Genomic DNA, 72089 nt, shown 5'->3' with positions numbered 1-72089 from the left:
AGCAGTTAACTGACATGCCTGCTCCAGACTGCAATTAAACTGACTGAAAGATTATGATTTCATCATATGAACATCAGGCACAATCCTTCCCGTTAGGGGTTTAGTATCGTACCATCATAACATATATGAAAAGAACATAACCCGTGTCATGCCAACAACTGTTTTTAGAATAAATGTATTTAGTTCCGATGCAAAGACCTTATCAGTGACTCAATATTAACGCCAAAATATGCAATCTTTAATGACTTGACAACAGTATCGTAATTATATCCTTTATAAACACCATAAGATGGTGACAAGGGAACGTCACCATCTAAAAATGGATAATTTACAATAGGAAATGAAAAATCATCTCTTTTATCATAAATTTTGTATTAAGCTTCCCGTTAATGATATAGATATCAAGATCGAGGAAAGAGCAGTGGTCATTGTTAGTATTAGCTTTATTTAAAGTGAGTTCTACAGGATAAATTTCTTTAGTATACATAATGAAGTCGTCATTATTGAGAGCCAATATATCATCTAAATATCTAAAAGTATTGTTAAATTTTTTTTATCAAATGTTGTTTTGATGGGTCTTTGCTAATTTTAGTCATCAATTGTAACTCATAACAATACAAAAACAGGTCCGCAATAAGTGGTGCACAGTTAGTCCTCATTGGAATTCCAATAACTTGACGATATATGGAATCTCCAAAGCGAACAAAAATGTTATCAAGGAAAAATGCAAGCGCATAAATAGTATCAAAGCATGTCCAATTGACATAGTTCTTTTGTTTATTGCTACTAAAAAATGATCTAAAAGAGTTTGAACATATGTACTCGCATTCCGACTTTTTAAATGCCCAGTTAATTAGGGATGTGAATGTTTTCTTAATAAGAATATGAGGCAAAGTGGTATATAGGGTAGAAAAATCTAAACTGTAAACAGATTCAAAATCACCAATATATGCATGCAATTTATCAAGACTTAGTACTTCCAACGAGTTTTTGACACTCCAAAAGTAATTAATTCCACTATTTTTAAAGGCCTTATTTGAACAATTTATTTATCAGGTTTTTTTTGTACCAAGTGTACTAGTAAGTAAAACATACAATTTAGTAGTTGAACAATGGCTAGAAGATGAAATAAATCTATATTTGTAAGGTTTTTTGTGCAGCTTCGGAAGCCGGTACATAGTTGGGACTTGTTTGGTTCTGCTTGTAAAGAAGTAGCTAAAAGTTTGTGTTTGTTACAGATGTCGTTTTCTGAAAATGAAGTCAGTTGGGATGTTGGTGAATTCGTGATTTCCTTTTGCAGAACCTCTATATAAAATTTACGTCAAACAATAATGATATTATTAGCAGCTTTATCAGCCGGGACAAAAACAAATTCCTTGGCTAGTTCTGTTAGTTTATTTTTAATACGCGAAATAGGGTTTTTATAGTTGTTGTTAAGAGTAAAATGTTCTTTAAAATGTTGTATTCGAATATCAACTATCTTCATTACTGAATTACAAAAAGAGTCCAAAGATTTTTTGTCAGCTTTTTCCCGTTTTACCCATTCCAAACAGTAGGTACGGAGTGAGTCGTGGATGATATTACCACACTCATTCCAGTTAATAGTTGACGGGGGGCGATATTTAGGTCCTTTACTGAGGATCATATAAACCCACTAAGAAGGCTATATTATTCTTCAATTATCTAAAAATCAATGTTATTGTACAAAAACTTTCATAATTCAAAATTCTCCATGGCCATAATGCGAAACTAAACTTCTAACTTTCTATTGCTACCATTCATAAAAAATCATACGACGTAGTAGTACGATCGGAACAGCACAGAAAATATTTCTATATTTTACCATAGGTGTGTACTCAAAGCGTTCGAAAGACGCTAAGTTAGAATTTGATACACATAATGACTGCATTTGGCAAAGTGCTAAAAATGATGTCATATCAATTATATAAATAGAACTTATTAAACTTACAATGTCAGTATAAAACTGGCGAAAATTACAAATTGATTTTTGATTTTGTTTTTCATTGAAAGTTGTTTTTTGGTAAAGAGGGCAAACAGCATTTGTGTCACTTCGTTTCTTTTTATTGTGTTAAGTCATTACAATTGATATTTTATAGTGTGTCTTTCTATGTTGTGAAAATATGGTTTGAAATTATATTTTTCTTCTTAGTCAGTTGGTAAATTGTGTAACTTCGTTTATAAACAAGCGTTTTTAAACAATTTAAACAAACAAACTATCAATATTGAGCTGAAACACATATATATGTTTTTCTATCAAAACCATGACGAATTTCAAGACACTTGAAACGAACAATGACAACACTTAACCAAACCATAGCTATTTCGATACTTTGCTTATTCTGCGTTTATTTCCTGAAAACAACAATTCCAATGTAGATCATTTGACTTACAATACAGATTCAATAATAAAATTGAGAATGGAAATGGGGAATGTGTCAAAGAGACAACAACCCGACCAAATAAAAAAACAACAGCAGAAGGTCACCAAAAGGTCTTCAATGTAGCGAGAAATTCCCGCACCCGGAGGCCATACTAATTTCCAAATTGTACACAAGAAACTAAAATTAAAATAAAACAAGACTAACAAAGGCCAGAGGCTCCTGACTTGGTACAGGCGCAAAAATGCGGCGGGGTTAAACATGTTTGTGAGATCTCAACCCTCCCCCTATACCTCTAACCAATGTAGAAAAGTAAACGCATAACAATACGCACATTAAAATTCAGTTCAAGAGAAGTCCGAGTCTGATATCAGAAGATGTAACCAAAGAAAATAAACAAAACGACAATAATACATAAATAACAACAGACTACTAGCAGTTAACTGACATGCCAGCTCCAGACTTCAATTAAACTGACTGAAAGATTATGATTTCATCATATGAACATCAGGCACAATCCTTCCCGTTAGGGGTTTAGTATCGTACCATCATAACATATATGAAAAGAACATAACCCGTGTCATGTCAACAATAAACTCATTATAGATACCAGGACTAAATTTTGTTTATACTGCAATCAGCTATTTTACTATACAAATAAAGCTATACGTATAAACGTTAGCTTCATACGTCAATTTATCTGCATTAGGCACGAAATAGAGGAAATGCTCGGTAGAACCTCGCATTTTCCTAGTTTCTAAGCCTCATACACATAAATTTCATATTTCAAGACACTATACGTATATTGTCTAAATATACGCCACATGCGCGTTTCGTCTACACAAGACTCATCAGTGACGCTCAGATCAAAATAGTTAACGTTGAGGAGAATTGAGAACCCGAAATTCCAAAAAATTGTGCCAAATACGGTTAATGTAATATTTGCCTTGGATAAGAAAATCCTTAGTATTTCGAATAATTCATAAATTACTGCAGCTTTTAGGCAAGGTAATACACTCGAACGTGGAATAGAAAGAGTAAAGTTTACTTACGTTTTTCTGTAAATAATTTTTGTCTTCTGTTTTATTCAGTATAATTTGCTTTTGTTCTCCTCGTAATGATATATAAAAAATATACCCCATACAAAGTTTGAAAATTCGGAAACAATATACTTTAACAAGACATACATTTGATCTCTTTGGAAATAATGCATGAAATCACTTTTGTCAATTTAGTCTTCTGTTCAGAATTACGATAATTACAAATGACATTTATTTGGCATATTTACAAAATATTCAATAGAATGAGAGTTAAATCAAATGATATCTGTTGATCTGAATGTCGCACATGACGTGGATTACATGGCGTGGTCACAAATACAATGACTTGAATTAAGTATGAAAAATTAAAAAACAATCTACCTTAACAAAATATACATTTGATCTTTTCGAAAATAATGCACGTACTCTCTTTTGTCAATCTATTCTTGTGTAAAGGAAGACGATAATTATAAATGTCATTTTTTTTTTGGCATATTTACAAAAACTTTAACGGAATTTAAATTCTAAAAGAGAGCTAAGTTAATCGAATGATATCTGCTGATCTGAATGTCGAACATGCCTTGCATTACGTGGCGTGGTCACAGATACAATGACAGTTTTCGTTGAAGGTCCCAAAGTCAAACTATATAAATACTTGATAATGTGGAAAATCATACACTTCAATTCTGAAATAAAAGCTTACAAAAAAACAGTTATAAAATCTAAGGGGAGGGGAGGGGATCAAAAGGAAGTGTCTTGAAAATCAATTCGGAAATGGGGCAAAGATATAAGTAAAAAAAGATTATTAGCTACTTAAATCCGAGCTTTATATGAAAAATTCCTTAATTCGTATTTACGATATCTATAGAATGTAATTTTAAAAGGATTTTTGTTATTGTGGTCTGAAAATTGCATAATTTAATGTCTGTCCTGTAAAAGTGATGTTTTCGTAATGTACTGTTTACGACCTTTCATTTGATATACGACAAGCATACCTTCTGAAACTATTTATTTGCTCTTATCACTTAATCAATGACCCATTATGCCTAACTTTTGGAGGTCGGAGTAGTTTGATATTTTTTTTTTGGCACTTAATGACCCCACCCTCCCCAATGGGATGAATAAGGGGTTTGAAATTTTCATTTTTGAGTAGAGCTCATTTAGACGTTCAATAACGAAATAAATTTTAAACGATAGCGAAGGATAAAATATCGGTAGAAAGGGAAAACCCGTGGTAAAATCAATTATATTCAAGGGCCCATGAATTATTTCGATTCTTATAGGATAATTACGGCAATTCTGTTGGATCGAAGCGCTCTAGGTGTATGCAAATATTTGCCTTCCAATAAATAAACGCACTATTAAATTGGCGTAAAATAACGGTGTAAACTGATGACATGCTTAAACTATTTACAATAACGTATTTAGATAGTTTTGGATGAATTTAAATGATAATTTACTTATTCGTCTTAAATGTTTAAAAACCATATGACACATTTTAGCATCGTTTGTTAACGTTTCCTTGTTGTGATTTTCGGTTCCACAAGAGTCTGTTTTCCCGTAAAATGGTTATATTCTTACGTCATCGTTTTATGACGTCGGGAAGTCCATTGGTAGCAATACACAGTTAGGACAAAAACTTAAAATCGACACTCAAAATTTTTAAACACCCTCTTTCCCCTGCTGTCTAACAAATAAGGCTTTATATGTGTGTTATGCATGTATATATTTATAGAAATAAAATATTCCATAGATTTGATTTCTAATGGTCATAATGGTGAAATATAATCTCTTTTGTGTGTAACCATGGCAACAATCTGCATTTCTTAGATACAAAATAAAAGGGGGGGACCATGTCTAAAAGAAAATTTCTATCAATTACAGTGATACCTTTCCTGATCCATAGGTTTAAATCTATCAAGTGGTAAAAAAAAAATCAAATGCATTTCTGCTCGTTTTTCCATAAAATTGAATTGAAAAGATCGAGCGCAAAATCTTTGTTGATAAACACTACAATAATATATGGACCTACGGACGTTGTGGATAGGAAAATATGGACTGTCAAACATATAAATGGCCTATAAACATGTTAAAAACAATCTAAATGTTCATATAAACCCACTAAGAAGGCTATATTATTCTTCAATTATATAAAAATCAATTTTATTGTACAAAAACTTCATATTAAAAAAATTCACCATGGCCATAATGCGAAACTAAACTTCTAACGGTGTATTGCTGCCATTCATAAAAAACATACGAGGTGGGAGTACGATCGGAACAGCACAGAAGAGATTTCCATATTTTACCATAGGTGTGTACTCAAAGCGTTCGAAAGACACCATGTTAGACTTTGATACACATAATGACTGCATTTGGCAAAGTGCAAAAAAGTGATGCCGAATCAATTGTATAAATAGAACTTATTAAACTTACAAGGTCAGTGTAAAAGACGAAAATTACAAATTGATTTTTGATTTTGTTTTTCATTGAAAGTTTTTTTGGTAAAGATATAACCATGTGAAACTCTTCAATTTCTGAGAATTTCAGGTTGAAAGCTGTTGCTGATTCAGAAATACATGCCTCCGCTCAAGAATTTTCAAACTGCATTATATATAAAATGACAATAGTTATTTCAAATCTGTTAAACGATAAATAATCTGCACTTGGAGGACTTGTAAAAAAATGTTTGGGACACTTTAAAAGTTAATCTCTTAAGAAAGACAGATAAGAGAGATCATTTTAAGAGGGCAAACAACATTTGTATCACTTTCTTTTTTGATTGTGTTAAGTCATTTCAATTGATATTTTATAGTGTGTCTTTCTATGTTGTAAAAATATGGTTTGAAATTACATTTTTCTTCTTATTCAGTTGGTAAATTGTGTAACTTTGTTTAGTAATAAGCGTTTTTAAACAAACTATCAATATGAGCTGAAACACATATATATGTTATTTTTTGTTTTTTTTTATCAAAACCATGACGAATTTCAAGACATTTAAAACGAACAATGAGAACACTTAACTAAACCATAGCTATTTTGATACTTCTTCTTCTTGTTTATTCTGCGTTAATTTCCAGAAAACAACAATTCCAATGTAGATTGTTTGACTTACAATACAGATTCAATAGACTCATCATAGATACCAGGACTACATTTTGTATATACGCCAGACGCGCGTTTCGTCTACAACAGACTCGTCACTGACGCTCGAATCGAAAAAGTTAAAAAGGCCAAGTAAAGTACGAAGTTGAAGAGCATTGAGGACCAAAATTACTAAAAGTTTTGCCAAATACAGCTAAGGTAATCTATGCCTGAGGTAGAAAACTTTAGTTTTTCAAAAATTTAAAAGTTTGTAAATATGTAATTTATAAATATAACCATATCAATGATAATTCATGTCAGCACAAAAAAGTGCTTACTATTGACCTGGTGATACCCTCGGGGAAATAAATCTCCACCAGCAGTGTCATCGACCCAGTGGTTGTAAATAAACTCATCGTAGATACCAGGACTAAATTTTGTATATACGCCAGACGCGCGTTTTGTCTACAAAAGACTCATCAATGGCGCTCGAATTCAAAAAATATTGAAAAAGAGGCCAAATAAAGTACGAAGTTGCAGAGCATTGAGGACCAAAATTACTAAAAGTTTTGCCAAATACAACTAATGTAATCTACGCCTGAGGTAGAAAAACTACGGTCTTAATTGCTTTTTATTTGCTCGTTTAAATAAAACTTATGCAATCGTTCAAGGAATTAACTTAAAACTTACCATGTTTGTCTTAACCAAACTATGACAAAACCACTGTACTAAACGCTCCTCTATATGACGAGTTACTACCTGTGTTGATGGCTCTGATGAATTGGGATTTGCATACTCGTCTTTTGTGGAATCCGTGTTGTGTATTATAGACAATTTTATTTATAGCAAAGTGGTCCATTCTGCTGCTAATTTTGATTTGTTCCATGAACTTTCATGTAGTTAAAGAGGAAGATAAAAAATGGAAAACAACACGTTTTATAATTTATTGCGTCCGAAGCGCTTTTCTGGATTTACCTTCATCAGGAACGCTCAAAGCCAAACATTTGAAATCCGAAGATGTATAAGTACCGAAAATCGTTGAAGAGCTATATGTCAAAAATACCAAAAATAAATAGCCAAATTCGTCTAAAGCCAACTTTGCCTGAGGGAGTTGAAACCTTCGTTTCATAATAATTTCAAAATTTATAAACAGACAATTTTAGTAAAGATTGTTAAATCATGTCAGTACCGAAGCACTGACTACTGAGCTGATGATACCCTCGGGGACTGATAGTCCACCAGCAGAGGTATCGACCCAGTGATGTAAAAAATGGAAAACAACACGTTTTATAATTTATTGCGTCCGAAGCGCTTTTCTGGATTTACCTTCATCAGGAACGCTCAAAGCCAAAAGAGTTTAATAAGAGTTAAATGCTTTTCGTCTTTACGAAAAGGGAAAATCATGTGGGTCTTTGCAGTCATGTAGGACTTATATAAATTCTACGATGTTTGGTGCAGCTGTGTAAAAATCGGAGCAAGTTGACCCGCCGCTGCATAGGAATATGGATGTTTGCCTTCATTTGGGAAACAGTGTTTGGTGTTATTATTTTAAGATGGTACTCCTGTCCATTGTTGCCCTTGGCTTATGATTTATGACTAGATTAAATACTAGTATGCCATAGCACTTACAATCGTCATCTTGCAACGCCTCTCCGTAGACAAAAAGATGACTACTGGATTAGAGAATTGGGAACTGCGACACCATACTGCGATACCACACAAAATTGATGGTACAGCCTAGTCAATGTCCTTCATCATAAATTAGTTCTGTCGAAAATACCTCCTTATTTTAAAGATCAGTCTGTACAAATTATTTCTTATACCTATACCAAACCAATTGCAACTAAAAAATTTAGTTACAAATACGTTTTGCAGGATCTCAATATTGACGACTTTAAGTCTAAACCTCCTGATTGCACTTGTGCTAGTTCCCAATTCACTTATGATCCGGATGGCCACGTTATTATCGGTGACCTCAACATTGTAAATAAAACCAGAGGTCCGAAAAGTGTGAGCCTAAATCCATCAATTGGAAATACAACTTCAAATATTTGATGGATTCAGTCGAGGATTATGCCAGGCATTGGATAAGTGCGAGAAGGGAGATGTAGATACTCTTTCCAAATGGATTAAGGCTGTGAGGACGTTGATACAAATAAGAATAAGGTAACTGAATGGATCTATCAATGCCAATGCTACGTCAATCTTTCAGGACCCAAATTTTGCGAAACGCTTGTCGTACCTTCATGACAATATGTTATTGTCCCCGCAGATAAAGCCCCAAACAACATCGTCTGTTTTATGTAAAACTCATTACATTAACTGCTTGATAAATGGATTAGGTATTGACAATTCACTTGGAAACTCAACATATACCGTCACGACACTTACCAAAAAGAAAATCTGGGATAATCATAGGTCTGTTATATGTTCCTTTGGAATTTCAACCAAAGATGAAGAACTATATCTTCCATAACTAGATAACTAAACTACATAAGTGTCCCTACAAACAACGGTATATTGCTGTGTCTTCAAAGTGCTCCACGAAACCTCTTTCTAGATATTAACATCCATTTTATCAGCAATCAAAGCTGAACTTCAAAGTTATTGTGAAACTGCCTATGAATCAGATATGGATACTAAAAACTAAAATAAAAAATTCCAAAGATTTTGTTAGAGTACATACATTCTAACTCTCTTTCATCTTGCAATAGTATAAACACATTTGACTTTTTTACACTTTACACAAGTATTCCACATTTGAAACACAAAGACAAATAGAAAAAAAATGGTATTGCTTTGTTTCATAAAAAAAAGAATGGCCAGCAAAGATACAAGTATCTTGTAAATCTTACTTTGTAAAGGATCACTCTGTTTCAAACCAATCATTCTCTGACATTATCAACATATGTGTTACGTTTATAGGACGTGCTTTTCAACAGACTCTCGGCAATCCAATTGGAACCAATTGTGCCCCTGTACTTACCAACTTGTTTCTTTATCCTTTTGAGGCTGACTTCATACAGGAAGAAAGATATGAAATTAGCAATAATCCTTAATTTTACTTTCCGCTATATAGATGATGTTCTCTCACATAACATTTCAAAATTTGGTGTCTATCCCATCGAGGGTCAGTTGAAGAGAAAACAACAACAAAAAGGATAATTTTAGCTTTCCATTTCCACCTGACAACCGATCAGACAATAGTTTTAAGATGAATCAATACAGACAAGATCATTAACTGATGCTCATTAGCTAGTTGATGCATTTGTCTTTTAAAATACAACTGACATATAAGGATCGTAATAGTGCAATCTGGATAAATTTATCGGTTTCAAAGAGCAAAGTTGGTAGCGCGTCATCCCTACAATGGATTCCATTTCTACGATTGTGAAAGTGAACTGGCGTAATGGGGAGATAATTTTGACGAAGTAGAATCCCGACTGAATAGTATGAACAATATTCAATATCCCCTTCAATTCAGACAAACATGGTTCGGAGACAGAAAGTCACATATCTAAAGACAAAAATATTTGGTAGAAAATGTACTGGCCAAAAAGATTACGTACAACCTGAGACACAGAAAGTACGAAAACTTTTCCGTTTCAGAATCGGTGATAAAGTTCGGATTACATACATAAGAAATCCTTTTACAAGAGAATACAATGGGAAATGGAGCGAAGAGATATTTAGAATATCTCAAATAATATTACGTGCTGAGCTTCCAGTTTATCGTTTTATTGATTTTCAAGACGAAGAAATTTCAGGAACTGTGGAGGTTAAAAGTATGATATTTTCGCTAATATAAACAAACACGTCTGTTCAGCCATAACTTTTAATAACAACTCAAAGAGCCCACGGCGACGTCACTGAAGTCGCCAACGTCGCCAATGGTAATTTACAAACTTAGGAACGTCGTAATCCCGCGGTAATCTCGACATACTGGGGGCCGCAAAAAGTGCAAATTATCTTAAATTTCACATTAACTGTCCATATTTGTAAATAAATCAAATTAAAAAAGTCTCTATCTCCATGAATGAACTAAATTGAATTAACTAAGTTCTTGTTCACATAAATGAAAAATTGAATTAACTTCGAAAGTCCTTTTTAAAATTGTTAAAGTTCTAGTCTTCTTCATCATTTTCGTCTACATTGGTTATCCACTTTCGTATTTTCTCCCGGGCCTTGATGCTCGCATTTCGTTTTGGTCTAGTAATTCTTTGCGTTGTGTCTTCATGTTGCTCGTCAGTGTGATCGCTTGAAGCATTCGAACGTGTCCCCGATACTTCGAACGGAAATAGTTTAACGATCGGTCGGGATGTCTCACCATTGCTTGTCTGTATCCGTGCTGCTCGTACATGTCCATCATTGCCTCTAATAAGTTCATTTACTATACCTAGTTTCCAATTAACTCTAGACGATTCATTGTGTATTTGAACTATGTCCCCAATTTGAATAGATTGTTCGTTTTCTCCTAAAGTTTTGTGAAATTCGCGCAATGAAGTTAAGTATTCGGACTTCCATCTGGTCCAGAAGTGTTGTATTAATAAAGTTTGTCTGTGTGCACATTTGTTGAGTTCTTTATGATTCATATAGGTTGGATCGTTGAATTCCTCTATGTCTATTTGCGGATATGGCAGCGCTGATATTCTTCTACCATACAAAAGATGAGCGGGGGTTAACGTCTCGCAATCTCTGATATCTGATGAAAAATATGTAAGTGGCCTGTCATTTAAAATTCTTTCTATTTCTGTCACGACCGTCTGTAGAGTTTCCATACTAACTTGAGTTCGTCCAAGTGTCTTTTTTAAGCTTGTTTTGGTTAGCGCAATAAGTCTCTCCCAGAATCCACCATACCAAGGTGCGCGTTTTGGTATGAACTTCCATTCTATTCCTCGTATAGACAACGTTTCTTTTAGTGTTGCCTTTTCCAAATCTTTGGTCAAATCTATCCACGTAGTCTTTAAATTATCTGGTATAAGTTCGTCCCAATCTAATCCACATTTCCATAACTCTTGTATCAGGATTTTCACTCTAATTGTAACCGGACTAAGTAAGCAAAGTGGATCATAAATCTTTGAAGAATATTTCAAAACTTCTCGTTTAGTTACATGTTGAAGTAGTTCCGGTGTAGGAATTTCACGCTTAGGGTAAAAGATCTCGTCGCTTCGACTGTTCCACAACATTCCAAGTATTTTAGTATACTTATTCGTATCTAGAACGTTTTATTCTTTAGCTAATTCTAGTAATTTAGCACTGTTTGAGCTCCATGATCTCAAGTTGAATCCAGCTCCAGCCATCAAGCTCCTTGCTTCTTTGAAATACGTAAGTAAATCTTCCTCTTTGTTCATACTAGACAATATGTTATCAACGTAAATATCTCTTTCTAGAACTTTAGCTGTTTCACTGTTTCCGAATTGTTTCAAATGTTTCTGTATTGTGGCGTTGAGTATAAAGGGCGAAGACGTCGCTCCAAATAACACTGCTTTGAACCTATACGTTTTCAGCTGACTTCCTGGGTTTGTAAGGTCACTAAGCCATAAAAATCGGGTAACATCTCTATCTTCTTCGCTCAATCCAACATGTAAGAAAGCTTTCTCAATATCAGTACATGTAGCAAACTGGTTGGCTCTAAACTGTACTAGGAGTTTTGTCAAGTCATTTAATTTTGGTGGTGTGTCCATCAGACAATCATTTAGACTTGGATGACTTGGTGATTGACGACAACTACAGTCGTATACTATTCGTATAGGAGTTGTGCTAGATTCTTTGTGTATAGGGTGGTGTGGAATGTAATGAATTTTCCCGCCTTTTTGTTCTTTTTCATCTACTGTCTCAACAAATCCTCTGCGTTCCTGTTCGGCGATTATATCTCCATACTTCTTTAGTAGTTTAGGATCTTGACTAAGTTTCTTAATAACGTTCTCTGTTCTTCTTCTTGTAACTGTATAGTTTGATGGTAGTTCGTCATGTTCCTGTTTCCATGGCAATTTTGCAAAGTATTTATTACCTCTGAGTTCAATCGAAGTGTCTTGATATGTTTCCAAAAAATCCGTATCGTCTTCATCTGTTTCCTTCGAGTTAATACCAATCGATTCCAATCTCCAAAATGTTTCTATATCATGCTCCTCCGTTTTATGAGAAACAAGAATATTAAAAATGCTAGTACCCATCAACGAGTTATCCCTCTTGTCGCTTACTGGACCGGAAGGTAAGAAACCTAACTTTGACCTCACGGCGGTTGGACCATTTCCCCGTATGACTTCATCCTCGACTAAGTCCCAGTAGTAGTCAGCTCCGATCAATAACGATATTTCGAAAGACTCTTCCAGTGTTACCGGATGTGCTAACTTAAGTCCCCGTAAATAATTTAGTCCTCTGTTGATGTGGCGAATATTGTTTTGCAAAGGTACGGCAATCATTGGTACAATTAGAACGTGTATCGGTATTTTCTGTCCTGCGTCTGTTTCTACGAACACTGTCGATTTATCTAAATGTCTTACGTTTTTTGTTTCTATCTCCAAATGATGATAACTGTAGAATTTCAGTTCCCTCTGAATGTAAATTAAGTTTTCTAGCTAAATCTTCAGTCACAAATGATCTCTGTGCTCCCTCGTCAAAAAGTATATGGGTGTCTCTACATGAGTGGTCTGACCATACGGGTGCTACTGCAGTTTTTAAAAGAACATTTGTACGTACCTCGACTGACGATGAGTATAAAATTGACGTGTCCTCTTCCTTCTGATTCGTGTCATTTACCAAATGTACAGATGTCTGATTAGCTTGTCCATTGTTACCATGAAAATTCATATGCTGTTGGCTGTAATTTGTATTTTGCACGCTTTATCTACTCTTGTCATTATCGTGGTTCTTGTTGTTAAATTGGCGTACAGTACACAGACTTGTGTGGTGTCTTTTGTTGCAATTTCGGCATAAGTGTTTTGACTTACATTCATGTATACGATGTGTTCCAAGACAGTTGAAACACAATTTCTCGCGTTTTACAATGTTCATGCGTGATGCTGGATCAGATACGTTCGCGCAATGCGCTGGTGCGTGTACATCGTGGCAAAATACACAAGGTTTAGTGTCTAAATTCTGGCGTATATTTCTTGTATTCAGAGCTTGATTTTGGCGGGGTTTTGTTGATTTAGTTCCGGTAAAGAAAGATGATGTACTTGGTAAATTGTTAGAAGTTTCAGTGTCTTGCCCCGCATCAATTATGTTTATTTCATTGCAAATACTTTTCCGGAGGTCTCGTAATAACCAGTTTTCTGTTCCATGTTCACGGGCAAGGTTTTTTTTAATTTCTCCCGGTAATTTATTCAAAATAATTGGTACAAGTAGTGTTCCGTACGAGTCTTGTGATTGGCCTAAAGATTCTAGCCCTCTTACATAAGTTTCCATTTGATCATAGAATTGTCTCAAACTGATAAGATTGTTTCGTGGTGATGGAATTTCTAATAATGCTTGAATGTATGCTTGCGTGATTTTATGTGTTTGTCCGAATCTCTCCTTCAATAAAATAATGGCGTCTGCGTAGTTTGCATTAGTAAGTGCAAAACCAGCTATGGTGCGTAATGCTTCATTCTGTAACTGCGCTTTGAGGTAATTAAATTTCTGGACATCGGTCAATGAAGGGTTTAAATGTATGGCGCATTCATACGAATCCCAGAAAGTTTGCCACTCTAATATATTCCCTGTGAATATCGGAAGTGAGAGTTTGGGTAAGTAGTGATTCTGACTGCTTGCGGATGTATACGAATTTATATTGGTACTCACTGTGTTACTAGCTTGAGAGAACGGATTTTGTGACGACTGCGTGCATGAGTTTTCTGTGAGGTTTGCTGAGACGAACGGATGTGAATCAACATTTAATACTTGCGATGAAGTTTCACTCTGACGTGTCTTTGATGTGGTATGAGTATCTTGAATAAAATTTCTTATGTGTCTTATTTTTGTTTCTAACGTAATACAATACTCATCTGAGTCTAGAATTTCACTTTCAATATCTTCTGCATCCGCTAGGTTGAGTATCTGCTCATTCAAATTGTTCAGTATCTTTTGCTTCTGAAGAAGGTTTTCAAATGTTGCGTTCAATTCTTCTGGATCGAAATCTGTATCTTGCTTCGCTGCATCTATCTTCCGAATAAGTTTTGTAACAGCACTTCTGTTCCCTGATCTTATCGACTTGAGCTTGCTTAAATCCTGGTCACGGCACCATAAATGTGGAGGTTAAAAGTATGATATTTTCGCTAATATAAACAAACACGTCTGTTCAGCCATAGCTTTTAATAACAACTCAAAGAGCCCACGGCGACGTCGTCACTGAAGTCGCCAACGTCGCCAATTGTAATTTACAAACTTAGGAACGTCGTAATCCCGCGATAATCTCGACAGGAACCTTTTGGATCCTCAATGCTTTTCAACTTTGTACTAGTTTGGCTTTATGAATATTTTGATATGAGCGTCGCTGATGAGTCTTCTGTACACGAAACGCGCGTCTCTGGCGTACTAAATTATCCTGGTACCTTTGATAACTATTCTACCAATGTAGATGTTCGGGAAGACGATATGTTGAAAATTGAAAACATCCTCAAACCGAAAGCAAAGGACCCAACAAACCATATTATGTGAAATGGTTACACTGGCTAAAAAAAATCAGCTTTGGATAAAAGCTAGCGATTTATCTAATATTTGAAAGAGTTAACTATCCCGGAAAGACTAACTTCAAATATGGACAGTTTACACTTCTGCACGAAAGATAACATATATACTGTTGGCCCTTTCGTGAGGTTAGAAATACTGTTAAGTGGTAGACGATTCTCTTATCCTTTTATCTCAATGTATAAAATAGTTGTATATAATTTTGTTATAGTGTAAAGGCACCATGTGAATTATGGCTCTCAACCATGTCTGTCTGTACTGACGGGGATATTAAATAGTGTACATACTATTGTTGTTATCATTACCAGTGTGGTACCAAGAGGCAGAAACTTAGATAAAAAATACAATAACACTAAGGCCATATTGGATAACTTTGCCCACATGTGCATAAGCAAATCTTTGAACGATACACAAAGACACACACACAAACGAAAAATTATAAACATCTGCATGATCTGTTCATAATTCGATAAAACCAATTGATTAATGTTATAATAACTAAAAATGAGGTCACTGAAGGCTACCCCCTAGGATTAACATTAGCATAACAGAACCCCAACTTCCCCACTACTAATCTAGCCACATTCTGCAAGTATGTGCCTGTCCCTTCTTGTGTTTTAGAAACGATAAGATAATTTCATAATATTAACCAATCATGGTGCCCAAAATTGGAGCTATACAATCAAATGTATTACAAAGCACATGTACAGTAAATGATTAGAATAATTAAAATGATTATATAAAACACATTTAAACTAAACACATGGATACACATTAACACTAAGTTACATGATTATAAACCATGTCATTGACAAAAAATAAAGTTATTTTGATGCCACTGTGACCTGAAGAAATGTTTATGTGTTACATGTTTGTTTTTCGTTCATGTTTTGTACATAAATCAGGCCGTAAGTTTTTTCGTTTGAATTGTTTTTCATTTGTCATATCGGGGCCCTTTATAGCTGCAGATACGGTATGTGCTCAACTCATTGTTGAAAACCGTATATTGACCTATAGTTGTTAATTTCTGTTTCGTTTGGTCTCTTGTGGAGAGTTGTCTCATTAGCACTCATACCACATCTTTCATATCCTTCTCATAGTTATTGCTCTTTATCGGAATGGTGATTTTCCAAAAAATAACTTTGTTGTCTGAAGACAGTTGGTTTTCGGATGATTACTCGAGTACAATTATATGAGTCTATGACGTTGTACTACAAGGTTCAATACCAAAAATGGAAGGTTGGGATCGATTTTGGGGCTTATTGTACTACCTGTTTAGGAATTAGGGGTTGAAAAAGTCAGATTTTCTTGTTTTTCTCGAACAAAGTCTAATGATATCTATGAAATTATACCACATATATAGTTCCTTTGTAACCACAAAAAGAAGGTTGGAATTGATTTTGGGAGATATTGTCCCAGCTGTTTGAGCATTAGAGGTTATAAATTAAATATTTTCTGGTTTCCATACAATAACTTGATTCAATGGATTTCTAACTGTTTAGGAATAAGGGGCTGAAAAAAATGATTTTCTGGTTTCAAGGCAATAACTTGATTATTTTAAAGTCTATGGATATCTATGAAATTATACCACATAGATCATTTGTTACCACAAAAGGAAGGCTGGAATTGATTTTGGGAGATATTATCCCAGCTGTTTGAGCATTAGAGTTTATAAATTTAGGTTTTTCGGGTTTTCATACAATAACTTGAGTCTATGGATCTCTACGAATATATACCACAAGGTTCCATACCAAAAAGGAAGGTTGTGATTGATTTTAGTGGATAAATCTCCATAACTGTTTTATAGTACACATGTTCCCTACGATATGATTTGTTTCTAATTTTAATGCCAAATTAGAGTTTTTGACCCAATTTCGTGGTCCACTGAAAATAGAAAATGATAGTGCAAGTTTCAGGTTAAAGTTTTTGGTCAAGGCTGTTTTTGATGAAGTTGAAGTCCAATCAACTTGAAAATTATTATACATGTTACTAGTACCTATGATATGATCTTTCTAATTTTAATGCCAAATTAGAGTTTTTACCCCAATTTCACCGCCCAATAAACATAGAAAAAGAAAGTGCGAGTGGGGCATCCGTGTACTATGGACACATTCTTGTTATAACATAAATTTGGTAGTTTTATGGTTTATGCTGAATATGCATGAAATATTTGCCAATGGAAAATCTAAGCAACAATCAATTAATCAATCTATTATTCAAGTGCTGACATATTTTAATATTATTGAACATAAGTTGTAGCTTGAGGCATGGGAATATTTAAGAGCATTGGGTTCAGCTTAAGAGCATTAATTTTATTAACAATGTAATAGATGTACCTCAAAACGAAAAATATTAGAAAATAAAATAAACGTTATATTTCAAATGCAGCGTAACATTACCACTGATAAAAAATATCTTCATTGGTTAACAAGAGCTCAGCATTATTACTTAGACTGTCTTCGTCTTTCATATCAAAATATCTAAATATAAGAAATAGTGAACTGATATGATACGTAACATCAATATGTAACTTTTCATTCTATCGTGATATGTTATCATGTAACTTTTCATTGGCATATTTTAAGAGCACTATCTTCATCTTGAAGCATTGGCATATTCTAAGAGTATTGGATTCAACTTGAAGCATTGACTTAAGAGCAGTTGACACCTTATTGATAGTGCGAGTGGGTCATCCATGTACAATGGACACATTCTTGTTAAAACATAAATTTGGTAGTTTTTATGTGTAATATTCGGTATATAAATTCATTGCAAGGTGTACACGTCCTTCATACAATGATAACATCAGTGGTCTATAGCTTGTGTTAGCATGAGTTGGAACCCTGGCATGTTAAAATTGGTATTTGCTGCTGCTGTTCTTGTGGATTGCAAAGCAGGATTCATATTCATGTATCCGTCCTCAATATACATTTGATCACAGCTGACTTTTAGACAGACATCCATCATAACCATCATGAGAGATCAGCTAGCAGTGAAATAATATCATCGTTCAGTGATTAATGTTTTCTCTGAAACAAGTAATTTATCAACTTTATTCAATTGATAGAATGATAATAAGGTGTCAACTACAGTCAATGCTCTTAAAATATGCCAATGCTCTTAAGTCAATGCTTCAAGTTGAATCCAATACTCTTAGAATATGCCAATGCTTCAACATGTTCAAGATGAAGATAGTGCTCTTAAAATATACCAATGAAAAGTTACATGATAACATATCATGATAAAATGAAAAAATACATATTGATGTTACGTATCATATCAGTTCATTATTTCTTATATTTAGATATTTTGATATGAAAGACGAAGACAGTCTAAGTAATAATGCTGAGCTCTTGTTAACCAATGAAGATATTTTTTATCAGTGGTAATGTACGCTGCATTTGAAATATAATGTTTATTTTATTTTCTATTTTTTTTTCGTTTTGAGGTACATCTATTACATTGTTAATAAAATTAATGCTCTTAAGCTGAACCCAATGCTCTTAAATATTCCCATGCTTCAAGCTACAACTTATGTTCAATAATATTAAAATATGTCAGCATTTGACTAATAGATTAATTAATTGATTGTTGCTTAGATTTTCCATTGGCAAATATTTCATGCATATTCAGCATATGGGGGCTTATAGTACTAACTGTTTAGGAATAAGGGGCTGAAAAAAATGATTTTCTGGTTTCAAGGCAATAACTTGATTATTTTAAAGTCTATGGATATCTATGAAATTATACCACATAGATCATTTGTTACCACAAAAGGAATGTTGGAATTGATTTTGGGAGATATTGTCCCAGCTGTTTGAGCATTAGAGTTTATAAATTTAGGTTTTTCGGGTTTTCATACAATAACTTGAGTCTATGGATCTCTACGAATATATACCACAAGGTTCCATACCAAAAAGGAAGGTTGTGATTGATTTTAGTGGATAAATCTCCATAACTGTTTTATAGTACACATGTTCCCTACGATATGATTTTTTTCTAATTTTAATGCCAAATTAGAGTTTTTGACCCAATTTCGTGGTCCACTGAAAATAGAAAATGATAGTGCAAGTTTCAGGTTAAAGTTTTTGGTTAAGGCTGTTTTTGATGAAGTTGAAGTCCAATCAACTTGAAAATTATTATACATGTTACTAGTACCTATGATATGATATTTCTAATTTTAATGCCAAATTAGAGTTTTTACCCCAATTTCACCGCCCAATAAACATAGAAAATGATAGTGCGAGTGGGGCATCCGTGTACAATGTACACATTCTTGTTAAAACATAAATTTGGTAGTTTTTATGTGTAATATTCGGTATATAAATTCATTGCAAGGTGTACACGTCCTTTAAACAATGATAACATCAGTGGTCTATAGCTTGTGTTAGCATGAGTTGGAACCCTGGCATGTTAAAATTGGTATTTGCTGCTGCTGTTCTTGTGGATTGCAAAGCAGGATTCATATTCATGTATATATATACATTTGATCACAGCTGACTTTTAGACAGACATCCATCATAACCATCATGAGAGATCAGCTAGCAGTGAAATAATATCATCGTTCAGTGATTAATGTTTTCCCTGAAACAAGTAATTTATCAACTTTATTCAATTGATAGAATGATTATAAGGTGTCAACTACAGTCAATGCTCTTAAACTATGCCAATGCTCTCAAGTCAATGCTTCAAGTTGAATCCAATACTCTTAGAATATGCCAATGCTTCAAGATGAAGATAGTGCTCTTAAAATATACCAATGAAAAGTTACATGATAACATATCATGATAAAATGAAAAAATACATATTGATGTTACGTATCATATCAGTTCATTATTTCTTATATTTAGATATTTTGATATGAAAGACGAAGACAGTCTAAGTAATAATGCTGAGCTCTTGTTAACCAATGAAGATATTTTTTATCAGTGGTAATGTTACGCTGCATTTGAAATATAACGTTTATTTTATTTTCTATTTTTTTTCGTTTTGAGGTACATCTATTACATTGTTAATAAAATTAATGCTCTTAAACTGAACCCAATGCTCTTAAATATTCCCATGCTTCAAGCTACAACTTATGTTCAATAATATTAAAATATGTCAGCATTTGACGAATAGATTGATTAATTGATTGTTGCTTAGATTTTCCATTGGCAAATATTTCATGCATATTCAGCATATGGGGGCTTATTGTACTAACTGTTTAGGAATTAGGGGCAAAAAAATGATTTTCTGGTTTCAAGGCAATAACTTGATTATTTTGAAGTCTATGGCCATGGATATCTATAAAATTATACCACATAGATCCTTTGTTACCACAAAAGGAAGGTTGAAATTGATTTTGGGAGATATTATCCCAGCTGTTTGAGCATTAGAGGTTATAAATTAAGGTTTTTCGGGTTTTCATACAATAACTTGAGTCTATGGATCTCTACGAATATATACCACAAGGTTCCATACCAAAAAGGAAGGTTGTGATTGATTTTAGTGAATAAATCTCCATAACTGTTTTATAGTACACATGTTCCCTACGATATGATTTTTTTCTAATTTTAATGCCAAATTAGAGTTTTTGACCCAATTTCGTGGTCCACTGAAAATAGAAAATGATAGTGCAAGTTTCAGGTTAAAGTTTTTGGTTAAGGCTGTTTTTGATGAAGTTGAAGTCCAATCAACTTGAAAATTATTATACATGTTACTAGTACCTATGATATGATATTTCTAATTTTAATGCCAAATTAGAGTTTTTACCCCAATTTCACCGCCCAATAAACATAGAAAATGATAGTGCGAGAGGGCATCCGTGTACAATGTACACATTCTTGTTAAAACATAAATTTGGTAGTTTTTATTTGTAATATTCGGTATATAAATTCATTGCAAGGTGTACACGTCCTTCATACAATGATAACATCAGTGGTCTATAGCTTGTGTTAGTATGAGTTGGAACCCTGGCATGTTAAAATTGGTATTTGCTGCTGCTGTTCTTGTGGATTGCAAAGCAGGATTCATATTCATGTATATATATACATTTGATCACAGCTGACTTTTAGACAGACATCCATCATAACCATCATGAGAGATCAGCTAGCAGTGAAATAATATCATCGTTCAGTGATTAATGTTTTCCCTGAAACAAGTAATTTATCAACTTTATTCAATTGATAGAATGATTATAAGGTGTCAACTACAGTCAATGCTCTTAAACTATGCCAATGCTCTCAAGTCAATGCTTCAAGTTGAATCCAATACTCTTAGAATATGCCAATGCTTCAAGATGAAGATAGTGCTCTTAAAATATGCCAATGAAAAGTTACATGATAACATATCATGATAAAATGAAAAAATACATATTGATGTTACGTATCATATCAGTTCATTATTTCCTATATTTAGATATTCTGATATGAAAGACGAAGACAGTCTAAGTAATAATGCTGAGCTCTTGTTAACCAATGAAGACATTTTTTATCAGTGGTAATGTACGCTGCATTTGAAATATAATGTTTATTTTATTTTCTATTTTTTTTTCGTTTTGAGGTACATCTATTACATTGTTAATAAAATTAATGCTCTTAAGCTGAACCCAATGCTCTTAAATATTCCCATGCTTCAAGCTACAACTTATGTTCAATAATATTAAAATATGTCAGCATTTGACTAATAGATTAATTAATTGATTGTTGCTTAGATTTTCCATTGGCAAATATTTCATGCATATTCAGCATATGGGGGCTTATAGTACTAACTGTTTAGGAATAAGGGGCTGAAAAAAATGATTTTCTGGTTTCAAGGCAATAACTTGATTATTTTAAAGTCTATGGATATCTATGAAATTATACCACATAGATCATTTGTTACCACAAAAGGAATGTTGGAATTGATTTTGGGAGATATTATCCCAGCTGTTTGAGCATTAGAGTTTATAAATTTAGGTTTTTCGGGTTTTCATACAATAACTTGAGTCTATGGATCTCTACGAATATATACCACAAGGTTCCATACCAAAAAGGAAGGTTGTGATTGATTTTAGTGGATAAATCTCCATAACTGTTTTATAGTACACATGTTCCCTACGATATGATTTTTTTCTAATTTTAATGCCAAATTAGAGTTTTTGACCCAATTTCGTGGTCCACTGAAAATAGAAAATGATAGTGCAAGTTTCAGGTTAAAGTTTTTGGTCAAGGCTGTTTTTGATGAAGTTGAAGTCCAATCAACTTGAAAATTATTATACATGTTACTAGTACCTATGATATGATCTTTCTAATTTTAACGCCAAATTAGAGTTTTTACCCCAATTTCACCGCCCAATAAACATAGAAAAAGAAAGTGCGAGTGGGGCATCCGTGTACTATGGACACATTCTTGTTATATCATAAATTTTGTAGTTTTATGGTTTATGCTGAATATGCATGAAATATTTGCCCATGGAAAATCTAAGCAACAATCAATTAATCAATCTATTATTCAAGTGCTGACATATTTTAATATTATTGAACATAAGTTGTAGCTTGAGGCATGGGAATATTTAAGAGCATTGGGTTCAGCTTAAGAGCATTAATTTTATTAACAATGTAATAGATGTACCTCAAAACGAAAAATATTAGAAAATAAAATAAACGTTATATTTCAAATGCAGCGTAACATTACCACTGATAAAAAATATCTTCATTGGTTAACAAGAGCTCAGCATTATTACTTAGACTGTCTTCGTCTTTCATATCAAAATATCTAAATATAAGAAATAGTGAACTGATATGATACGTAACATCAATATGTAACTTTTCATTCTATCGTGATATGTTATCATGTAACTTTTCATTGGCATATTTTAAGAGCACTATCTTCATCTTGAAGCATTGGCATATTCTAAGAGTATTGGATTCAACTTGAAGCATTGACTTAAGAGCAGTTGACACCTTATTGATAGTGCGAGTGGGTCATCCATGTACAATGGACACATTCTTGTTAAAACATAAATTTGGTAGTTTTTATGTGTAATATTCGGTATATAAATTCATTGCAAGGTGTACACGTCCTTCATACAATGATAACATCAGTGGTCTATAGCTTGTATTAGCATGAGTTGGAACCCTGGCATGTTAAAATTGGTATTTGCTGCTGCTGTTCTTGTGGATTGCAAAGCAGGATTCATATTCATGTATATATATACATTTGATCACAGCTGACTTTTAGACAGACATCCATCATAACCATCATGAGAGATCAGCTAGCAGTGAAATAATATCATCGTTCAGTGATTAATGTTTTCCCTGAAACAAGTAATTTATCAACTTTATTCAATTGATAGAATGATTATAAGGTGTCAACTACAGTCAATGCTCTTAAACTATGCCAATGCTCTCAAGTCAATGCTTCAAGTTGAATCCAATACTCTTAGAATATGCCAATGCTTCAAGATGAAGATAGTGCTCTTAAAATATGCCAACGAAAAGTTACATGATAACATATCATGATAAAATGAAAAAATACATATTGATGTTACGTATCATATCAGTTCATTATTTCTTATATTTAGATATTCTGATATGAAAGACGAAGACAGTCTAAGTAATAATGCTGAGCTCTTGTTAACCAATGAAGAATTTTTTATCAGTGGTAATGTTACGCTGCATTTGAAATATAATGTTTATTTTATTTTCTATTTTTTTTCGTTTTGAGGTACATCTATTACATTGTTAATAAAATTAATGCTCTTAAGCTGAACCCAATGCTCTTAAATATTCCCATGCTTCAAGCTACAACTTATGTTCAATAATATTAAAATATGTCAGCATTTGACTAATAGATTAATTAATTGATTGTTGCTTAGATTTTCCATTGGCAAATATTTCATGCATATTCAGCATATGGGGGCTTATAGTACTAACTGTTTAGGAATAAGGGGCTGAAAAAAATGATTTTCTGGTTTCAAGGCAATAACTTGATTATTTTAAAGTCTATGGATATCTATGAAATTATACCACATAGGTCATTTGTTACCACAAAAGGAATGTTGGAATTGATTTTGGGAGATATTGTCCCAGCTGTTTGAGCATTAGAGTTTATAAATTTAGGTTTTTCGGGTTTTCATACAATAACTTGAGTCTATGGATCTCTACGAATATATACCACAAGGTTCCATACCAAAAAGGAAGGTTGTGATTGATTTTAGTGGATAAATCTCCATAACTGTTTTATAGTACACATGTTCCCTACGATATGATTTTTTTCTAATTTTAATGCCAAATTAGAGTTTTTGACCCAATTTCGTGGTCCACTGAAAATAGAAAATGATAGTGCAAGTTTCAGGTTAAAGTTTTTGGTTAAGGCTGTTTTTGATGAAGTTGAAGTCCAATCAACTTGAAAATTATTATACATGTTACTAGTACCTATGATATGATATTTCTAATTTTAATGCCAAATTAGAGTTTTTACCCCAATTTCACCGCCCAATAAACATAGAAAATGATAGTGCGAGTGGGGCATCCGTGTACAATGTACACATTCTTGTTAAAACATAAATTTGGTAGTTTTTATGTGTAATATTCGGTATATAAATTCATTGCAAGGTGTACACGTCCTTCATACAATGATAACATCAGTGGTCTATAGCTTGTGTTAGTATGAGTTGGAACCCTGGCATGTTAAAATTGGTATTTGCTGCTGCTGTTCTTGTGGATTGCAAAGCAGGATTCATATTCATGTATATATATACATTTGATCACAGCTGACTTTTAGACAGACATCCATCATAACCATCATGAGAGATCAGCTAGCAGTGAAATAATATCATCGTTCAGTGATTAATGTTTTCCCTGAAACAAGTAATTTATTAACTTTATTCAATTGATAGAATGATTATAAGGTGTCAACTACAGTCAATGCTCTTAAACTATGCCAATGCTCTCAAGTCAATGCTTCAAGTTGAATCCAATACTCTTAGAATATGCCAATGCTTCAAGATGAAGATAGTGCTCTTAAAATATGCCAACGAAAAGTTACATGATAACATATCATGATAAAATGAAAAAATACATATTGATGTTACGTATCATATCAGTTCATTATTTCTTATATTTAGATATTCTGATATGAAAGACGAAGACAGTCTAAGTAATAATGCTGAGCTCTTGTTAACCAATGAAGATATTTTTTATCAGTGGTAATGTTACGCTGCATTTGAAATATAACGTTTATTTTATTTTCTATTTTTTTTCGTTTTGAGGTACATCTATTACATTGTTAATAAAATTAATGCTCTTAAACTGAACCCAATGCTCTTAAATATTCCCATGCTTCAAGCTACAACTTATGTTCAATAATATTAAAATATGTCAGCATTTGACGAATAGATTGATTAATTGATTGTTGCTTAGATTTTCCATTGGCAAATATTTCATGCATATTCAGCATATGGGGGCTTATTGTACTAACTGTTTAGGAATTAGGGGCAAAAAAATGATTTTCTGGTTTCAAGGCAATAACTTGATTATTTTGAAGTCTATGGCCATGGATATCTATAAAATTATACCACATAGATCCTTTGTTACCACAAAAGGAAGGTTGAAATTGATTTTGGGAGATATTATCCCAGCTGTTTGAGCATTAGAGGTTATAAATTAAGGTTTTTCGGGTTTTCATACAATAACTTGAGTCTATGGATCTCTACGAATATATACCACAAGGTTCCATACCAAAAAGGAAGGTTGTGATTGATTTTAGTGAATAAATCTCCATAACTGTTTTTTAGTACACATGTTCCCTACGATATGATTTTTTTCTAATTTTAATGCCAAATTAGAGTTTTTGACCCAATTTCGTGGTCCACTGAAAATAGAAAATGATAGTGCAAGTTTCAGGTTAAAGTTTTTGGTTAAGGCTGTTTTTGATGAAGTTGAAGTCCAATCAACTTGAAAATTATTATACATGTTACTAGTACCTATGATATGATATTTCTAATTTTAATGCCAAATTAGAGTTTTTACCCCAATTTCACCGCCCAATAAACATAGAAAATGATAGTGCGAGAGGGCATCCGTGTACAATGTACACATTCTTGTTAAAACATAAATTTGGTAGTTTTTATGTGTAATATTCGGTATATAAATTCATTGCAAGGTGTACACGTCCTTCATACAATGATAACATCAGTGGTCTATAGCTTGTGTTAGCATGAGTTGGAACCCTGGCATGTTAAAATTGGTATTTGCTGCTGCTGTTCTTGTGGATTGCAAAGCAGGATTCATATTCATGTATATATATACATTTGATCACAGCTGACTTTTAGACAGACATCCATCATAACCATCATGAGAGATCAGCTAGCAGTGAAATAATATCATCGTTCAGTGATTAATGTTTTCCCTGAAACAAGTAATTTATCAACTTTATTCAATTGATAGAATGATTATAAGGTGTCAACTACAGTCAATGCTCTTAAACTATGCCAATGCTCTCAAGTCAATGCTTCAAGTTGAATCCAATACTCTTAGAATATGCCAATGCTTCAAGATGAAGATAGTGCTCTTAAAATATACCAATGAAAAGTTACATGATAACATATCATGATAAAATGAAAAGTTACATATTGATGTTACGTATCATATCAGTTCATTATTTCTTATATTTAGATATTCTGATATGAAAGACGAAGACAGTCTAAGTAATAATGCTGAGCTCTTGTTAACCAATGAAGAATTTTTTATCAGTGGTAATGTTACGCTGTATTTGAAATATAACGTCACGTAGTTATTTCATTTTCTAATATTTTTCGTTTTGAGGTACATATTACATTGTTTATAAAATAAATGCTCTTAAGCTGAACCCAATGCTCTTAAATATTCCCATGCTTCAAGCTACAACTTATGTTCAATAATATCAAAATATGTCAGCACTTGACTAATAGATTAATTGATTCAGTTGTTGCTTAGATTTTCCATTGGCAAATATTTCATGCATATTCAGCATGACAATTGACTAACTAGACATTGGCGGATGCAGGGGGTCCGGGGGTTCGAACCCCCATTTGTTTTGGTCGGTCAATGCATTTGAATGGGGACATATAGTTGGACCCCCCTTTTTGTCCTGGGTTTGGAATCCCTCTTTTTAAAATGGCTGGATCCACCCCTGCTAGAAGTATAATATAGATACCACTGTCGTGCTTTTATTATCTGATTGGTCAAACCTAATCTGTGTAAGATAAGATAGTTTATTCTCATAAAACCATCCACATTGACTATTACATGTTTTTTTGAAAGTTTATTTGAAACTAGTGTTTGATTATTAATAGGGTGGCAAATCGATTAAGCTAAAATTTAATAACATATTTTTTTTGAATTGTTAAATCAGAGACATATATTCACATGTCTCTGGTTCAATTTCATATAAAAAAAAATAATGATGTAGCTATATTACGAAATATAAATTTAAACTATATCAAATTTATCTACCGCTTTTATCTAATTATAAAGAGAAAAATTAACGACAGGTCGAAGTTTTGATTAATTGGTTCTTTAACTGAATTTTGTTTCGAGTTCGAGATTGTAATCTTTCTTTTAGCAAATTTATTATGGTTCAATACGGGGTTACACTAAAGACCTGAAAGTGGACCTGAAAAGACCTGAAAAGACCTGAAAATATACGACTAAAATTATTCAAATTGCAATAACTTTTTTGTTATTGGATGGAATTTCTTCAAGTTGGAATTTTATTAATTGTTAATATTCATATGTCATTAAAATTAAAACGTTTTAAATTAAAAACAAATTTTTGAAGCCAAAAGTTGGACCTGAAGGGAGAAATGAAAAGACCTGAAGGGACCTGAAAATCTATGGCCGGACTCATTCTAACTTCAATATCTTTTTCAATATTCAATGATTATCTTTTAACTTTTGGTTTTGTGAAACCAAAAGTTCAGTATAATGATAAAATTTTAAAAAATGATATGAAAAATATCTTTGGAGTGTGAAAACTCGGACCTGAACGGAATATTAAATAACATAAATTTGCTTGAAAAAAATGCGGTCAGTTTTATTCAAGATCTTGAACTGTTTTAAATCAATCTCCTTGAAATATGAATTTTGTTAAAGGAAAGGTATAATATATCTTTGAAATGATAAAGAATTTTATCGAAATATACTAAATTCGGACCTTGTCGGGGAAATTAAACACATGAATGGATCATAGGGGTAGATGTATTTTAACTCGCATGCATGTAACATTGTTTTTTCTATAGATTTGTTTTTATTTTAGACAAAAGTCTATTGAAGAGAACTTTTATATTTATACAGGAATATATTTGAATACAAAATTGTTGATAATGAATCCTGTACCTAAGGATTAAAAAAGAAGATTGTCCGTTGAAATTATTCAAACTAATTCAATTTACTTAAACTGCATTAATATATATTAAAGCAGGTCTTAAACTGTTTTATTTGAAAAATGAAAAAAATAGTATTGCTTAAATTCCCCATAAACCATATGTACTTTAAGTACATTTGTTCGTCGATTGGAATGGTTAATTACGTGAACGTGTGCCGGTTGTAATTCACACCTTGTATTGATATAAGGTGATAATTGGATCATTAGTCTAAATAAACATTTCACTTTAATTGAATAATCACTATATCTTGTTTCACAATTCAATTCGGTACCTTCAATTCTTTATTAACCAAATGTTTTACAACATATAGGTACATGTATAATCAATATATACTAAATATAGATTACAAAAATAAACGATCATGACAAAACAGACACAAGGATTTGTATAGTAAGATATACAAATCCTTGACAGACAGAAGTATTTTAACAATACACAAAAAATAAATACATATAAATATAATTCCAAATAGCAAATATTAGTAACAAATGAATTACAAATCATCTTACTGAAAACAGTCATTTCTGAGCCCTTTCAGAAATTGTTTTTTACCAAGTAGTATTTGAAGCTCGTATTTGAATAATAATTAAGAACTTAATTTACTAATAATCTGTCCATGGGATTTGGTTTCCATGAAAGAAAAGCCTAAGAATGCAATCATGTGTATGGTATGTAAAAAAAATCCGAAGACACTTCTTTTATTTGAAAAATATGGCCTCTTTGACTTATAAGTTTTAATTGACATGCGAGTTTAGATTATTCTTTGTTATCTCCAGTCCAATGACAACCAGCATGAAAAGTTAACAACCATATTTTTCGTCTACATTTATATTTTTCGTTTTAAAATAATATTAGCGGAATTTTAGACTCATTCAGATTTTTAATTTTCCGATCAGGTCCGCATGGTCCGAGTTATGACATCCAACAATATTTTTTATATATATTTTTTTATATATTATCATTATATTGAACTTTTTGTTTCACAAAATCAGAAGTTGAAAGATACCCACTTAATATTAAAAAAAGTTATTGCAGTTAGAACGAGTCCGACCATAACCATAGATTTTCAGGTTCCTTCAGGTCTTTTCATTTCTCCGTTCAGGTCCAACTTTTGGCATCAAATTTTTTTTTATAAAAAACAATTAAATTTTAATGAAATATGGATATTAACAATTAATAAAATTCCAACTTGAAGAAATTCCATCCGATAATAAAAAAGTTATTGCAACTTGAATAATTTTAGTTGTACATTTTCTGGTCTTTTCAGGTCTTTTCAGGTCTTTTCAGGTCCACTTTCAGGTCTTTAGTGTAACCCTTCAATACGGAATGTCTCAGCATTTTTCCTAACCACAATCCAAATCTGAACTTTGGACAGTTTATGCAAGACGACGGCTACATACTGCAGCTGTTCTCAGAATATTTTGTGCAATATGAGCAGGAAATCTGTATCCTTGAGGCTGACTTCGAACCAGCAAACAAATTCACCCCTGGATCCTGCAGTCGTAGTCCCAGGGACTGAATCTGAAGCAATGGAACAAAATCTATATGATTTAGAAATACTCAGACAGGCAAAACAAGGTCCATTGGATACCTACAGGAAAAAGTCCTCATTTGACTGGAGGAATATGAAGATTTATATGGATGGAGAGGAGATTTTAAGATTTAAGGTAATAATCCTGGTTGATGTCTACCTTTTTCAGTCAGGGGACTTACTTAAACAAGTGATTTTCTAAATCACTGATTCAAGTAACATTATTTCCATAAAGGTTGGAAGTTAGAGTTGTCTTTCTTTAATAATCACCTGTTTAAGTAGTACAAATTAATCACTAGAAGAAGTGATTAATTTTAATGTTGCTTTAAATATAGAATACTAATGTTGTAAATACGGCGCGATCACACCGCGGGAATGTCACTTTATATATGTCTTATATTGTAACGTCAAGACTTTGTGACGTGTCACTTGTATACTTGGGCATTATATAGATCGATTACATTATTAGAACATGCAACGTTTTATTCCTTAATTCACGTATTCCCGACATTTTGGTGCCGTGCCCAATGGATTTGAATAAGCTGAAATCGATAAGGAAAGCGAACAGAAGTGTAGTTAGGCCAACATTAAAAATATCTTTGTTTCCCCTCTCCCGACTGAGGTTGTTAGAGTATGGGTAGGTAGGTAGGCAAATTATTTTATTTTATTCCTTGATATGGTTTTCTATATTGAATTTGTACAAAATTCAACAGGTAAGGCTGAAGTCAAGAAAAGTGGGGTATTCCCTGTATTCTAATTCAGTGTACACCACAGTTTTCTGGTGTTTAAAAAAAACCAGTATACAGGGACCTTCTTTTTTTTTCCTATTCATTTAATATAATGAAATCTACAAAAGCGCACATTCTACTTGTGATAACATAGGCGGATCCAGGGGGAAAAGATTGGTTGATTATATAGGGAATCACTGATGCATGACTGGAGCGGGCCCCCCCTTAAGTCAGTCAGCGGGCCCCCCTTAAGGAAAAGTTCTGGATCCGCCACTGGATAACAATGCTTAATGCTTAAAGTGTTTTTTTAGTTAGAAAATCAAGCTTATTTCAAGTCTAATTTAATGCATAGCTCACAACAAAACATTTCCTTTGTACACTAATTCATACCTTGATCATCAATTATGAGATGACAAAAAGATACATGTATGTTAATCACTTGGGAATTAAAATTCGATGAATAAAAATTTTCAATAGAAGTGAACATAATTCAGTTATGTTCAGTCATTAGAATTCGTAAATACTTATTAAAAGTATTTTAGGAAATACAAAACATGAATATAAAGTGAAGCCTTGTTTCTTCTAGAACTCAATGCAAAAAAACATACAAATCATTTCCTGACTTGTGCCCAACCTGTTCAAAGACAAAGTAGATAGATTTTAAAGCACGAGTCAGACAATTTTTACTCAAAGTCTTTAAGATTGTATCCTTTAAACAGGAACAGAGGTTAGACACAAAGCAAATCAAGATGCACTCAGCGGGTTGAAAGATGCTTCAGGTTTTTTTTATTTTCAAAAAAAGATCACCCTTGCACACAAACAAATCGTGTGGAAAGCATTTTGTTTGTTTTCCTTGATTCCGAATCATGTAGACGCTTCAATGCAAAAATACCTTGATTTAAAACTCTCGTTGACTACAGCATCGGAAAGGTATCACCAAAACCCAACGATCGTTGACTACAGCATCCGAAAGATATCACTAATAACCAACATAGCAAAAAAAAAATAGTGGACAAGAATGGCCAATAAAATTTTTCGGGTCGCGTTGATTTTACCGGGTCGGTCGTGTGAGGGGAAACAAACAATATTTTATTTTTGGCCTTACAAGACATTTACGGAAAATTGACTATTTGAAAAACGAAGCGGAGTTAGCCAGGGTAGATCTTTTAGCGACATTCGAGAGTGTGGAACAGAAGAAGAAACTTTTAGAAGATTTGAATCAACAAATTATAAGTGCAATCGATGCAGAGGATATTGAAGAAGAAATTCTCAACACAGATGAGTATACTTTAGATTTAGAAACTAAACTAAAACATTTGCGTATATTCATACAAAGTTTAGACAATTCGAACAATCATACAAATCAACAGTCAACTTCATCATATCAAACATTGAATTATGAAGCATCACCATTTATTCCAACTACATGTAACAGGCTATTATTTGAACTTGAAATTATTTTTAATTATGGAATTTGCTTGTTTTCTTGTTATTGAAATTTTTAATAAATTCCATGTTTATTGTGTACTGAAATGTTCTGTGCTGCGCACAAGGCTTTCTATTACAAAGAAAATAGTTTATTTTCAATAGAATGTACTGTGCCGCGCACAACACTATCTAACCAAAATACATTTTATGGAAAGTTTTATTAATTGCTTAAAAGATTATAATACCAAATAAACATGGAATTAATTAAAAATTTTAAACACAAGAAATTATGCAAATTCCATAATTAAAAATAATTCCAAGTTCAAATAATAGCCTGTTATGTATTGAAAATCAACAACAGAGCTATATCGCACCGTCAATGTCAACGTTTAGCAATCAAACACACCACCTTCCGAAATTAGCTTTGCCCAATTTCAGTGGAAATATTATTGAATGGCAATCTTTCTGGGATTTTTTCGAATCGGCAGTACATATGAACCCGAGTCTACCAGATATTCAAAAGTTCAACTATTTAAAATCACAACTCGGAGGTGAAGCTTCACATACAATTGACGGGTTCGCATTGACAAACGCTAATTACAAGGAGGCAATTAATGTATTAAAAGAAAGATACGGACAATCTAGTAAGATTAGGCAAGCACACATGAAGGCATTGCTAGACATTATACCACCAAATAATGATTTACAAAGTTTACCAACATTAGCAACGTAGAATTATGGTCTGACAGTCAAATAGTACTGAACTGGCTGATGTCGAAAAAACCACTAAAACGATTTATTGCAAACAGAGTTGCTGAAATAAACGAGTTAACAAGACCCTATAGATGGCGATACTGTCCGACAGATCAAAATCCAGCAGACATACTTACACGCGGAATAACGGCCACACAATATACAGAAAACATGCTATGGAGGCATGGTCCGTCGTGGATTACAGATACAACAAAACGCCCAGTTCATACGATTGAAGATAACTCTGTACTTTCTACATTGACTGATAACATGGATGTCCAGCAACCAACACTTGAGAATAGAACGACAGAAATTCACGATTTGGTGGAAATTGACAGATTTTCTTCATACAAGAAACTATTAAGAACGACGGCATATGTAATACGTTTTATTCAAAACTGTAGATTATCAAAGGAAGACAGAACATTTGGTTCATGTAATGTGAAAGAAATACAGAAGTCAGCACAATTCTGGATTAGGTCATGCCAAATATTAAACTACCCGGAGGAATACGACACGCTAGTAAAAGGAGACAGTACAAAGAATATATCTAGGATTCGTCAGTTGAATTCATTTATGGATCAGAATAACATTATCCGATGTAAAGGAAGGATAGAGAATGCACCGATTCCCGAGTCCGCCAAATTTCCTATTTTGTTACCAGCAAACACGCAGCTAACAACGTTGATAGTGCGAGATGCACACGAGAATTTACTACACTCAGGAACTAGTAGTACCATATGGCATATACCTCAAAACTTTTGGATACCGTGTATTCGTCAATTTGTTAATAAGATTTTACGTAAATGTACTGCATGTCTTAAAGTAAATGGAACTTCGTATAAGGCCCCGGATCTGCCGCCTTTACCCAAAGCACGCCTTCAAGATGCACCGCCATTCAATGTGACCGGTATTGACTTTACAGGAGCACTACATGTAAGGGATGAACACAAAAATATAACGAAGGCATACATGTGCTTATTTACATGTGCGTCAACAAGAGGAGTACATTTAGAGGTTTTACCGAATTTATCAGCAGAATGTTTTATGCAAGCTTTTCGCCAGTTCACAAGTGGCAGGTCTACACCGAAAGTTGTTATAACGGACAATGCGCTGACCTTTGTTGCAGCTTCAAAAGAAATCAAACAAATAGTTGAATCGCAAAATGTACAAAGTAAAATCGCAGATTTAGGTGTACAGTGGAGATTTATTCCGAATCGTGCTCCCTGGTATGGTGGATTTTGGGAGAGACTAATAGCAGAAACAAAAACTATGTTAAAAAAAGTCCTCAGAAAATCATTGGTCGATTTTCAAACCTTGTGCACTATTGTTACAGAAGTAGAAAGTGTAATGAACGACAGACCACTAACATACACCTCAACGAATATCAACGACAGTGAACCACTTACTCCGTCGCATCTCTTATGTGGTAGAAAAATAAGATTGTTATCTTATCCACATTCAGAACAGGACAACAGTGAACCAGTGTTTATGGACTATTCATAACTAACAAAACAAAATGAACGACAAAGAGAATTATTCAGACACTTTTGAATAATTGGAAAATGGCCATTGTAACTGAACTTATTCGAGGAAACGATGGATTTGTGCGTGCCGCAAAATAAAGATGAAAAATACCGAAACTACAAGGCCGATAGTGAAACTATATCCGCTCGAAATTACATGTAATACGGAAAAAGATGATACATGTGAACAAAGCACCGTACAAGACATTCGACCAAGATGTCAAGCAAGTGTAAAGGCTGGTGAATGAATCCGTAATTGGTTGAATCTGCCTTCAAATCGAGATGATAAAGAACGGATGTGAACTGTTAACTACCCCTTTATATATGAACTGTGAATCGTTATTTAAAAGTGTTTAAGTGTCAAATTTTAATACCACTATACAAAGACAGTTATTATTTTCTATACATAGAGACTTTAATTTTCAAGCGTAAATATTTTTAATTTGAAATTTCTTATTCACATTTGAGATTGTATTGTATATAGAATTTTAACTTTTTGCGGCCCCCAGAATGTTGTAAATACGGCACGAACACACCGCGGGAACGTCACTTATGTCTTATATTGTAACGTCAAGACTTTGTGACGTGTCACTTGTATACTTGGGCATTATATAGATCGATTACATTATTAGAACATGCAACGTTTTATTCCTTAATTCACGTATTCCCGACAACTAATGATCCAGAGACTAATTATGTTTGATTTGTTTCTAAACTTATCAGAACCAACATCTGTGTTGTCTAGGATGACCAGGTCATTTCAGGTGATGACCTTGTACTGAATCTAGGATAATGACATAAAAATCACTTGTTTACGTATCAGACCTCAATTTCCTTCCCAAAAATCACTTCTTTAAGTATCATTCTGTTAATAACCCCCACTAATTTCAACACCCCCGAACAGTGAAATTTTTATCGCGAACAGTAGAATTTTATTGCATAATCTGAAAGATGAAACCTTGAACTTCACAGGAAAAATACTCCCGCTGCTGTGAAAAATCTTTGAAGAAAGTATCAGCTCATTAGGTAAAGCCATTATTACAGCATTTTTTCAACTAAAATAGAATTTTCAGCTAAATGATAGCATCAAAGGCATAAACCTTGCTACTTAAAAGAAGTAAAAAGTTCATATTTTTTTAATTTTACTAATTAAAAGATATTATTTAAACCTATGTGTTTAAAATTTTAAAAAAACTACAAAATCCCAATTTGTGATAAAACCTCGAATTTGCTACTCAAATAAGTGATTTAAAAATCACTTATTTCAGTAAGTCCCCTGACTGTTTTTTATTGCTAATCATGCTAATGATAATAATGTGCTTGGCATTACCATGATTACCTAGTCCAAATATTTCAGAAATAATTATGCCAATTTGTATGGATTTTATATACATAAAAAAAAATCCTTCCTTCAATCAAGGAAGGCGTCACATCAAAAATAGCCTTTCTATACAGCATAATTATTTGGACTTGCTGTTTGAGTACCGGATATCTATTCTTTTACATAATGGCCTGAGGAAATACTAATCTTCCTGACATAAATTTATGTACAAAATATGTATGGTCTCAGGCTTAATGTAAGCATGCTATAGTAATACATGTACCATGTATACTGTATGAATGCATTTTGAGAGCTGCTATGTGAGCCAAAATTTGTTCTTACATGTATGAAAAAAATTCCAGTGGAACTAATAATTTTCGGCTCTCCCTTGACACCATTTGTGAGTATGGTTTAGAGGAAACGATGATAGTATGTCGGAAGAGGACGATAAATGGCTGACCCGTGTTCAGAAAGAGCCATATCTCTTGCATGGTGAAGACACCCTTGTAGATTTTGAAAAAGAGCAGGCTAGCCTAATGCCGCTACAAGGCAGCACTCACACCTGCAAAGTGGAAAGGGATTGATATAAGTTACAAAACTTGTTTCCCAATTCACTATAAATAAATATGTTTAAACCATGGAAACTAAACTAATAAGTTCCGGATTTGTGAGATTTGTTCCTTACTTGGTGAAATAAGTTCCTTGTCTGTGAAATATGTTCCACTGGTTAACCCTTTCCTGCATTGACATTTCTTTTGTACATGTTGTACATACTTGATTCGCATAGGAATTTTAAAAAAAAAAAAATCCGTCAGGTTTAAAGTATCAATGCATTGCTAAAAGGAATATTTCATCAATGATATTCCAGTCAGATGTTCTCTTGAATATCCTTTTTATATTAGATACAAATTTTATTAGGTCTGATTCAGATTTTTCGAAGGTAAGATGTTTCAACTGAGGCACTACACAGGCTTCAAAAGGCGTCATTATGGAATTAAAGGGGGTGGCTTCAAAAAGCGTCTAAATTAACTCTTTATGGAGGAAAGGGTTAATTAAACAAGTTATCTTATATACTCAGTGATATTGTTGGCTTTTTTCAAAACTACCTCTACCCTTTTTTATTTGGAAAATATGCCTCGTTTTCATCAAATTGGGAAAATTAAAATAAACCATGAATTTGACTGAAACTTCAATTTACAGACCCATTTTTCAAGAGTCAAACCCTGCTTTGAAACAAGATCCCATTTTGTCAGTGATGATACATAAATCATTGAATAGACCCTCAAATGTGCACATATAGTCATTTTAGGGAAGAAAATTGTTGAAATTAGTGGGTTTCAGTTTGTATCATGCACAATTACTACTGTTAGTACGGTGACCAGACCCAATATTTTTTAGATTTAATCGTCAAACATACTATATGGCTGAATTATATATCATTGGATTCGGAAAAATGAGTACTTTTGAAATATCGATGTCGTCAAAAAGAAATGTGGTGACAGTTTTGCATAAAATAAGGTCAAAGATCAAATTCTGTTTTTCTTTTTTCTTCTTCCATACTTTTAAAATTTGAAGATATATACATCAATTAAGTTTAAATTTCAGATACAGACATTTTTACAAATCTATTAACAATGAATTACCTCGAAAATGTAAAACAAAAAGAATTAGGAAATCGATTTATTCTGTAAATTGGCGTTTTTCAAACACTTGATCTATGATACACATATTCTGTTAAAGTTACAGAAGTTATATTGCTTGTTGACATTCAACGTCAGCAATAAAGGATAACTATTACTATTTTGAACTGAAGCCTACTATCATGAAGGCGTATTTTGACCAAGCTTATTCATGTAATTCATTATAACTAAAAAGCACGCATGATACCTCGAAAACAGTTGCAATCAAAAATCCAATCAAAGATATCCACACAACAGAATTATGCCATAAGTATGTTTTGGTTCATCTATCAAGGAACATGATTCGAAATGTCTACATAATTATAAACTTTCCAAGAGCAAAGCTTCAGACATGTAGGGTGTTGTTGTGAACAAACACATGACTATTTTACATGGAGATTTTGCTTTCAATGAAAACACAAGATTCTGTAAGAATTCTGCTGACATATGCCCTTTACAATACATGGGGTGTAATGAATCATTTAATTATCGCCAGTCGTATTGTAAAATTGACGTAATAGGGGGTTTAGCAACATGAGCAATGCGTAATGCGGTCCAAATTTTCAGTTTGAAACGAATTACGTAAAACATGCTGTTTCAGTGCCGCCTCACAGAGAGGTAATCTGACTGTAAACTTACATCTTTACTAGCGGCAAGCTTGACGCGCATTGGATAATAATTATAATGGAATGGTTTTAAAGAGATTTTTCTGGTCATAGAGCTTTGAAATTAACTTTCATGTACATGCAAGGGTTTTATCTTTGGCAATATTATCGAAACTCCAAAAACCTATGAAATAGTCGTGCGTGTCCTTCAAAGTCTGGTAGATAGTTTGTTTACCTACTCCAAACAGAGACAAAGTTGTGTCGCATCCGGTCGGCTATGTACAGCAGTTAGTAGTTTACAAATTGTTGGGGAAAACAGACACATAGTTAGTGAATGGGTGAAAATCTCCGTCCATCCTTTGCACTGATAATGCTCCCCATCTGCACCCACAACTCGCTTGAATGTGTCATACATTTATAGTAGTGAACACGAACATACAGAACAAACACATTTGTATTAAAGGTCTGTATGCTTGTTCTTCCTCTCTTTCCCATTTCTCTAAACTTCGTGTCAAAGTTTAAGGAATTCAGTATCAGCCTAGGTCTCCTCTTGAGTGCTAAGCAAGTTACTACAGCCATTAACAGTGTTGGTATAAATAACTTTGACAATTTCGGAATTGACAAACGTTCTGCCTATGTAAAGCTCACATCAGGTGGAATCATAAGGGATTTGTCAAAGTTTTGCAGTTAGGAATACTTCTCCACTCAATAATCTTATACACTTTGGTGGAAGCTGTAGTCTATGTGCAGCGTTCCCTTAACGGCAGACGTTATAGAGTTGTTCATTTCGTAGCGGTCAAAAACATCTGCTACTGTGTGAGCTATAGAAATTCATCAGAACATATGTTTTAAGTCAGCTGCAAGGTCACCGAATAATTTACCTTTCTTAATATCAATACATTGAACCAATGCCATACCATCGCTGATGCAAGTTGAAAGTGATGGTACAAAGAAGGGTATGGAAAGTGCACAAGAGACTCAGATTCTAATTGCTTCGCCAAATCAGACTTGCATGATTTTCTGATGGTGCCGTCATCTTGCAAAAAGGAATTTGGAATGGGACCTACAGGGTGCTACAGCACATGTTCTATGGTATCATGCATCATCTCTACTTTTTGCCAAAATCAGTGCACGTCTAAATACAAATTATGGGTTTATTTGAGCTAAAAGTATTTCCTCCGATTTATATCTAATGTTTGTTTTTGTGGTCATGTTGTAAAACGTTTTTAGTTTTGACTTTGATATAGGACTATAAAGACTCATTGCCTGGATCTAAAGAAAGAGCAATAGTGATAATTTTTTTTAGACATTTTCAAGCCTTCCTATTCAGCTGTGAGCAAAGAATCTCGAATATCTCGTGTAGCATGCATTCTAGAAGAGATGTTAATAAGACACGGAGGATGGGATTCCACATCAAAGGGATCAGTCATGGATCATTCAGATGATCCACAGTGGCAATAACATGTTCATCTCTTTTCATTGCTTTTAGCTTTATTTCCCCTTGTGATAATGCATTAATTGCAGCAATTCCAGCCCTTTTCAGCGTTACACGGCTAAGAGATTCTAAGAAATGTCTAGAAAGGGTCCATCTAACCAGCGCAGACTTTTGATTTGTTATGCCTACAGTGCCACCTGATCCCCTTGAGGCTTCTAGAACGGTCTTTCTGTTGCCATGTCTTTCCATGAACCGTTGAAATGTCCAGGAGTCTGTTTGAAAGCAAAGTAGCCATCTATGAAATTCTCAGAAAGTTGAAGCATATCGAGTATGTAAACTTGCATACACCTTCAGTAATTGGTACGGTTGGTTACAAAAACATGAGCATACATTTGAGAAGACAATCTCAAGGAAGTTACAAATTTCTGTCTCGTTCTACTCTAACATTTGACACATACTGTCTACTGCTTCAAGGAACACATCCTAGTATTTGATACAGCTCATTCCCTTTGCTTATATGTATCTATAATAGGCTGTATATGATTTTCGACTAGCTCCGTCGTATGGGCGTTAAAACTTATATCTGGCTTAAATTGCTGAAATAATGCTTCTGATATAAATTAATTTGATATTATTGATTAATAAAGGTATTAAATATCATAGAAATGTGAATTATTTTACATTTTGCATTAAAAAAAATTATGAAATTAAATTGAAACGTACTCTTTTCAATGCAAAATATTCATAGTTTTAATCTTTTACATAAACTCTTAAAAAATGGGTTAATATTACTAAACTGTATTTGAAATCGTTCAAATAAGGTGTAACAACAATGTATATAACAACAGAAATCATATCACGGATGTTATTTTACAACTTATACCTCAAAACTTTTCTACGTTGATTTTGTGTTCACGTGAACTAACGTATTTCAAAGCCCATTTTACAAAAATTGCACCGTACGATTTTTTGACGACAAGTCAAAATGTTAAGATTAACCTTTCAACTACCAATACTGTGATTTATAGCCGTATAGTCCGAATGACAATTAAACTCCTTAAATAAGCGACTTTTCCTTACTCGGTCACCGTACTATGTGACTGCACTGTTTGAGAAAAAAGTTGTCTTTTTGGGAATAATTTTAAGCCATTTTTTTTCAAATTAGGATTCTTTTCCAGGGGAAAAAGCCTTTATTCTCCACTAATTTAAGGCAAACAATGTCTCTGATACTGAGCACTTGTCATCAGTGAGTTTTAAGTCATTATAAGAAACATGTATTATATTGATGAACCAGGAAAGAGTATTATAAAAAATAATTATTAGGTCATTCGGAAAAAAAGTATTTAATATAGTTGAAAATGAACATTTGTATTAATTTGAAAAGGACAAAGTGACTGATCAATTATATTAAAAGAAATAAAGAAACAAAAGAAACACTCTTTTGAAACTGTGCCATGACCTGTTAGCTACATGTATGATTAGAACACCCATGACATCAACAGGAAACAAGGAGGTAAATGATAAAACAAAGATACATATTATGATACATTATAAACGCCTTTATTTATTCTTATATTCATTCTACAGTAATGCCTTCAATTGCAAATGTACCCAATGCACGCACAGTACTTACAGCATCCAGCTTGCATTATAATTCTTAAGTGTAACAAGAAAATATTTTGCTGTGCAATATGTTAAAGGTACCGGTACTTATTTTCTGTAAAATAAGTTCCAGCAGAACATATTCATTGATTATTATAAGACTGCAAAAATTGAAATTTTTTTCGTCGTATATTGCTATCACGTTGGCGTCTGCGTCGTCGTCCGAATACTTTTAGTTTTCGCACTCTAACTTTAGTAAAAGTGAATAGAAATATATGAAATTTTAACACAAGGTTTATGACCACAAAAGGAAGGTTGGGATAGATTTTGGGAGTTTTGATCCCAACATTTTAGGATTTAGGGGCCAAAAAGGGCCCAAATAAGCATTTTCTGGGTTTTCGCTCAATAACATTAGTTTAAGTGAATAGAAATCTATGAAATTTTGACTCAAGGTTTATGACCACAAAAGGAAGGTTGGGATTGATTTTGGGAGTTTTATTTCCAACAGTTTAGGAATAAGGGGCCAAAAAAGGGCCCAAATAAGCATTATTCTTGGTTTTTGCACAATAACTTTAGTTTTAGTAAATAGAAATCTATGAAATTTAAACACAAGGTTTATGACCACAAAAGGAAGGTTGGTATTGATTTTGGGAGTTTTGGTCCTAACAGTTTAGGAATAAGGGGCCAACAAGGGGACCAAATAAGCATTTTTCTTGGTTTTCGCACCATTACTTTAGTATAAGTAAATAGAAATCTATGAAATTTAAACACAAGGTTTATGACCATTAAAGGAAGGTTGGTATTGATTTTGGGAGTTTTGATCTCAACAGTTTAGGAATAAGGGGTCCAAAGGGTCCAAAATTAAACTTTGTTTGATTTCATCAAAAATTGAATAATTGGGGTTTTTTGATATGCAGAATCTAACTTTGTATGTAGATTCTTAATTTTTGGTCCTGTTTTCAAATTGGTCTACATTAAGGTCCAAAGGGTCCAAAATTAAACTTAGTTTGATTTTGACAAAAATTGAATCTTTGGGGTTCTTTGATATGCTGAATCTAAAAATGTACTTAGATTTTTGATTATTGGCCCAGTTTTCAAGTTGGTCCAAATCGGGGTCCAAAATTAAACTTTGTTTGATTTCATCAAAAATTGAATAAATGGGGTTCTTTGTTATGCCAAATCTAACTGTGTATGAAGATTCTTAATATTTGGTCCTGTTTTCAAATCGGTCTACATTAAAGTCCAAAGGGTCCAAAATTAAACTTAGTTTGATTTTAACAAAAATTGAATTCTTGGGGTTCTTTGATATGCTGAATCCAAACATGTACTTAGATTTTTGATTATGGGCCCAGTTTTCAAGTTGGTCCAAATCAGGATCCAAAATTATTATATTAAGTATTGTGCAATAGCATGAAATTTTCAATTGCACAGTACTCAGCAATAACAAGAAATCTTCAATTGCACAGTATTGTGCAATAGCAAGAAATTTTCAATTGCACAGTATTGGGCAATAGCAAGAAGTCTTCAATTGCACAGTATTGTGCAATAGCAAGTATTTTCAATTGCACAGTATTGTGCAATAGCAAGTATTTTCAAATGCACAGTATTGCGCAATAGCAAGAAATATCTAATTGCACAATATTGTGCAATAGCAAGAAATTTTCAAATGGAGTTATCTTTCTTTGTCCAGAATAGTACTTGAATCAACTTTAATCATTGTTTTATACAATATACAATGTATATTCACTTTTACTACCAACTGATGAATTAAAACAATCTTTTAATACCATTCAGTGATAACAAGCACTTTTTTTACATTTTAATAGTTTATGATGTATTTAAATGAGTAATTATTGTTGCAAACTCCATTTGAAATTTGAATTGAGATTGGTTTTGGAATAACGGAAAGGGGGATGTGAAAAAAAAAATTGGGGAGGGGGGGTGGGGGTTCAATTTTTATACGACCGCAAAATTTGAAAAAATGTTCGTCGTATATTGCTATCACGTTGGCGGCGTCGTCGTCCGGCGTCCGAATACTTTTAGTTTTCGCACTCTAACTTTAGTAAAAGTGAATGGAAATCTATGAAATTTTAACACAAGGTTTATGACCACAAAAGGAAGGTTGGTATTGATTTTGGGAGTTTTGGTCCCAACATTTTAGGAATTAGGGGCCAAAAAGGGCCCAAATAAGCATTTTCTTGGTTTTCGCACTATAACTTTTGTTTAAGTTAATAGAAATCTATGAAATTTTGACACAAGGTTTATGACCACAAAAGAACGGTTGGGATTGATTTTGGGAGTTTAGGTTTCAACAGTTTAGGAATTAGGGGCCAAAAAAGGGCCCAAATAAGCATTATTCTTGGTTTTCGCACAATAACTTTAGTTTAAGTAAATAGAAATCAATGAAATTTAAAGACAATGTTAATGACTACAAAAGGAAGGTTGGTATTGATTTTGGGAGTTTAGGTCCCAACAGTTTAGGAATTAGGGGCCAAAAAGGGACCCAAATAAGCATTTTTCTTGGTTTTCGCACCATAACGTTAGTATAAGTAAATAGAAATCTATGAAATTTAAACACAAGGTTTATGACCATAAAAGGAAGGTTGGTATTGATTTTGGGAGTTTTGGTCCCAACAGAATAAGGGGCCCAAAGGGTCCAAAATCAAACTTTGTTTGATTTCATCAAAATTGAATAATCCCTTTTCAAATTGGTCTACATTAAGGTCCAAAGGGTCCAAAATTAAACTTAGTTTGATTTTGACAAAAAATGAATCAGTTAGGTTCTTTGATATGCTGAATCTAAAAATGTACTTAGATTCTTGATTATTGGCCCAGTTTTCAAGTTGGTCCAAATCGGGGTCCAAAATTAAACTTTGTTTGATTTCATCAAAAATTGAATAAATGGGGTTCTTTGATATACCAAATCTAACTGTGTATGTAGATTCTTCATTTTTGGTCCTGTTTTCAAATTGGTCTACACTAAAGTCCAAAGGGTCCAAAATTAAACTTAGTCTGATTTCAACAAAAATTGAAATCTTGGGGTTCTTTGATATGCTGAATCCAAAAATGTACTTAGATTTTTTATTATGGGCCCAGTTTTCAAGTTGGTCCAAATCAGGATCTAAAATTATTATATTAAGTATTGTGCAATAGCAAGTCTTTTCAATTGCACAGTATTGCGCAATGGCAAGAAATATCTAATTGCACAATATTGTGAAATAGCAAATTTTTTTTTAATTAGAGTTATCTTTCTTTGTCCAGAATAGTAAGCAAGAAATATCTAATTGCAAAATATTGTGCAATAGCAAGATTTTTTTTTAATTGGAGTTATCTTTCTTTGTCCAGAATCAACTTAAATCTTTGTTATATACAATATACAATGTATATTCACTTTTTACTACCAACTGATAAATTATAATAAATAACATTCAGTGATAACAAGCAGTTTTTTTTACATCTTAATATTTTATGATGTATTTAAATGAGTAGTTATTGTTGCAAACTCCATTAGAAATTTTAATTGAGATTAGTTTTGGAATAAAGGAAAGGGGGATGTGATTAAAAAAATTGGGTTCAATTTTTCTCATTTGAAATTTCATAAATAAAAAAGAAAATTTCTTCAAACATTTTTATGCCCCACCTACGATAGTAGAGGGGCATTATGTTTTCTGGTCTGTGCGTCCGTCCGTCCGTCCGTCTGTCCGTTCGTGCGTCCGTCCGTTCGTCCGTCCGTCTGTCCCGCTTCAGGTTAAAGTTTTTGGTCAAGGTAGTTTTTGATGAAGTGTAAGTCCAATCGACTTCAAACTTAGTACACATGTCCCCTATGATATGATCTTTCTAATTTTAATGCCAAATTAGAGTTTTTACCCCAATTTCACGGTCCACTGAACATGGAAAATGATAGTGCGAGTGGGGCATTCGTGTACTGAGGACACATTCTTGTTTTGAGAGGATTAATATTCAACAGCATAGTGAATTGCTCTAAGAGAAAACAAAAATTTTAAGTTCATTAGAACACATTCATTCTGTGTCAGAAACCTATGCTGTGTCAACTATTTAATCACAATCCAAATTTAGAGCTGAATCCAGCTTGAATGTTGTGTCCATACTTGCCCCAACCGTTCAGGGTTCAACCTCTGCGGTCGTATAAAGCTACGCCCTGCGGAGCATCTGGTTCTAATTTGAAATTTTATAAATAAAAAGAAAATTTCTTCAAACATTTTTTTGAGAGGATTTAAATATTCAACAGCATAGTGAATTGCTCAAAGGCAAAACTAAAATTTTAAGTTCATTAGACCACATTCATTCTGTGTCCGAAACCTATGCTGTGTCAACTATTTAATCACTAGAGCTGAATCCAGCTTGAATGTTGTGTCCATATACTTGCCCCAATGTTAGGGTTCAACCTCTGCAGTCGTATAAAGCTGCGCCCTGCGGAGCATCTGGTTTTATTATAAAATACCATCAATCAAAACTATTAAATATCACAGGAAATTATTTCACTTTTTTTTAAATTTTAATATTGGAACAAAACTCAAGGAGCTGTGAATTTTGTTCCAAAAGTTATTTCACATTTGGTAACAAAGTTCAGGAACAAATTTTACAGTGCTGGAAGATATTTTAAACAATTTCAAATTTTTTGGTTATCATCTTTAAAACTTTTATGGATAAATTAGAAAGAGAGATGGTGTAAATACATGTTACCAGAACAAAAAAAGTGCAAGAAATCCTCAGTTGACAGATTATAGGAGTTATTGCCCTTGCTCTGGAGAGATTGTTTTTACCTCTTTTTTTGCACTGTTAAGAACAAAAATGTTCAGCAAAATAACATCTACAAAAAAGTGATCATGGCATTTATGGTCAATTTACCTCTTATTAAATTATTATTTTTTTGCACACAAAGTCAATATGGCCACTGACTCCTTAATATTTACCCATTTATCATTTGTATATTGTGTTGACTTCTTGATTTTTACCTATACATTATCATTTAATTTTGTACATTGTGTTTTTGGGGAAACTATAATAGAAAGACATGATAGAATAACAATTAAAAGCTAAATTGTTGTTTGTTTTCTTACATTCAATAAAGTCTGCCCAATAAGAGCCCTGTAATTATACTTTGACTAATTTATAAAAATACTTGACTGAAAAAAGTAGAATTTTTGTTATCATTGAATATACCCTTTTCAATTCAAATTTTGATACAAAAGTCTTCAGTTCTGGTACATGTAATATAGGGTACTTAAAATCTTATGTTTACTTTCAGAATAAAATATGGACTACTTTGGAAAAAGACCCGATATTTTCTCAGTCGATGATAACTGAATCATTAGAAGAACAAAGAAGAAAGACATTTTTACGTGTGAAGAGATTATTTGAATATGACTTGCTCAATGATGATGAAATATTCAGTAACCCATTAAAACACAAGATTTTCACTGACTCCCTAGGGATGTATGACTGGTCAGTGATGGCTAAGTTTCAGTTAAATGTTGAGTTCACTGGAGGAAATATTGGAGCCTCAGGGACAGCTAGACATGCTGATATTGCTCAGAAATTTAAAACATTTGAGGTAAGTCAGTCAAAATTCTAGGAATTTAAGTATATATACATTAAAAGGATAAAATATGTTAGTTTTTGTAATTGTCTCCAACTTTGCTTTTTACTTCTGAAAAGTGAACACTCCCGTAACAGTTTGTTGACCATTGGTTTTCTCATATGAAATGTTTACACTAGTAATTTTTGGGGCCCTTTATAGCTTGCTGTACTTTGTGAGCCAAGGCTCCGTGTTGAAGACCATACTTTGACCTATAATGTTTTTGCATATCTACTCAATAGAAAATCTTGATTTGCTGATATGTTGACCTTTTTAATGACCTTTATACTTACAAATAAATGTATGTGATGCAGGAAGATGCTATTTTTGTGTCCTTAAAAGACATGACATGCAGAGAATGGTCCTTGAATAGAAACCTACTAGTTGGTGCTTTTAACTTAAAAAAAAAATATTTGCTTCAGTATAATCTATGGAAAACCATTTCAGTCAGAAGTCTTTAGAATCTTGTCTTCATAATATTGCCATTTTTAGTTTTGTAAGATGTGTACGCTCATCAAGAAAAGATGCTTATTTATATTTCTAATATATCTGATTACATGTATATGTATGTTTTTCAGTATTTTGGTTGTTTCTCACTAACAGAGCTTAGTCATGGAAGTAATACAAAAGCTATGAGGACCACAGCTACATATGATCCAAAAACTCAGGTAAGAACAAATAGATTATACTCAAAAACTCAGGTAAAAACAAATAGACCATTACTTAAAACACTCAGGAAAGAGCACTAAGATTGCTTTATTGTTGTTTGCTTAATATCCAGTGGCAAGTATTACATGCATATTCAGAATGATGAACCAGTAAACAATACTACAAACGCTGACAGTGATCACATTCAGGTGAAATGATTAGCCAAATGTCAGACATAAAATCAAGTTACAGTGAAACCTGTCCACAAAGAACTGTGACTAAACTGTCTTTATTAAACCTTAATGAAAAAGAATCTTGCAAAAGCAAACCCTGAGTTAACCATATATAAACATGTGTAAACAGAACAAAGAGTAAGTCAAAAAAGGCAAACCCTGAGTAAATCATCTATAGGCATGGACAATATATATATTAAAAAAAATTATAACCATCACTTTAACATGTATCTTACTTATTTTTCACTTGCTAGCTCCTTGGTTCTGTATTGAGTGTTATAATTGCTTAACTTCATCACAAAACCCCGAAGTAAAGTAGCAGCCAAGATTTTTGAAGAAATAAAATGTTTTTTTTGTGCATTATACCTCAAAGACTCATTATGAATAGAAAAATAACTAAAAGACTAAATTTAGTTTATATGCATGCATTAGTTCAATGATTTGCTAAACATTATAATCCCCAGAAACTAATTTCATATGACTTTAAATTAATATAGTGTAGACCATATCACTATTCAGAACTTGTGACACTTGACATCATACAACAATCACTTTTAAATTTGAATATGGAAATGGGGAATATGTCAATTAGACAACATCCCAACCAAAGAGCAGATAACAGCTGAAGGCTACTTATGGGTCTTCAATGTCACAAGATAATCCCGAAGTCAGAGGTGGGCCGCAGCTGGCCCTAAAATAAAAAATGTGTACTAGTTCAGTGAAAAATTGAATTATTATGTCAGACATTTTTTCTGATTAAGTAAACACTTGTACCGAGAACGTCTGTGATGGCCAGTAATGGCAGGCAAAATGTGATAAGGGATAAAAGTATATTCACAAGTTTATAAATTTGTTTAAAGGGAAAATTCGCGATTTTTTACTTATGGTTTAAATATGTTCATTATTACGGGGCGCCGAATGGGACTCTTGTGGTTTTGTACAAAATTCAATTCTGTCATAACAAAATCATTTTTGTCTTACAAAACTATGTGCTACAGACTTGTTTTGTGAGAACTTCAATTTTGTGGTGACAAAATTCATTTGTGTAGACAAAATTCATTTTTGTCATGACAAAATTCATTTTTGTAGACAATATTCATATTTGTCATGACAAAAGTCAATTTTGTCTAAAAGGTATGCAAATATAAACATATTTGCATACAAAATTGACTTTTGTTACCTGATATGGAAATTAAATCACAAAAGTCAAATGTGTGAGGTAAGATTCAATTGTGTGAGACAAAATTGACTTTTGTGAGACAAAATTAACTTTTGTGAGACAAAATTGACTTTTGTAAGACAAAATTCAATTTTGTCAATTTTGTTGAGACAAAAGTCAATTTTGTTGAGACAAAAATCATTTTTGTCAATTTTGTTGAGACAAAAGTCAATTTTGTTAATTTTGTTGAGACAAAAGTCAATTTTGTTGAGACAAAAGTGAATTTTGTGACAACAAAATTGACTTTTAAGAGACAAAATTGACTTTCGTGAGACAAAATTGACTTTTAAGAGACAAAATTGACTTTTAAGAGACAAAATTGACTTTCGTGAGACAAAATTGACTTTCGTGAGACAAAAATCAATTTTGTTGAGACGAAATTCAATTTTGTCAATGTTGTTGAGACGAAATTCAATTTTGTCAATTTTGTCAATTTTGTTGAGACAAAAGTCAATTTTGTCAATTTTGTTGAGACAAAAGTCAATTTTGTCAATTTTGTTGAGACAAAATTCAATTTTGTCAATTTTGTTGAGACAAAAGTCAATTTTGTCTCACAAAAGTCAATTTTGTTGAGACAAAAGTCAATTTTGTCTCACAAAAGTCAATTTTGTCTCACAAAAGTCAATTTTGTGTAACAAAAGTCGATTTTGTATGCAAATTAGTTCACAGAAACCAAACTGAACTAATTTGAATACAAAATTGACTTTTGTTGCCCAATTTTTAAATTAGGTAACAAAAGTCAAGTCTGTGTAACAAAAATGAATTTTGTCATGACAAAAGTGAATTTTGTCCGCTGATAGATAATTTTGTATGACAAAATTTTAAATTTGTAGTATGATACAAATTTTGTTAAACTGAACTCATTTTTGTTGAACAAAAGTCACTTTTGTCCGTACAAAATTGAATTTTGAGTACAAAACCACAAGAGTCCCATTCGGCGCCCCGTAATTATGACATAATATATATATTCACAAAGTTTTATCGCTATATGTGCAGCAATAAAGGAGAAATTCAATAATTAATGAAAAAATATTAACAACTTCCTGTAGGTCGTGACGTTTTCTCCTGGTTTTTGCATGCCGGGATTTAAAATACAATCATTAAGTCTTGGTTTTTAATGATATTTTAACGTAATCGTAAGCGCGCCGATGACTTATGCTTCATCTAATAACCAGCCGATAATAAGAAGATAAAACGCACAGACGTGCAATTGCACATATTCATGAGATAAATTTTCTATGTTAAACGTATATATCAGAATTAATTTTTTAGACAACACAAAAAGTTATAAATTTATTTTTAATTAATGCATTTTCGGACTGATAAGGTGAACAAATTAAAACACAATAATCTGTAAAGACAATATGTTGGTGTACTCTTAATGACCTTTTACTGTCTCTGCTATGTCAGGTAAGTTATACGATGTGTGTATTCACGGTTCTGTGGCAATACTCGTAGATGGCTTGTTGAAAGGTAAATTGTTATTTGCACTGCGGTATTTAACCACGCCTCTAGGGCACACCTTGCCAGGTGTGACTGTCTATTTGGATCAGTGGGTTATAAAACAAGGGAGCATTTAATACACACATTTAAAATACATATTCAAGTTGGTGACAAATGAAAATAGATCGCCGTGGAATTATTTAATTATATTTGGTGCTATTATTTATTTGATTTCAAATAAATTAATTTACTAAGAAAGAAACAATTTTCGGTTAAAGACGAGAAACTTAATTCATGTGTCAGAATGAAATGATATACACCTCTTGTCCTTGATTTATGTCTCATAAAAAAGGGGAACTTAGAAATTAGAAATAGCTTTACCAAAGCATTTTGATTGTCTTTATCAGGCAAAAAAATGTACGAGAACACTTACATTTAGACTTTTGAAACCCATGTATTAATTAATATCTGAAGATAACTCTACCGAAGCGGAATATAATATGTACGAAGAAAAAATACTTTTGTTTTTAAATCTTTGCACATTAATGACTAATTATTGTTATCTATTGTTCATTTAATTACTTAATTAGTACCTAAAATATGTTTACCGCTAGGCATTAAATCTCGGTGTGGTGAGAAACGATTATTACATATAGATTATATTATTTGGATGAGGATTTGAGCTAGCCTATAAAAACACATTAATTAGTTAACATATATTTGGGACCAAAGGATATTAACTTTGATAATTCAATTAACTTATTCACAAATTTTTCACTTATGATTTGTGCGTGCTTGTTTCTATAGGACAGTGTACATGTAAATTTGGTCCAAAAAATAAAATCATAACTAAACATGTCTTGTTCGGAGAATGATAGTACTAACAGTGGTTCCAGTCCGTCAAGAGAGGCAGCTTTTGACGAGTATGGTCAATTTGGGTACGCACTAGAGCCAGAGTATACCGAAGAAGAGCTCCATGAAATGGAAGCTGCAGAAAGTTCCCGAAATCAAGATATCCTTAGCAACCCTCAACAGTTTAACACAGATTGGTGTTCGTGTACTAAATGCATAGTTATGCCGTTATTGACGGAATGTCTTTGTTGCCACGAATTTAATCTCTTTGATGGTAATATTGAATTGGGTGAATGCATTAGTGACAATATCGATTTCAGAACTGTTTGTCTGAACCCGGTTGTTCTTGAAACCAGCTATATTCAATTCAAAATATTTTATTGTTCAAGTATCAAATGTACATTTAAACAAAGGGATTGGACAAAAGGCAGCTATATAAGTTTTTTGAGGTACAAGCGCCATAGAGGGAGAGCTCCAGACGTACTAACTCACAGCCAAAGCCGACTAATGGCTTATCGTCAGTTTGTTTGTTGGGTCAACAAAGGGCAACCACTTGGCAAGAGAAACAGAGTGACTATTCCAGCACAAAAAATTACGAATAGATATTCTTTTCAAGTGTAAAAAACGTCAACCAAATTCATTCATAATCGGGAACGTCCTTATTCAAATAGTCTTCGTCTCACAACGTATAATACTATAGCTATTTGACCAACGATGTTTAAAAACAAAAGACAATGTTCAACTGGCAAGAATACCCCTAAAGCGGACAAGCAGTTTATTCTTTAAATTGCTGTCATTGAATATCAAGAAAGAAAATAAATCCTGAAATTGATTTGAAACTTTAATACTCAATAGTTTTCCTAGAAAATATTCACATCCCTTGGGGATTATTAGTGTACGTCCAGTTGCATATATATTACATGAATGTCGAAACAATTGTGATAATGACGAATTTCTTCCTTTATTCGAGAACAATCTAATTGATATATAAATCTGTGATTTTACTATGTTCATAACTTCGATGAACCAAAGCAAGTTATATATCAACCTGTATTTAAATCAAATTTGTTCTCTTCTTCTTCTTCTTCTTCTTCTTCTTTCTTCTTCTTCTTCTTCTTCTTCTTCTTCTTCTTCTTCTTCTTCTTCTTCTTCTTCTTCTTTATGGTTTTGGTATACAATAGTCTATCGAATTTGTTGATTACATACTGTTGGCATACGTGGACTAGTCTATTTACAAAATTTTTACCCCAATTTACACAAAATGTATGTTTCTTTCTTATGTTCAATGTATACATGTATATATTTTAAATTGCGCTATAGTTCCGTAACTTTCTATCCAGGCGTATAAACAAATCGTCGACAAGTGCGTACATTTTTTAAATCAATATTTCTGGTATGTTCCAATCTGTCCTTTACTATTGACAACAAGTATATATTACATTTTCCCAAATTCACCCTTGGAAAAAATATGTACATAGATTTTTATTTCTTCAAATCTTTTTTTTTGGGGGGTATTATTTATATTTTTATAAATAATATTCTTTACACCAGAAATGTTATTTATAAACAAGCGTATGAGTTAAGTAATGACTAGTATATTATATCACTTTCGGACACGCAAGACAGAGATGTATATTATACACCTGATAACGATGCATGAACTTGCAAGCCTGACAGGAAATCGCTTGAATACCTGGACGTGTCACCTCACATCCCTCACAATACCTTTTGGAGTAATACCTTTAACCATGCTGGTGATCAGATGAGGGAAGATCCGAATTTATTAGAATAAAGTTTATTACTTTAAAGAATTATGAACGAATTAGATTTTCGAAAACAATTTTCACGGAACACTTATTTAAGATTTTAACTTTGACTTTTTAACTAATTCCAATATTAACAGTTTAAAAATAACAGACTATGAATATTTGAAAAAAAATAAGAATATTTTCCGTATCAAGTTAGTTAGATAAAACAACTGTACGATTGACAAGATATCGACACGCAATTACGACTACATCGGTTAATGTAGTTTTGGTCCTTTGTGGTTTATAGACATATCGTGATTATTAATCGTAGAAGATGACAAAATGGCGGAACGCAGAGAATTGATACTCAAAATTTAAAATCGATGGTGATCTCTTATCCAGCGGAATAAAACTTTAATATCTATAAATTTGAGAATTTTTATACAGAATGGACATAATATCAATTTTTTATTTTTTTGCGAAGTTTCCCTTTAATAATAAATTAAGATGATGGCAGAAATCATGATTAATATATATGTGCTCTTCTATTTTCAGGAATTTAAATTAAACACTCCAGATTTTGAAGCAACAAAGATTTGGTCGGGTAACTTGGGTAAGAACGCTACACATGCTCTGACGTATGCTCAGTTATATACCCCTGACGGCAAGTGTCATGGCCTCCATTCCTTTGTTGTACCCGTCAGAGACCCAGAAACACTACGTAGTTACCCAGGAGTGGTTGTCGGGGATCAAGGTGAAAAATTAGGACTCAATGGTCTAGATAATGGGTAAGATTTACATGTAAATACTACAGTATTAAAATATTTAGACAAAACTAATTTATTTATACATGGCCAAATCATGTGTTTTCATACCTGATATGAATATGTACTATGCATGCATTTTCAATAATAATTGTAACTTCGCAATGCATACTTAAAAGCAATAAAACTCATTAGACGTGGATACATGTAATTCAGTGTTGAAGTATACATGTAGTTACACAGCTCATTTATAATGTTTACATTTAAATGCTAATTCCTATCTATAGTAAAATCTTTTATTCTAACAATACACATATTTGAAATAGTTACATTAACAATGTAATTTTTTTTTCAGTTTTATGCATTTTAACAATTACCGAATTCCACGAGAGTATTTATTGAACAGAACAGGTGATGTTTTAGAAAATGGAACCTATGTTACTCCATATAAAGTAAGAAATAGATAAGAATTTGTTGATGTTAGGAGACTCCCAGTTATTACTTCCCTTGTTTCTGGACAGAATTTAACCTTTAGTCTCAGGATCAGATGTCAAATATGAATACATCAGAAGGAGATGTGTTGTCTAATTTCAGACTTTTTTGGTTTCTGGTGTTTCTGTTGAAATAAATCCCAACTTGTTTAGAATCTTGGTTATTCATTCAGAGGTTGTCATACTTCGCGATACAGTGAAAATGCTTCCATGATGTTTTGTGTTTATGGGTCACTGTCTTATTAATATTTATTTGGTATTCATTAGCAGTCTGACAAACACTAATTTTGATTATCATTGATTATTGAGAAACTTAATATTTCCATAACAATAAAATATAATTAAAACGTTCAGCTGATTTTTACAGACTTATCTCCCTGTAGTGTTTTGTGCCACCTTAAATTCAGATTATTGGTATTTGTTTCTGAAAACTAATGTGTGCATTTGTCATTAAAAATCCTTAATGAGATCACAAATGATTTATGAAGGAAAATCACTTCAGCAATTTTGAACCACATAATGCTTCATTTATATAATTAACACATTAGTAAAAACTTCACAATAATTTTGAATTTACAGTTACATGATACTATTTATTATAGGACCCAAACAAAAGATTTGGTGCCTCGCTGGGAGCCCTGTCTGGTGGTAGAGTGGGTATAACAGGGATGTGTACCTGTAATCTGAAGCTGTGTATGCCTATAGCTATACGGTACTCTGCTGCTAGGAGACAATTTGGACCTCCAGGCAAAGAAGAAATACCTGTCCTTGAATATCAACTTCAGGTAAGGGGTAGAGAAATGGGAGGAGGGAGAGGTATGTAAGAGGGGGGGGGGGGGGGTGCAAAAAGATGATATTCTATATACCATACAATCTCAAAATGTGAATAAGTAATTTCAAATTAAAAATATTTACGCTTGAAAATTAAAGTTTCTATGTATAGAAAATAATTACTGTCTCTATTTAGTGGTATTAAAATTTAACGCTTTAACACTTAAAAACAATTCACACTTCATATAAAAGGGTAGTTAACAGTTGTATCTGTTTTTCATCATCTTGATTTGCTGGCAGGTTCATCTTGGACGTTGGAATGACTTGTACAGTACTTTGTTCACACACATCTTTTTTTCAAACTCGGTGGTGAGGTATGTAATGTTTTGTATTTCTGTTACATCCCTCGTCATTAATTCTTCAAACGAAACTTCTTTGCTCTTTGGCTCTTTTGCTTTCACGATACTTGTTTCCTTTAAGGGACCGGATAAAAGGTAACCTAGTTTGGATTTTACAGCTGTAGGTCCATCTCTGCAGTTGATTTGGTCTCCAACAAACTGCCAATAGTAATCTGCTACTATCAAAACATCAATTTTGAATATATTTTTTCTGTGATTGTATGAGCCAGATTTAATCCTTGTAGATACATGAACTTGTTTTCAGTCAAGTCTAATTTGCGGATATGATTTTTGTTGAGCCTTTGACTTTAGTCGAAAAAGCGAGACATAGCGATCCTACGTCGGCGGCGTCCACAAATATTCACTCTGTGGTTAAAGTTTTTGAAATTTTAATAACTTTCTTAAACTACACTGGATTTCTACCAAACTTGGACAGAAGCTTGTTTATGATCATAAGATAGTATCCAGAAGTAAGTTTTGTAAAAATAAAATTTCATTTTTTCCGTATTTTACTTATAAATGGACTTAGTTTTTCTGCGAGGAAACATTACATTCACTCTGTGGTTAAAGTTTTTAAAATTTTAATAACTTTCATAAACTATCCTTGATTTGTACCAAACTTGGACAGAAGCTTGTTTATGATCATAAGATAGTATCAAGAAGAAAATGTTGTGAAAATAAATTTCCACTTTTCCGTATTTTAATTATAAATGGACTTAGTTTTTCTGCGAGGAAACATTACATTCACTCTGTGGTTAAAGTTTTTAAAATTTTAATAACTTTCATAAACTATCCTTGATTTGTACCAAACTTGGACAGAAGCTTGTTTATGATCATAAGATAGTATCAAGAAGAAAATTTTGTAAAAATAAATTTCCACTTTTCCGTATTTTACTTATAAATGGACTTAGTTTTTTTTGCCAGAAACAAAACATTCACTTTGTGGTTTAAGTTTTTTAAATTTTTATAATGTTCTTAAACTATCCTGGATTTCTACTAAACTTAGACAAAAGCTTATTTCTGACCATTAGATATTATTCAGAAGTAAATTTTGTAAAAAAAAAATCACTTTTTCCGTATTTTACTTATAAATGGACTTAGTTTTTCTTCCAGTTAACATTACATACAGTCTGCAGTTAAAGTTTTTTAAAACATTTATTAGATTCATAAACTATCCTGGATTTTTTTACCAAACTTGGAAGCTTCTTTCAATCAAAAGACAGTATCGTGAGGGAAATTTTTATTGATGTTTTTCCTCATTTTTGTTGAGTCTGCGATTAACAGAAAAAGTAGGCGAGACACCGGGTTCCTTGGAACCCTTATGAATTTTTAGCTCACCTGTCCCGAAGGGACAAGTGAGCTTATGCCATCACTTGGCGTCCGTCGTCGTCTGTCGTCGTCTGTCGTCGTAAACTATTTCAAGAATCTTCTCCTCTGAAACTACTGGGCCAAATACTTTCAAACTTTAACTGAATGTTCCTTAGGGTATCTAATTTATAAATTGTATCCGAAGTTTTGATCTATTAACAAACATGGTCGCCATTGCTAAAAATAGAACATAGGGGTCAAATGCAGTTTTTGGCTTATAACTCAAAAACCAAAGCATTTAGAGCAAATCTGACTTGGGGTAATATTGTTTATCAGGTCAAGATCTATCTGCCCTGAAATTTTCAGATGAATCAGACAACCCGTTGTTGGGTTGCTGCCCCTGAATTGGTAATTTTAAGGAAATTTTGCTGTTTTTGGTTATTATCTTGAATATTATTATAGATAGAGATAAACTGTAAACAGCAATAATGTTCAGCAAAGTAAGATTTACAAATAAGTCAACATGACGGAAATGGTCAGTTGACCCCTTTAGGAGTTATTGCTCTTTATAGTCAATTTTTAACCATTTTTCGTAAATCTTAGTAATCTTTTACAAAAATCTTCTCCTCTGAAACTACTGGGCCAAATACTTCCAAACTTTAACTGAATGTTCCTTAGGGTATCTAGTTTGTAAATTGTATCCGAAGTTATGATCTATCAACAAACATGGTCGCCATTGCTAAAAATAGAACATAGGGGTCAAATGCTGTTTTTGGCTTATAACTCAAAAACCAAAGTATTTAGAGCAAATCTGACATGGGGGTAATATTGTTTATCAGGTCAAGATCTATCTGTCCTGAAATTTTCAGATGAATCAGACAACCTGTTGTTGGGTTACTGCCCCTGAATTGGTAATTTTAAAGAAATTTTGCTGTTTTTGGTTATTATCTTGAATATTATTATAGATAGAGATAAACTGTAAACAGCAATAATGTTTCAGAGTATCTAGTATAAATTTTATATTTTATTTCCTTGTATGTCAAGAAACATAGCTCCTATGGCTAAAATAGAACATAGGAGAAAATGATTATTTTTTTTGGCTTTTGAAGAAAATAGGACGATCCAAAAAACATTTAAATATATTGAAAAGCCAAAATAATCATTGATGAGAGATTTAACCAAAAGAATTAAGGTGAGCGATTCAGGCTCTTGAGAGCCTCTTGTTCTTCTAGTTAACATTACACAGTCTGCAGTTAAAATTTGAATAACATTTATTAGATTCATAAACTATCCTGGATTTTTACCAAACTTTGGATAGGAGCTTCTTACAATCAAAAGGAATATTTTTATTGATTTTTTTCCTTTTTTTTGTTCAGCCTGGGATTTACATCAAAAGTAGGCGAGACACTGGGTTCCCCGGAACCCTTACAAATTTTTTAACAGAACAGCTATTTTCGGTACTACAAGTCAATCAATTGGTATTTTCTGTTTTGTTTCTGTCTCGACCAGTAATGTACCTTTACCTAGGTGTTTTATAGTATTGTCAGTGTCTCCGAAGCATGATAGTTGAATAGTTCCTGTGTTGTCGACTTCTAGTTTTAGTTTCATAGTAAGTTGGTCCAAATCGTGTCCAAAATTAAACTTTGTTTGATATCAACAAAAATTGAATCCTTGGGGTTCTTTGATATGCTGAATCTAAACATGTACTTATAATTTTATTATGGGCCCAGTTTTCAAGTTGGTCCAAATCGTGGTCCAAAATTAAACTTTGTTTGATATCAACAAAAATTTAATCCTTGGGGTTCTTTAATATGCTGAATCTAAACCTGTATTTAGATTTTTGATTATAGGCCCAGTTTTCAAGTTGGTCCAAACTGCAGTCCAAAATTAAACTTTGTTTTATTTCAACAAAAATTGAATATATGGGGTTCTTTGATATATGCTTAATCTAACCATGTATTTAGATTTTTGATGTTTGGGCCCGGTTATCAGATTGGTCCACATTGAGGTCTAAAGGGTCCAAAATTGAACTTTATTTGATTTCATCAAAGATTGAATTCTTGGGGTTCTTTGATATACTGAATCTAACCATGTATTTAGATTTTGCATATTGGACTATAATAGGTAATGTCCAATATAAAATTTAAAGTTTTTAAGTTTAAGTTCTTAGACCACATTCATTATGTGTCAGAAACCTGTGTTGTGTCAACTATTTAATCACAATCCAAATTCAGAGCTGTATCAAGCTTGAATGTTGTGTCCATACTTGCCCCAATGTTCAGGGTTTGAACTCTGCGGTCGTATAATGCTGTGCCCTGTGGAGCATCTGGTTTGCTGATACATACATGTATGTATTATATTATTTCAGCAATGGAGACTCTTGCCATTTCTTGCAGCTACCTATGTATTAGAACATTGGTCAGACTCTTTCTTTATGGACTTTGTGGGTGTGAGAATAGGCCTTATGTTGGGCAACAATTCAGAAGAACAGGCAGAGTTGGGCAAGGAAATCCATGCCTTGTCTTGTGCCAGTAAACCATTTGCCAGTTGGATTGCCAGAGATGCCGTTCAAGAATGTAGGGAGGCATGTGGAGGTCATGGCTACTTTTATGGTAAGAGAGTTTTTATGAATATTTTTATGGTAAGAGAGTTTTTATGAATATTTTTATGGTAAGAGAGTTTTTATGAATATTTTTATGGTAAGAGAGTTTTTATGAATATTTTTATGGTAAGAGGGTTTTTAAGGATATTTTTATGATAAGAGAGTTTTTAAGGATATTTTTATGGTAAGAGAGTTTTTCAGGATATTTTTTATGGTAAGAGAGTTTTACTGAATATTTTTATGTATTCTTACATGTCTTAGTTTTATCTTTGTGGTAAGATAGTTTTTATAACTAGTTTTATGGTCTTAGAGAGTTTTTTTATGAATATTTTTTATGTTTTCTTAGTTTTATCTTTGTGGAAAGATAGATTTTATAACTAGTTTTATGGTAAGAAAGTTTTTATGAATATTTTTATGTTTTCTTAGTTTTATTTATATTTATATTCAAAGTTATATTGATTTCAATACATATTTTTGTTGTAAGTTAGTTTTAAATGTATATTATTTTTGGTAAGATAGTTTTTAAAGGCAGTGCTTTAAGGCCTGACTTTCAAGTCATGAGGTTCATCTTTCCTTACGCAAATCTTTGCTGGGGGTCATTTTGCAAGAAATAGATCCGGAAATGTTTAAATTTCTCCTCTACTTTTTGTGGTATGTATTGGTTTTTGTTCCTTTCATTTACATTGGGAAATAAAGAAACGATCAGTGTGTATTGTTCGTTTTAAAAATCTGTTTATTAATGTGTCTTTTGCATTATAAGCAGTCAATCTGATTACAAACTATCATTATTCGAATTCCATGTGGAAAGAGGTCCGTTCAATTTCGAGTACTATTTGCGATCTAAAGATATTTTAAAATCATTTCACTCGTTGATATAACATGATATTATAATTAAAAGTCGACTGACCGTGAATTATATTGCATAATATACAATTTAAAGTATTTCTGTACGTGAAGCCGTATGACGTTATAGTTATTTCGGTCTCAGTTATGTAAAATATGAAATTATCGTTCCTGAATAGGGTTCCACTAATTAAAGACAAGAAGCGTCAAAAAGTGATAAGAAGCGACAATAAAATTAAAATAGCGATAAGAAGCGACAATATAATTAATTTAGCGAGAAGAAGCGTCAAGAAGACTATATAGCGACTATACATAAATAAAAAAAATGTCATTGCAACAACTTATTCCCCATAGATATTAAAAAAAACATGCATTATTTTTTATTATAGGGGCGGTTATAAAACATTTTTTATATTACTGTACATTGATAGATAAAAATATGTTTTTATTAAGAAGAAAGGGATTAGTTTTTATTAGATATAAAAAAAAATATATTTTATACACACGCTAAAAATTGGCCATCAAAACAAAAAAAATTCAATTTCCTTTTAAAGAATTTATTGAATCAAAACCATGCAATATCATTTCCTTTCTAACAGTGAAATTCTTCTTTTTCATAGGGACATATTTGATAGGTGTAGCTTCACCCTATCACATCAAATGAGAATAGCATCGTGAGAGAATTACGATTCGCTTGTCCCTTGTTAGTTTTTGTCGCTTAGTCACTAAATTAAACTTCTTGTCGCTGTTTGTCTCTAAAATTCTTCTTGTCTCTTATTAGTGAGACCAGTCAGTTCCGTCCTTAACTTCCGTTTTTGCACTGCAAAACAATCACACAATTAACGATGCCTAGTCCTTGTTGGTGTGTACCTGAGTGTCATTTAAGAGGATGACTTGCATTTAGATTTCTAAATGACTTAATAAGAAGGAAAAGTTGGATCAACGCCATGGCTCAAACGTAGATTGTCATGTGCGATGCAATCGTAGAACCCATATCAATCAGCTGTTGTTTGCAAGGCACATTTTACTGAAAACGACTACGTTCAGGAAACTATTCATGGTAAAACTTTATTTTCTTTAAGAAATATATACTGTTATTTATATAATCGCCATGCAAGTAAACCAAAGTCTGTTTGCAACCGCAATTATCGTTTTAGAATAAAAAGGGGGGTGAATTCAAGACGTCATAACTTTTGGGATTACGATTCAATATCATCTGTTTGACATTTTTTGGTTAATACTACAATTGTATGGTTTTTCTACAAGAGATATATTATACTGATAATTATTTTAGCAGTAATTATGTAAATTTCGGTTGTAATGACAAGAATTCATGAGCTATGCCTCGGGCTTTCTTGAAAAATATCAATGACAATGTAAACAGGAACAAAACATTGACATGAATGATGCTCTCCACCTATGTTATAGTTATTTAGGTATGTGTGTTGCACAAGTCTATCACAAGTTCCAAAAAAGCTAATGTTATAAAACTTTTTTCAGGGCACATACCCACTTTATAGAGACTTGTCTACTGCCATGCATTCCCATCCTATTTTCATGCACCATTTGTAAGCAAGAGACTGAATGGTTTACAAAATTAAAAATCAGGACGGTGTCCCGTTAAACCAAAAGAACTAAACTGGATGAATATTGTAGGAGAAATCTAGAGGAAAGTTTTGATTTGTGAAATTGGTTTTCCTGAATAGATGTACATTCATCCTGCAGGAAAGATTTATAACTGTCCACCACGAACTGACGAGCTAATGTTGAGCTTCACAGATGGAATTACTCAAACACCATAAATGCCTATGTTTTCAGCACAGATTTCACAAATCATGACACAGCTGTGCATTTTTATGCCCCACCTACGATAGTAGGGGGGCATTATGTTTTCTGGTCTGTGCGTCTGTTCGTCCGTTCGTCCGTCCGTCTGTCCCTCTTCAGGTTAAAGTTTTTGGTCAAGGTAGTTTTTGATGAAGTTGAAGTCCAATCGACTTCAAACTTGGTACACATGTTCCCTATGATATGATCTTTTTAATTTTAATGCCAAATTAGAGTTTTTACCCCAATGTCACGGTCCACTGAACATGGAAAATGATAGTGCGAGTGGGGCATTCGTGTACTAGGGACACATTCTTGTTTATACCTGTTAAGAGTCGAAAACTAAATATTATTTTTATATAAATAAACATATATTGTGTCATTTTAGAACTTATATTTTTCCAAAGGATGCATGAATGAAAGTAGTGAAATTCATTTTGCTTTGATATATAGATTTGAATTACAATTGTTCATGTTATTGTAATGCATATAAAAATAAGGAGATGTGGCACAATGTAAATATATGATATTCTGTGAGTTTATCAAACTAAAGGGGATAAGAAATGGGTATAAGCAGTTACAGGACTGTACTACTGTACAATCTCCAACAATGAGAAAAACTCATACTGTAAAGAGAATTTCATATTTACAAGTAAGTTTTGTTTTTGCATTGAATAATTTTCTTCTATTGTCTTAAAAGCAAATATGGGAAGTGGTTAAAATGCTAATGAGACAGCTTTTATGGCCACCAGATGTCATTGTTACCTTGATTAAAAACTCCTTTTTAGCTCACCTGACCTGACTCATCACTTGGTTTCGTCGTCCATAAACTTTTACAAAAAATCTTCTCTGAAACTACTGTGCCAAATTTAACCAAACTTAGCCAAAATCATCATTGCGGTATCTAATTTAAAAATGTGTGGTTAGACCCGGTCAACCAACCGAGATGGCCACTATGGCCAAAAATAAAACATACAGGTAAAATGTAGATTTTGGCTTATAACTCTGAAACCAAAGCATTTAGAGCAAATCTGACTAGGGTGAAATTGTCTCTTCAGTGAAGATCTATCTGCCCAGGAATTTTCAGACAAATCTGACAACCCGTTGATGGATTGCTGCCCCCAAATTAGTAATTTGAAGGAAATTTTGCAGAGTTTGGCTATTATCTTAAATATTATTATAGATAGAGATAAACTGTAAACAGCAATAATGTTCTGCAAAGTAAGATCTACAAATAAGTCAATATGACCAAAATTTTAAGTTGACCCCTTAAAGAGTTATTGCCCTTTATAGTCAATTTTTAACAATTTTCATAAATTTTTGTATTTTTTGTTAATTTTTAAAAAATATTTTCAACTGTAAATACTGGGCCATGTTTATTAAAGATAGAGATAATTGTAGCACCAAGAATGTTCAGTAAAGAAAGATCTACAAACACATCCCCATCATCAAAAACACAATTTTGTCATTTTATATGTGTCCGTTGTTTAATGTGCACATAGACCGTCCAAGGTGAGCGACACCGGCTCTTGAGAGTCTCTAGGTCATTAATACAGGTAGATAACATTATCATGTTTATACTGAAAAATAATTTTGCTTGGAGGGAGAATTTTAAAAAAGTTCTGTCTTCAAAAGAGTTGACATGTTACTATGTACATTAACCATTATGTTACTTGATGTTCTAGCAATACACACAGAACGGAGACTAGTCAATCTTTGTGAATTATTTTTCATAGGATAGGAGTAATTGAATATGTGTATATAATCAATAATTAAAAATAGTTTTATTTATATTAAAAAGGAAAAGTTCTTATGTCTTAAAAATGCATTTCATGGCGAGGTACAGAAAATATACTGTAAACAGTAGACTATAGATATAGGTGAACTAGGTACAAGAGAACTCTAAATCTTAAATACTACAAACCACCTCTGTTCTATGGAAGATAATGATATAACTGGACTAGAAATACACACAACCTGTAATTAACTGCCTTTACAGCGCTTTCGCGCTTTGATTATAATTATTTTTGTGACTAATATAAGTCAAAGAAAAATAGACAACACCACTGTTAAAAGAAAAAATTGATATGAAAAAAGTGATATAGGAACCTGATGTTCAGTGGTTGTTGTTTGTTTATGTGGTTCATAAGTGGGACAACATCCCTAATGCGCCTCGAAATGAGGAACTCAAAAGTCACCTGTAAAGATAAAATCTCTGTGTAGTGATATTGGACATGTTTTTATTTTTTACTAATGACTGAGATTAACCATTTGTGGTGATAAGGAAAGTAGAGGAACATAGAATAAATGTGTAACAACTATGGAGCTATTAAATGTGTTCAAAGTATTAAATTTTCAAAGAACTTATTGTGTTAAAAAGGGGATATTTTACCACATGGAGCCGCATATTGAAAGGATGTTTGTGGTATGCTAATTTACGGAAAAAGTAATCTCACTTCGTACCCCGAAAATTTAACCACATATGTGAAAATGTCACAGCTTCGAAACGAGCTATCATACATATCAAAGTTTACAATATGGACTGAGCTATAGGAAAAAACGTTACCATTACCGCCTATGTTAAAACAATTAAAGATATTGACCCAAGTGTTTCTAGTTTCTCGCTTTTAGATATATTAAGACTTTGGGTTTTTTCGTTTGAATGGTTTTACACTTGTTATTTTTGGGGCCTTTTATAGCTTGCTCGGTGTGAGCCAAGGCTCCGTGTTGAAGATCGTACCTTGACCTATTATGGTTTACTTCTATAAATTGTTACTTGGATGGTGATTTTTCTCATTGGCACTCATACAACATCTTCCTATATCTATATAAAAAACTGAAGATAGAGCCACACAAGTCACACCAGAAACAGAGTTGACTAGACTTCACTACTGTCACTCACTATGTTACAAAGGAGGCGTCATAATATATCAGATTGCTAAATGTTTCTTGTCTAGCTGTAAATCATTGTTTGAAAATGTAAATACAATAACCCTAAAACTTTACCAAACAGGATTCTCTTTAATAATATTCACTAAACTCCATATTTTCATTATTATTATTTACATTTTTCAGTGAACCGACTTGGTGCTATACGTAATGATAATGATACTAACTGTACATATGAGGGTGATAACAACGTGATACTACAACAGACCAGTAATTACCTGTTAGCTAACCTGGAACAAGTCAAAAGTGGTAAGTTTTGCTCACCTGGTACTAAAGGTCAGGGGAGCTGTATTATAATAGGACGTTTCCTTCTTGTAATAAAGGTCAGGGGAACTGTATTTGGCATAATTGCATCAGAAATGTTCACCTTTAACCAAGTTTTGTCAATTTGCATCAAACAGTAATAGAATTTCTTAACATAGATTTGACCAGATGATTTAGTATGTGTACCATTTGACTAGATGAAAACCTCAATATAAAGTTCAATTGATATATTAATTTTAAACATGAATTGTGATACACCATTATGTTAAGTGAAAATTACATTTTTTTCAGGTAAAAAGGTATCAAGTCCGTTGGGAAGTATTAACTTTTTGAATGATCTTGATAGTTTGCTGAAAACTAAATTCCAAGTGAGAAGTGTAGAAGACTGTCTTAGACCTGAAGGTTGGTAACTCACACACAAACACACACACACACACACACACATTCCAAGTGAGAAGTGTGGAAGACTGTTTAACCTGTAGGAACATAACATGCACACACACACATACACACACACATACATTCAAGTGTAGAAGACTGTATTAGACCTGAAGGAAAGTAACACACATACATTCAAAGTGTTGAGGACTGTATTAAACCTGAAGGTAGCACACACACACATGTACATGCATTTATTATTTATTTGCGACTGGATATTAAACAAACAACCTGGTTATTGTATTTGAACTAAAATCAGGTCATTAGTTTGGCAATCAAACAACATCTTCTTTATTTCATAGCAACTAACTAATCAATCTAGACAGAAAGTGAATGAATTTGATTGAGACAATAAGATACTTGAAGAAGAATAAACAAGGAATCAAGTTCTATTATACTGATCTGCATACCAATAAAAACTAGTAGAAGTAATGATGTAGTTGTAATGAATTATAACATGTGTTTTTCAGTTTCACTGGAAGCCTATAGATGGTTAGTTGTAAGATTATTAGTGGATAGTGATGCCAGACTTAAACAACAGTTGGACAAAGGAAAAGATGGCTTCTCTGCCAGGAATGACAGCCAAGTGTATTACTGCAGGACTCTAGCCATTGCTTTTATTGAGGTAGGAATCATTTTCCGGTATTGGCGGTATCAACAAAATTTGAAAGTCGAGCATATTTTGATTTCAACAGTTTATTAAGTAGAGCCCAAAATTTGATGGAAATCTTAAAAAAATAAAGGCAAATAAAATCTTATTGCTATTCTTCATCAAAGAAACACTTATTGCTATTCTGCATCTCAAAATTATATTGATGCTATAGAATGCACCTTCTCTAATTTTTGTGCTATTTTCACATTTCCTGACGTGTGAGAAAAATATTTCTCCTCACTAGTGAAAAATCTGTTCTCAGCAAATGATTAGTCGAAATTTGATTATGACGCAAAATGTTTTGTTTTCTTCTCAATTTTCCTATTGTGCATCATGAAAAAAGGCGACCTTGTCTGATGACGTTGCATATAAAGAACACAAGTTTCTGAAAATCTTTGAAAAAGAATGATTAAAGTCATCAGAGAAACAGATTCCGACACTATAACTCGTTTATTACGATATTTCTCCACTCTCGACAGTTGAATTTAATTATCTAAAATGCTCATCAAGCCTCGCGCTTTAAATAATAAAATTTAACTGTCTCGAGTGGAGACATAAAGTAATACACTTGGTGCAGTGTAGGAATCTATATTTCTTAATTACAAAGTTGTCATTATATTGTTCCAGAATATTTTTTCAAATTTTCTTTTTAAATTTCAGATGACCGTTTTAGAGAGATTTTATAAAGTTTTACAGGAAGGGAAGAACGGAGAAGATGTCCCGTCAGAACTACGACCCGTACTTACTAGAATATGTTCTCTGTTTGGTTTGTGGAGACTGGAACAACATCTAACAACTTTATACCAAGGTATATAGCAGCATAGAATTTAATTTGCTGGATGCTAAGTTAAATTTAATAGTTTATTCAGAAATTATTGCATGATTTTTATTAATGCAAATATTGCAGCTGTATGAGTGTTGCAATAATAAGAACTTGCATTCTGATAACTGAAACATAGACCTGTATGCAGATTTTTTAGGAAATCGCAATATTTTAACTTGCATTTTTGTCCATTCTTGAAAAATCCAATTACAAATGCATGCAATAATTTCTGAATTTGCAGTAGGTCTGACAACTTTATACCAAGGTATATTGACAGAATGCTAAATATATGTTAAAAACACACAAAGTCTTATGGACCTAGAATAAATCTGACAACTTTATACCAAGGTATATCAACATTGAATTTATTTGCTGGATGATGAATTAAATTTAGTAGGTCTGTGGGATCTAACAGTCTGACAACTTCAGGTCATGGTATATTTACTATGAAACGTATCTGCCAACTTAAAAAAAAATCATGGGTGATTTAAAGCACAAGAGAATGTAATAAATCTCTTCTGCATGTCATAAGTGTTAATTAATCAATTTTTAAAAGAACTCTGAATAGATATAAAAACATTGGTATGAGTGACAATGAGACAACACTCCATCCAAGTTACAATTTGTAAAAGTAAATAATGATAGGTCAAAGTATGGCCTTCAACACAGAGCCTGGACCCACTCCAAACAGCAAGGTATAAAGATCCCCAAAAATGACTAGTGTAAAACCATTCAAACGGGAAAATCAATGGTCTAATCTATATAAAAAATAGAAATGAAAACACTTATGAACCACACCAACAAACAACAACTACTGAACATCAGGTAAATGCCTGTTTTGACGTGTGTTTTTTTCGGATGATTACAGGAATCCGGTAAACTTCTCCAGTGGGTTAATTCCCATAAAATGTGAAACTAAGTAGGTCTGTTAACAGCAAGGCCATTTTTTGTTTGTGTATAAGCATATTTTGGGACCATGAAAATATGTTGGTTAAAGCAGGATGTCAGAATACTCAGATGTCAGAATACCGTACTCAGATGTCGGATTAGGCAGGTTACACTGTATTTACTTTATATGTTTTTATTTCATAGGAGGTTACATCACTGGAAGTAACCCACCTCAAGTTATCAGGGAGGCTATTTTACGTTTGTGTACAGAACTGAAAGATGATGCTGTATCCCTGGCTGATGCTGTAGCTCCAACAGATTTCATACTGAATTCACCAATAGGACAATCGGATGGAGAGGTTAGAATCATTAGGGTCATTGGTCTAGGGTTCATTTTGATTTTTTTTATGACAGCCCATTGATGTTATAACTGCCAGGAACTTATATACATGAAAATCAGAGGTGAAAGATATCATAGGGACATTCAAACTCATAAGTCAAATACAAATTCATACCTGCCAACTTTTCAAAATGCCCATGGGGGTTTTACGTGGAAGATGGTTCTTATAGTCCTACAAAACCTTCAAGGGGGCCTTCAAATATATTCTAATGTTGTTTTTTGGTTTCTTCATGCTGTTACAAGCTCATAGCCATTGTTTAAATTAATTGTTTTCTCTAAAATAGTGGACAAAATTGCTCTTACAAAATTTCCACTTGGGAGCCTCCATGGGGGAAATCCCCTGAAATAGTGACAGTATGCAAATTGACAACACAAAGAAATAATAAAAGACCAAACAACAGCATATAGAGCACAACTGAGAAAAGCCAAGACTGAGCACCTCAAACTCACAAAAAACCATTCTCAATCTTGGGTGCTCCTTAGGGATAGGCAGATCCTGCTCCACATTTGGCACCTGTCATGTCGTCCATAAAATGTGAAAGTAAGCAGGTCTGTTATCAGACAGAAAAAACCATTTTATGTTTGTGTATAAGCATATTTTGGGACCATGAAAATAGGTTGGTTAAATCAGGATGTCAGAATACTCAGTTGTCTGATTAGGCAGGTTACACTGTATTTACAAACCTAGTGGTAAATCTAATGCAGTAGTCACAGTAGTTGCAGAATGATTAATCTGTAGGGCATTAGCTTAAGAAATACTTATTAAAGTATAAGATTTATTCATTTGTGTATTTCAGATTTACAAAAACTTGTATAATGCCATGATTAACACACCAAACTGTTTTGAAAGACCTGATTGGTGGCAGGAATTTGTAAACAAGCCTTTGATTGGCTGTAAAGCCAAGCTGTAAATTGTCTGATAGACTTATTGGTGGCAGAACTTTGTGAAGTAATCTGTGATTGGTTAAAATTCAGACCAGAGTCAAAACTGCCAGAAAAGATCCAAAGCAAATGTGATTTCAAGTTGATATAACAATGTACTTAATTTTACCGAAAATTTATTGGAAAAGGAATGAATTATCAATGCACCTGTAGTTAACATATTATTGGAAAGTAAACAGGAATCACCCTGTCCCTTTGTCAGATTTATTAATATATCATGTAAGCACGTATACCCCTTAAAAAAATAGGACACTATTCAAAATTATGGTTTTCTAAGGGGAGATAATTGAATTATACAGCATTAAAAAAGCAAAACAATGTTAATCTGACAATTTCAAGGGGAGATAATTGGATTCTATACCATGAAGAGGTAATTCAATTCATTTGTTTAAATCGTTACATCACATTGACGTTGGAAGCACAACTCATTCCAATCAATAAAAATTTGCTCAATTTTATTAAATTGTTGTTGTGAAGAATGATTTTAAATAGTACATTGATATTTTACCTCATTGATATATTATTGTATTGATTATTATATGTTTTTATATTGTAATGTATTCAAATGTAAGTATGGACATGTTGTTTGTTTGAAAACGTGCACAAGTTTTTGGACTAAGACTTTATACGCATATATATATTTCTGTAACATGTCATGATATATTCTGTTGATGATGTTTTATATTTTAGTGTCTGACTTACAAATAATGAACAAAAAGAATTTCATATTTATATTATACCAATTAAACTGCACTTTTGGACAAAAATTCTAGTATATTTTTGGTGTGTTATTAGTAATTTTTTGTTGGGTTGCTATCAATTTGACATATATACAATGTACCTCATAATTTCATTCATTTATATCATAACTTAAATTTTATATTTAATTGACTAAATTAAAATGATTAATGTTCAAATAATATTTATTTGATTATTTAATATTGTATTGTTTAACCTTTTTTTATGTATATGTTTTATTTACCAATGATTGTTATTTTGTTTATTCTTATGAATCAATATTTTTCAGTAGGTAGAAATTTCTAATTGGGTTAATTTGGGACACTGTCAATAGATATAAGAAGATGTGAGACAAACACGAAAGTTAATTTTGTTAAAATTTCACTTGGCCAAAAAGTTTGTAGAATCATTACAACGTTTCGATGTGAAGTGCTAAGTTATTGTGAAAGCAAGAATTTAATCTTGAGGCAAAATATTTATGTATAGAAATTGCAAAATATACATGTCTACAGTAGTGTTAATCAGAATTTTGGTGTGTTTTTAGTAATTTTTTGTTGTTGGGTTGCTATCAATTTGACATATACCTCATAATTTCATTCATTTATATCTTAACTTAAATATTATATTTAATTGACTAAATTAAAATAATCAATGTTTAAATTTAATTTGAGGCAAAATATTTTTTTAATTAACATTGCTGCAAGTTTTGTTAATTTAAAATCGATTTTACATATATCCACATAGGTAAATCAATTTTTCCCAAATTAAGTTAAGAGGGGGTGGAGGGGTCAGTGAAAAAACTATGTGAATTAAGTTTTTTATCCTTCATTGAACTTTTGATGTCGTCCCTAAGCTGACACTTATCCCAAAATTGACAAAAGAGGGTTCTGATGTGTTCCACATACCTTGAAAAGAAAGGTTCCAGTCTGTTTTTGTAGAATTTTATGTGATTTTAAAGAAGAAGAAAAATCTGATGTTAGTGAAGTCCTAACCAGAGGCAGATTTAGAGGGGGCAGTTTAGGGATGTATTAACAGTCGTGTTAATAGTATATATGTATTCTGAACAAAAAGCATTACATTTAATGAGATTTTTATTAGAATGACAGAGTTCTTGAAATCTTCATTTTCCTATTTCACTATTATGTCTAGTGCAAATTCAAAACTTCTGTCACTCATATGAAAATTTTGGTGCTCAAAAGATTTATACCAGCATTAATAACAATAAACAGTCATGATAAAATGAAATTTGAAATATTTTCGTTTGTTATTTTATGTTCTTTCGTGACAAAAGGAGGAAAAGTAATGGAAAAAAGTGAATGAATAATCGCATTTTTTGGACACCAAATTAAAATTCAAGATCAACTAAGAACAAACCATTTGATACCAATATAGAACAATAACTAGTTGATTTTAATTCCACTAATGGGTATGAACATTATGTCAAGGTCAGATGAACACTAATAGTCAGACATGTACCCCTTGCAATTATTCCATACACAAAATATACTGGAACTGTTGCTTATAGTATCTTAGAAACAGAAAACATGTGGAGCTGAGGTCAAAGTTAGATGAACACTGCCAGACAAACATGGACATTTAAAAATTATTCCATACACCAAAAATACTGGAACTTTTGCTTATAGTATCCGAGAAACAGACAACACTATGAAATTGAGGTCAAGGTAAAGATGAACCCTGCTAGACAGACATGTTCATCATATCATTATTCCATTCACCAATTTAGTACAAATATACTGGAACTTTTACTAATGGTATCTGATAAAAGGAAAACACAATGAAATTAAGTTCAAGGTTAGATAACCAGTTAGACAGACATGTTCACCTTACGATAATTTCATACACCATTTCCATACCTGCCAACTGTCTCTATTTGCAAGGTTTTCCCCATGGAGGCTCCCAATTGAAAATTTTGAAAGTGCATTTTTTTTCCACATTTTAAAACAAAATAAATGGAGAATGTGACAATGGGACACAGAAGATGCCCCTGCTAGCATTTTACTTATAAAGGAGCATAAACTAAAGAAGGGTAAAAGTGACACCATTCAA

General features: G+C 32.7%; 1 protein-coding gene and 1 long non-coding RNA gene across 2 annotated transcripts; both read left to right on the top strand.

Annotated features, from left to right (window-relative positions):
- The first annotated feature begins 29917 nt into the window (after positions 1–29917).
- On the top strand, positions 29918–71274 carry LOC143076367 (peroxisomal acyl-coenzyme A oxidase 3-like). The gene is made up of 13 exons (XM_076252097.1): positions 29918–30247; positions 46458–46763; positions 47366–47455; positions 53486–53718; positions 54050–54146; positions 54788–54970; positions 59031–59274; positions 65004–65126; positions 65433–65543; positions 66050–66204; positions 66892–67039; positions 68147–68301; positions 69140–71274. The coding sequence occupies exons 1-13, from the start codon at positions 30011–30013 to the stop codon at positions 69251–69253; spliced, it is 2196 nt and encodes a 731-aa protein (XP_076108212.1). The 5' UTR covers positions 29918–30010; the 3' UTR covers positions 69254–71274.
- Positions 59785–62310, top strand: LOC143076373 (uncharacterized). The gene is made up of 2 exons (XR_012978629.1): positions 59785–61167; positions 61608–62310. It is a non-coding gene; the product is annotated as an uncharacterized LOC143076373 (long non-coding RNA).
- Positions 71275–72089: the final 815 nt, after the last annotated feature.

The sequence above is a fragment of the Mytilus galloprovincialis genome, chromosome 5, assembly GCF_965363235.1.
Source record: "Mytilus galloprovincialis chromosome 5, xbMytGall1.hap1.1, whole genome shotgun sequence".
NCBI lineage: Eukaryota > Metazoa > Mollusca > Bivalvia > Mytilida > Mytilidae > Mytilus > Mytilus galloprovincialis.
This window is presented reverse-complemented; position numbering and strand designations above follow the sequence as displayed.

Coding starts and splice junctions, on each gene's coding strand:
- LOC143076367 (XM_076252097.1), top strand. CDS start 30,011: ATGAGCAGGAAATCTGTATCCTTGAGGCTGACTTCGAACCAGCAAACA. Junction 30,248..46,457: donor AGGAGATTTTAAGATTTAAG/GTAATAATCCTG, acceptor GTTTACTTTCAG/AATAAAATATGGACTACTTT. Junction 66,205..66,891: donor TAGCCATTGCTTTTATTGAG/GTAGGAATCATT, acceptor TTTAAATTTCAG/ATGACCGTTTTAGAGAGATT.